The sequence below is a fragment of the Vigna umbellata genome, chromosome 5 (assembly GCF_029865625.1).
Source record: "Vigna umbellata cultivar VRB3 chromosome 5, Vumbellata_1.0, whole genome shotgun sequence".
Lineage (NCBI taxonomy): Eukaryota > Viridiplantae > Streptophyta > Magnoliopsida > Fabales > Fabaceae > Vigna > Vigna umbellata.
This window is the reverse complement of record NC_142169.1, coordinates 32,512,015-32,579,331: the sequence shown is the minus strand read 5'-3', so window position 1 is coordinate 32,579,331 and position 67,317 is coordinate 32,512,015. Positions and strand designations below refer to the sequence as shown.

At 29.3% G+C, this 67,317-nt stretch overlaps 8 protein-coding genes across 8 annotated transcripts; 3 read left to right on the top strand and 5 right to left on the bottom strand.

The window, feature by feature from the left end:
- Positions 1-6,832: 6,832 nt before the first annotated feature.
- Positions 6,833-9,041, top strand: LOC148198152 (WAT1-related protein At1g09380-like). The gene is made up of 5 exons (XM_088115720.1): positions 6,833-7,097; positions 8,085-8,147; positions 8,332-8,448; positions 8,532-8,781; positions 8,862-9,041. Exons 1-5 carry the CDS (start codon positions 6,922-6,924, stop codon positions 9,039-9,041), a joined length of 786 nt encoding a protein of 261 aa, XP_087971846.1. The 5' UTR covers positions 6,833-6,921.
- A 40-nt stretch (positions 9,042-9,081) lies between these two features.
- LOC148198151 (WAT1-related protein At1g09380-like) lies at positions 9,082-11,417 on the bottom strand. Its single transcript, XM_088115719.1, has 6 exons — positions 11,149-11,417; positions 10,099-10,161; positions 9,798-9,914; positions 9,466-9,715; positions 9,227-9,385; positions 9,082-9,129 (listed from the first exon to the last, which is right to left on the bottom strand). The coding sequence occupies exons 1-6, from the start codon at positions 11,322-11,324 to the stop codon at positions 9,082-9,084; spliced, it is 813 nt and encodes a 270-aa protein (XP_087971845.1). The 5' UTR covers positions 11,325-11,417.
- Positions 11,418-19,056: 7,639 nt separating this feature from the next.
- On the top strand, positions 19,057-23,433 carry LOC148198150 (GDSL esterase/lipase At1g09390-like). The gene is made up of 5 exons (XM_088115089.1): positions 19,057-19,372; positions 20,819-21,007; positions 21,475-21,635; positions 22,025-22,289; positions 22,964-23,433. Exons 1-5 carry the CDS (start codon positions 19,135-19,137, stop codon positions 23,191-23,193), a joined length of 1,083 nt encoding a protein of 360 aa, XP_087971215.1. The 5' UTR covers positions 19,057-19,134; the 3' UTR covers positions 23,194-23,433.
- Positions 23,434-29,241: 5,808 nt separating this feature from the next.
- On the bottom strand, positions 29,242-29,944 carry LOC148198149 (uncharacterized). The gene is made up of 2 exons (XM_088115718.1): positions 29,921-29,944; positions 29,242-29,827 (listed from the first exon to the last, which is right to left on the bottom strand). The coding sequence occupies exons 1-2, from the start codon at positions 29,942-29,944 to the stop codon at positions 29,432-29,434; spliced, it is 420 nt and encodes a 139-aa protein (XP_087971844.1). The 3' UTR covers positions 29,242-29,431.
- Positions 29,945-37,248: 7,304 nt separating this feature from the next.
- Positions 37,249-42,993, bottom strand: LOC124827405 (inactive glucose-6-phosphate 1-dehydrogenase 4, chloroplastic-like). The gene is made up of 12 exons (XM_088091580.1): positions 42,764-42,993; positions 42,437-42,683; positions 42,147-42,325; positions 41,637-41,731; positions 41,144-41,258; positions 40,809-41,014; positions 40,601-40,709; positions 40,442-40,479; positions 40,182-40,302; positions 38,522-38,724; positions 37,842-38,042; positions 37,249-37,739 (listed from the first exon to the last, which is right to left on the bottom strand). The coding sequence occupies exons 1-12, from the start codon at positions 42,854-42,856 to the stop codon at positions 37,502-37,504; spliced, it is 1,845 nt and encodes a 614-aa protein (XP_087947706.1). The 5' UTR covers positions 42,857-42,993; the 3' UTR covers positions 37,249-37,501.
- A 3,775-nt stretch (positions 42,994-46,768) lies between these two features.
- Positions 46,769-49,835, top strand: LOC124827407 (uncharacterized). The gene is made up of 5 exons (XM_047300456.2): positions 46,769-46,916; positions 47,497-47,831; positions 48,669-48,773; positions 48,877-48,924; positions 49,376-49,835. Exons 2-5 carry the CDS (start codon positions 47,559-47,561, stop codon positions 49,613-49,615), a joined length of 666 nt encoding a protein of 221 aa, XP_047156412.1. The 5' UTR covers positions 46,769-46,916; positions 47,497-47,558; the 3' UTR covers positions 49,616-49,835.
- Positions 49,836-56,187: 6,352 nt separating this feature from the next.
- Positions 56,188-58,158, bottom strand: LOC124827417 (mannan endo-1,4-beta-mannosidase 4-like). Its single transcript, XM_047300468.2, has 5 exons — positions 57,690-58,158; positions 57,391-57,585; positions 57,148-57,267; positions 56,723-56,922; positions 56,188-56,625 (listed from the first exon to the last, which is right to left on the bottom strand). The coding sequence occupies exons 1-5, from the start codon at positions 58,041-58,043 to the stop codon at positions 56,271-56,273; spliced, it is 1,224 nt and encodes a 407-aa protein (XP_047156424.2). The 5' UTR covers positions 58,044-58,158; the 3' UTR covers positions 56,188-56,270.
- Positions 58,159-62,190: 4,032 nt separating this feature from the next.
- LOC148198148 (mannan endo-1,4-beta-mannosidase 4-like) lies at positions 62,191-63,982 on the bottom strand. Its single transcript, XM_088091427.1, has 5 exons — positions 63,542-63,982; positions 63,243-63,437; positions 63,000-63,119; positions 62,718-62,923; positions 62,191-62,632 (listed from the first exon to the last, which is right to left on the bottom strand). The coding sequence occupies exons 1-5, from the start codon at positions 63,893-63,895 to the stop codon at positions 62,278-62,280; spliced, it is 1,230 nt and encodes a 409-aa protein (XP_087947553.1). The 5' UTR covers positions 63,896-63,982; the 3' UTR covers positions 62,191-62,277.
- Between the last annotated feature and the right edge of the window lie 3,335 nt (positions 63,983-67,317).

Below are 67,317 nucleotides of genomic sequence, written 5' to 3'. Positions count from 1 at the left end.
TCATTTTCAATTTTTTATTCATATTTATTTTATTTAAATTTAATTAATTATTTTTATAAAAATTAATTATACCACATAATTAATATCTTTTTTCATTACATAAAAAAAATCTTATTTTTATGCTATTTTCTTGAATCTAAACAATATTTTTTATCATCTTCTCTGTGTTCTTTTTCTATTCAATAACTCACAAAATTATAGAAAGTAAAACATAATATAATGAAAGTTTCTTCAAACTTTATAAATAAAGTGCAGTGTTTTTTCCAAAATACATCATTTTCTCTCATTTTCTTATTTTTCTTTTTTATATTATATTGAGTTTAATTTCTAACTTCTCCTATAGTTTTATGTTAATATCCGAAATTTTCGAAGAAAATTTTATTATATTTTGAAGGACTTGTGTAATACTGTAAATAAGTCTTTAAAAATAATAAATTTATGGTCGGAAATTAAGGTGATAGTTTCTATTTTTTTACATTAAAAATTATTTGACACCCTTAAATTTTTATATTCATTTTGTATAATTACTTACCTTTCATTCTCTTATTTCTTCAAATAATACAAAAATTTATCTTTTTATGATTATTTTGTGTCAAAAGAATGTACAAGTTTCTCATTTACTATTATTTTTTTTGGAAAATGTTTCTTTAACTCTTTTTTAACAACTTTTTGACAACGGGTAGCGGTTTATGATTGGTTGTTTTCAAATATTTTTTTAAAAACAAATTCAAACAAACCAAGCAATGTCACGTGTCCCATTGTAAAAAAGTTATTAAAATTTATTGTTAAAATATCATCATTCTTTTTTATTTTTATTATATTGTCAGCATCTTTACAACACTCCATCCTACAAAAGCTCTTTTCATTGCACAGTCCGTCCCATGAATGATAGTTACCAATATTCATCGGTGGAGGAAAGAGGACCGTCCTTGGGTTTTGTCCAGGATACTTACTAGGCTAGAGTGATTTAGATTTGCCATAGCTGAAAGGATGAGCAGAAAATAACTGAGATGAAGTTAAGGAAGAGGTCAAAGATTACAATGCTGAAGCAGAGCAACATGCTCTGATACTATCACACAAGATGCATGAATTTGAGGAAATGATCTTTGCTGACAATTTTGATTGGAATAGCATGCTTATACTTTATACAGAGGAGGATAAGCAAAACTGACTTGTAACAAAAATCTTCATAGAAGCTTTAAATAGTGACCAACCATAACTATTTTAGTAGTACATACAGATCACAATATGTCACTGACTATTTTATGTTAATCCTAATAGTAACAGGAAGCAAACTAATAAACAAGAAGAGAAATATTTTAATTGAATTAAATGTTACAGAAAATAGGAGAGGTATCTGTCCTCCAACGTTTCCCACCACAAAGGATTAGTCCTTTGAGAAAGACCAAACTCGACCCTCAAATCATAAAAGATGAATGTCTTGTCCCATACCTATACATCCTCCTCCTATTTATTTGTTTAGATTATGGAATGTTCCTTTGAGATTTATTGGTATGACAAGGTTATGAATCTTTTTCCACGGTTGACAGGTTCCGTGTAAGTCAAGGATGTATTAATGTTGTCGTATGTCCTAATCCTAGGATTGTGACAGTTTGTTTGGAAGGTCTTGAAAACATCTTGAAGGTAGGAGAAGCTGAGAACACCGTGAGCAATATATGCCCAAATGATGGATGATGCTGAAGGGTTTTAGAGGCATTTAAAGAGAGTCACAGTCAAAGATAAATTCCACGTTACATATTTAACATAAAATCGTAACTGCAGAAGAAAATTTTTTAAATTTTCAATAGTCAATAAACCAAACAAACTTAACAAGGAATCAATTTAAAAGTTTCGAGGGACTCAAAAAATTAAGCCTATTTTATTATGTAAGACTATAACGCATGGAAGTGATTATCTGTCCAATCGTTATGCATGCAATTACCACAAGATTCTCAGTTTATGCTTTAGTGTGATTATTCTCATTTTTTAAATAAAAGTTATCTTGTTTTTCACATTCTATCATAGTTCCTATGTAATTGACTTCTAGTTAATTATTGATTAATCATCTAAAATAGTCAACTACTTATAACCACAGATTTTCTTACAACATTTAATTTAATAATTTATTATTTAAGGCTAGAACACCCGAAAGTGATTATCTGTCCAATCATTTTGCACGCAGTGATTCCAAGGTTCGCAATGCATGTTTTAACGGTATATCTTAGCTCTTCTAATTAAAACTAAAATTAAAGAAACAAAATATTTTTTTTTATGTTACCAATGAGTTAATGGTTTATATGACTTGAAATCGAGAGTAATATATTTTTTATGAGCAAAAAATTAAGCAGTAAAAAGGATTAAATTTATTTTTATAATTTGATTCAATAAAATCAAGGTTTGTGATTTTTAAAACGAAATTCATTAACATATAAAGAATGTGTGTAGTAAAAGTTGTGAGGAAAAGAAAAATATTAAATAAATGTAAGTGGACTTTGTTAATAAACATGTGAAAAAGTTGCGTACGACAATGAAAGACTATATAGTAAAAAAATAAAGAAATAAAGATTTCTGAAATGAAAACGAGACTAAGAAGAAAAATGCTACTAAAGATAAATATTTTAGTTTACTCAATGTTTTAGTAATTTAAATCGAAAATAAATACAAAAACATGGACATGTTTGAGAAGATAAATATATTTATATTTATGATCGTTTTCGTAAGTAATTTAAAAAAACAAGTATTATCGATATCTATATTTATATCACCCTAATATAAATTTTTCTATTAAATAAAGATGACTTTAAACAGACAAAAATTTATTTTTCATCCCATTGAAGATTTGATTGATTAAAAGTCTAGTTTATAATTTTAGAAGAAAAAGAAAATATTATAGAAAAATGTGTTATTTTTATAACAATGCATCCTAATTAAATTTATAGGTGAGAGGATGAGTTAGATATATTCCGTGGGATTATTGTGAATTTTTCATAAAAGAATTGTGTAAAAATCTTATAATTTTTCATCAATTACATAATTTAATTTACACGTTCCGTGAAACATAAAAATTTATAATAATAAGTTAAAAAAACAAGATAAATAAAATTTAGGAAAATAAAACGCATAAAAGTGGACGATGATTGAAGTTAAGTGCAAGGGTGAACTATTATCCATTTCCGTTTTCCATTTTAAATTTTCTATGAGGCGCGTATATTTTTTCATACTTTTTTAGTATAAAAATGATATTTTTAACGAAAAAACCAAACGCACAACACGTTATAATTCCCATACTCGTCACCCTACGTAAGCACGTCACTGTCCTCGTTGATGACAAGCTTTCCAATCTTATAAATGTCATCTTATTATCATCATTATTATTATTTTCACATTAACGGAAATAGATATTTTGTTTGAACATTTTCGTATGACGTAAAAACATACTCACGAAAACTAAATTCCAAATTTGTCAAGGTACGTACAAAATCTTCATTTCTATTTATTTTCACGAATTTAGTCCCATGAACAAAAAAATCACGTAAGAGGATTGTGTTTCCCAATTCAATGGACTCATATCTATAGGTTACTTTCAAATAAAAATAAGTAAATTTTTATTAAAAATAATAATATGTAATGTTAAGAAAATAAATAATATAATTGAAGTATAATCCAATCTTCATCTAAAACAAACACGATATCTTTCAGTAGGGTTGAAGCAATGATAGGAAGAAGGATAAAAAAGAATATGCATGCAAGTTTAAATATAGAGGTTTAGTTGAACAAGGTATGAATTTTGGAAGAGTTAAATTAATTTTTGATGTATCGTGAGACTTCACAAATCCAACTTATTTTAGAAACATATGATTGGAATATTATTATTGTTATAATTTTGTTTTTACAATTGCATGATACTCAATGTATCCTATCACTAGATTGATCCAAGTAGGTTTCTATAGTTTTCCTTGTTTTCTATGTTATTACGCTTTTGATCACAAATCAAATATGAACATATTATTAGAAACGTTTATTTTATATGACAAGTATATCATTTTGGTCTTATTTATTATTCCTCTTGGGCCTCATATTAAGGTATCGGTTATAAATCAAATATCAGTATATTATTAGAAACATTTATTTGAAATTAAAATTATATCATCTTGATGTTATTCATTATTCTTTGTAGTCTTTTTTTTATAAGGTCAAGTGATTAATCGAAACTAAAAATTGTTTTAGTAGATAATGATCGTGAATACTCATTAAAATCACATATATAACAGTAATGAATTGTACAATAGGTCTAACTCGGCTGATGGCACTGCTATATATTAATTTATACGCATAAAAAAATCATTTAAAAACATTCATGGATGTTCTTGTAATTGTTCCCAAACACAATCTCTCAATACATATCACAGGTTTAATTAACTAATATTTTTGCAAAAAAAAAAAAAAACTCAATATAGAAAGAATAATTTAGATGGATTCTTACAGAAAGAACCAAACATCATATTTAATTTGGGACTGAAAAACTGAAACGATAATGTGTGTGTGTGTGTGTATATATATATATGAAAATTACAAACTTTTATGCTACAAAACTTAAATTTATTCCAAATATTAACTATATATTTATATTTTATTTTTTATTTTAATCTACTTTGACTTCTATCTTTATGCAACAAAAGAGAATCAAAGCTATTTACATTTTCTAATTAAATTTAAAAAATAATGTAATACATGTTATTGCAATTGCTACTGGTTAAGGTTTAGTTTGGATAACTTTTACATATATAAACACATAAAAAAGGAAAATAGGAAGATAAAATGTTTCTTTATTTTCTTTTAAAAATATTCACTATTCAAGTTCGGCAAATAGTCGAATCAGTATAACAAACATATTTCATTACGAGTATGATAAGAAAAAAATTCCCATCTTATTATAATAAATTTAGTTGTGTTAATTTTATTTTAACTTTGTGGAAGGCTAATAAGATTTAACATCTATCCAATTTTTGGTATAATTGTCACGTGTGCTGTGTTTGTAAAATGAAAATTAAGATTAATATTGAGTTAACATTGAATGAACCACTAAAAATTTTAAATTAAAAACTAAAAAGAAAAGAGCTAAGACTCCCTTAAGCTTTAAAACTTATTTAATTAACATTAATTTTATTTTTAATAAATACATATAACATTAATGCTGTTTAAATAAAAGCAGTGAAATAAAAAAATTTAGATTAAAATTATAATTTTGTTCTTATTGTATTAAAAACAAATTATGTGAATAACTATTGTAGTGAATAAAATATTTACCCATATATTCAAGTATATGCTACAAGTATTGTTGAAGGTTTAATTTGTGGAGGAGTTAATTATTAATTGTTATTGCTTTTTCTATAAGTATAATGATCTAAATGTAATATAATATTTAACTATTATTAGTTTAATGAAGTTTTGAGTAGTTTAGACAAAAATTATTGTCTTCGTTTGAAATAAAACATAATTTAGTATTGATTAAGACGAAACAAAAATTACTATTATAAATAAAAAAGATATTATAAATAAAAAAAAACTAGCTGTAATTTTAAAAGAGATTCACGTGCGCACACAAAAGAACTCATATCGGTAACACTTAACTTTTTATTATTTCTTGTACTCTACTTATATGTGTTAATTTTGTTTCTCACTAATAATATTCTTTAGCTTTGGCTGCAATACTTTTCCTGAAAGAAAGTCCGACACTTGTTTGAGTTTTAAGCTGAAATACTTACGTGTGATTTAAGACCCGGATTAATGCCGTAATAAATGAATATATGCCACATATTTGTTATGATTACATAAGCAACATTAAACTAAGTGTTAAACTTAACACATTTATTAAATGCTTTTACTTATAAATTAGTAATCATTAAATACATTTCGTGGCTTTAAATTGATAGGAGTAAATATTTTCCGTCAGAAAACTTTCCACCCTTTTCTTAATCAGCCTTCCAACCAGGCAACTTAATTAACATTCTCTTTGATAACAATCTTTTCGCCACGTATTGGAGGCGACGACAAAATGTATATGATGACTGAACCATATATATAGAAGAGTTTGACATATGGATGATTAAAGCAATGTCTATATACATTTGTATTAAGATAGCTTTATCAGAAACGTTTATTCAAAATTAGAAAGAAACTTCTCGTGAGGGTAAGTGAAGGAGAAGATAATGATGATTTAGGGGTGGAGTAAAATCTAGGAAAACCTTACATTTTGAAAAATTTCCTAGTTCAACTTTAAAGCCATCCCTGCATTTGGCTACATGAATAAAAGAGACTCGCACAGTCTTAACTGTAAGCAGCAGAAATTTACTCCACTTACATTTCCCAAGGCAATGAGATAGTAAATGTGATAATAAATTGTAACTAATTAGGCCTTGAAAATGGTGCCTGAAAGTGAAACTTCCCCCTCTCTCTCTCTCTCTCTCTATTTTATGCATATTTTGAAACGCTGCTTAATTCAAGGAAGAGAGAAGCACGAAGGTAGTGCATGCAATCTGTTGCCAACGTGGAAAAAGGCTGGCATAGTGTGATGGGTCCCTTTTATTTATTGTTTTTGTTGACATGCCAAAATGTGGAGCCAACGAGTTATTGAAAGTTACTTCACCAATCTGAATGCATTGAAAGCTACCAAACCCCGCGAAAAAGCCCAAACTGCTGCAAGAAATATCAATGAAACCGTTCTTTTATGCAAAAAAAGGTAATTAGTCCTGGCAGAGTGTCACCGTTTCTTTGACTCTTACTTCACGCAACTTGCCCGAGTCTATTCTATTATATATACACGTAACACCTCTCATGCATTTCATTCACAAACAAACACATTACTCTTTCATGTAAAACTCTCTCTTCAAACTTCACAGGCAGAGAGTGAAAGAGAGAAACATGGCTAGCGGTCTCGTTCCCCTCATCTTAATGATTGTTGTGCAGCTAGTCTATGCCGGGATGAATATCACTTCGAAGCTCGCAATACAATCTGGCATGAGCCCTCTAGTCCTTGTTGCGTATCGACAACTCTTTGCCACCGTTTCCATTGCTCCCTTTGCATATTGGCTCGAATGGTACCTTATTAAATATACATATACCCTTAAGTCTCTGGTTTTTGTTTCATTTCATATCCACTATATGCATGCATGAAAGGGTTTGATGTGCTAACTTTTCTGGCAGAGTGTCACCGTCGATCCCTGATGTTTTGGTTGATTGTGCTGTTTATATATCTATTCATGTGTCTGTGTGCATGTTGTTTATTAATGGAGTCGAGGGTACTGTGAAATGAAAGGTGCTAGTTGTTCTTATTAATTAAGTAACGCCTTTTCCATTTATTACACAAATAATAATCAACAAACAGTTTTCTTAATAAAATTGATGTTCTTCCTGATTATCTGATGAACTCAATCAATCTCAAACGTTTTCAAACGGTTAATGAAACTGGAAAATAAACAAAAATTCATGAATGATGCTTCTTGGCTTTCTGGGAAACTTAAAGCGGAGAACATGCATGAAGTGGGGGAAGGTATAAGAAAAATGTTATCACCAACACAACGTATAGTCACTCAGTTAATGGGGAAACTCCAAGCTTGATTCAAGAACTGCTTTACTGTGTCTTCTCCACATTTTTGCAGAGTACTGTGGATACCAAAAAACGAAGATGCTAAATGGCATGCATGTAAGACGCGTTTTGAGTCTCTCTGCATGTTACGTGCCAGCAACTTGAAAGAAGTATTGCTACACGTTTCACGTAGTTTCTAAAAGGAAAATGTTGCCGTAGAGTTGCAGCAGTATAACCCGTGACTTAAATATGGCATTCACTTAAGTTTTTGTTTTTATTTTTTTGGGGAATACTAAAGAGATTCATTTATGTTTGTCTCGTACTTCTACGAGAAATCTTGATCGGTGGAAATTGTCAGGTCCTTCTTGCTGTCGTTAACCTTATTTACTATTCCAATTTGGCCCCATCAGTAAAGGCATCTTGCATGCATAAATTTGCGTTCCTTTATTAAGTTTTAATAAATGTTAACTTCAGTTTTCTCCATCTCTTCTTTTTTCAGGAAGACACTTCCCAGGTTGAATAAGCAGCTTATGTTTCGGATATTACTATCGTCCTTGACAGGGTAATGTATTTTATCTACCGTGTTAAATTTTTTTTCCAAACATAACATTAACAGAGGTGAACCAAGATGAAAAGTGGAGACACTAGTTATGCATACTTTTTTATTTAGAAAACCAGAGTTTTTGAATTAAAAGAAAATAAAATAGATAACAAGATGATCTTAATCACACTGAGTTTGATTGCAGAGTTACAGGAAATCAGATTCTATACTTTGTGGGGCTAAAATTTTCAACCGCTACAATTGCATGTGCACTGTCGAATTTGCTCCCAGCTTTCACTTTTATCCTGGCAGTTATCTTCAGGTTGGTACCAAATACCTTTTATTCCCACAATAGTAATACGGCCACCATGTTTTAATTTTTGTTTTGTTTTGTTGTATGGATAGACAAGAGAATCTAGGAATCAAGCAGAGGTCTGGCCTAGCAAAGGTATTCGGGACAGTATTGTGTGTGAGTGGAGCGTTGCTTTTGTCATTCTACCATGGAAAAACCATCGGTCTAGGGCAATCTAGTATTCACTGGAGATATGCAGAGAAAATGGAAGGAACTACCGCTTCTGGCTCAGGAAACATGTTTGTAGGCCCTTTACTCTTAATTGCTAGCACTCTTGTTTGGGCGCTGTGGTTCGTAATTCAAGTAAGCATATCCTAACTTAGTACAACTTACATAACTGGCCACTGTTTTATATCTTATTCTTATTCATTTTCGTGTTTCAGACAGACATAAGCAAGAGGTTCCCGGCTCCTTACACAAGCACAGGCTTAATGTGTTTCTTGGCAAGCTTTCAATGCATCATCATTGCATTATGTTTCGACCACAGTGTCTCAGCTTGGTCACTCCGCGATGCCATGAGACTTTCCGCCGCTCTTTATGCGGTACAGCACATACATATATAATGCAACCTTAAAAAATAATTCATATACACTATGCTTTGTTTCATAGAAAGTAACTATATGTTAACGTTGGTTGCANCGCCATTACTCCCTGCAACCAACGTTAACATATAGTTACTTTCTATGAAACAAAGCATAGTGTATATGAATTATTTTTTAAGGTTGCATTATATATGTATGTGCTGTACCGCATAAAGAGCGGCGGAAAGTCTCATGGCATCGCGGAGTGACCAAGCTGAGACACTGTGGTCGAAACATAATGCAATGATGATGCATTGAAAGCTTGCCAAGAAACACATTAAGCCTGTGCTTGTGTAAGGAGCCGGGAACCTCTTGCTTATGTCTGTCTGAAACACGAAAATGAATAAGAATAAGATATAAAACAGTGGCCAGTTATGTAAGTTGTACTAAGTTAGGATATGCTTACTTGAATTACGAACCACAGCGCCCAAACAAGAGTGCTAGCAATTAAGAGTAAAGGGCCTACAAACATGTTTCCTGAGCCAGAAGCGGTAGTTCCTTCCATTTTCTCTGCATATCTCCAGTGAATACTAGATTGCCCTAGACCGATGGTTTTTCCATGGTAGAATGACAAAAGCAACGCTCCACTCACACACAATACTGTCCCGAATACCTTTGCTAGGCCAGACCTCTGCTTGATTCCTAGATTCTCTTGTCTATCCATACAACAAAACAAAACAAAAATTAAACATGGTGGCCGTATTACTATTGTGGGAATAAAAGGTATTTGGTACCAACCTGAAGATAACTGCCAGGATAAAAGTGAAAGCTGGGAGCAAATTCGACAGTGCACATGCAATTGTAGCGGTTGAAAATTTTAGCCCCACAAAGTATAGAATCTGATTTCCTGTAACTCTGCAATCAAACTCAGTGTGATTAAGATCATCTTGTTATCTATTTTATTTTCTTTTAATTCAAAAACTCTGGTTTTCTAAATAAAAAAGTATGCATAACTAGTGTCTCCACTTTTCATCTTGGTTCACCTCTGTTAATGTTATGTTTGGAAAAAAAATTTAACACGGTAGATAAAATACATTACCCTGTCAAGGACGATAGTAATATCCGAAACATAAGCTGCTTATTCAACCTGGGAAGTGTCTTCCTGAAAAAAGAAGAGATGGAGAAAACTGAAGTTAACATTTATTAAAACTTAATAAAGGAACGCAAATTTATGCATGCAAGATGCCTTTACTGATGGGGCCAAATTGGAATAGTAAATAAGGTTAACGACAGCAAGAAGGACCTGACAATTTCCACCGATCAAGATTTCTCGTAGAAGTACGAGACAAACATAAATGAATCTCTTTAGTATTCCCCAAAAAAATAAAAACAAAAACTTAAGTGAATGCCATATTTAAGTCACGGGTTATACTGCTGCAACTCTACGGCAACATTTTCCTTTTAGAAACTACGTGAAACGTGTAGCAATACTTCTTTCAAGTTGCTGGCACGTAACATGCAGAGAGACTCAAAACGCGTCTTACATGCATGCCATTTAGCATCTTCGTTTTTTGGTATCCACAGTACTCTGCAAAAATGTGGAGAAGACACAGTAAAGCAGTTCTTGAATCAAGCTTGGAGTTTCCCCATTAACTGAGTGACTATACGTTGTGTTGGTGATAACATTTTTCTTATACCTTCCCCCACTTCATGCATGTTCTCCGCTTTAAGTTTCCCAGAAAGCCAAGAAGCATCATTCATGAATTTTTGTTTATTTTCCAGTTTCATTAACCGTTTGAAAACGTTTGAGATTGATTGAGTTCATCAGATAATCAGGAAGAACATCAATTTTATTAAGAAAACTGTTTGTTGATTATTATTTGTGTAATAAATGGAAAAGGCGTTACTTAATTAATAAGAACAACTAGCACCTTTCATTTCACAGTACCCTCGACTCCATTAATAAACAACATGCACACAGACACATGAATAGATATATAAACAGCACAATCAACCAAAACATCAGGGATCGACGGTGACACTCTGCCAGAAAAGTTAGCACATCAAACCCTTTCATGCATGCATATAGTGGATATGAAATGAAACAAAAACCAGAGACTTAAGGGTATATGTATATTTAATAAGGTACCATTCGAGCCAATATGCAAAGGGAGCAATGGAAACGGTGGCAAAGAGTTGTCGATACGCAACAAGGACTAGAGGGCTCATGCCAGATTGTATTGCGAGCTTCGAAGTGATATTCATCCCGGCATAGACTAGCTGCACAACAATCATTAAGATGAGGGGAACGAGACCGCTAGCCATGTTTCTCTCTTTCACTCTCTGCCTGTGAAGTTTGAAGAGAGAGTTTTACATGAAAGAGTAATGTGTTTGTTTGTGAATGAAATGCATGAGAGGTGTTACGTGTATATATAATAGAATAGACTCGGGCAAGTTGCGTGAAGTAAGAGTCAAAGAAACGGTGACACTCTGCCAGGACTAATTACCTTTTTTTGCATAAAAGAACGGTTTCATTGATATTTCTTGCAGCAGTTTGGGCTTTTTCGCGGGGTTTGGTAGCTTTCAATGCATTCAGATTGGTGAAGTAACTTTCAATAACTCGTTGGCTCCACATTTTGGCATGTCAACAAAAACAATAAATAAAAGGGACCCATCACACTATGCCAGCCTTTTTCCACGTTGGCAACAGATTGCATGCACTACCTTCGTGCTTCTCTCTTCCTTGAATTAAGCAGCGTTTCAAAATATGCATAAAATAGAGAGAGAGAGAGAGAGGGGGAAGTTTCACTTTCAGGCACCATTTTCAAGGCCTAATTAGTTACAATTTATTATCACATTTACTATCTCATTGCCTTGGGAAATGTAAGTGGAGTAAATTTCTGCTGCTTACAGTTAAGACTGTGCGAGTCTCTTTTATTCATGTAGCCAAATGCAGGGATGGCTTTAAAGTTGAACTAGGAAATTTTTCAAAATGTAAGGTTTTCCTAGATTTTACTCCACCCCTAAATCATCATTATCTTCTCCTTCACTTACCCTCACGAGAAGTTTCTTTCTAATTTTGAATAAACGTTTCTGATAAAGCTATCTTAATACAAATGTATATAGACATTGCTTTAATCATCCATATGTCAAACTCTTCTATATATATGGTTCAGTCATCATATACATTTTGTCGTCGCCTCCAATACGTGGCGAAAAGATTGTTATCAAAGAGAATGTTAATTAAGTTGCCTGGTTGGAAGGCTGATTAAGAAAAGGGTGGAAAGTTTTCTGACGGAAAATATTTACTCCTATCAATTTAAAGCCACGAAATGTATTTAATGATTACTAATTTATAAGTAAAAGCATTTAATAAATGTGTTAAGTTTAACACTTAGTTTAATGTTGCTTATGTAATCATAACAAATATGTGGCATATATTCATTTATTACGGCATTAATCCGGGTCTTAAATCACACGTAAGTATTTCAGCTTAAAACTCAAACAAGTGTCGGACTTTCTTTCAGGAAAAGTATTGCAGCCAAAGCTAAAGAATATTATTAGTGAGAAACAAAATTAACACATATAAGTAGAGTACAAGAAATAATAAAAAGTTAAGTGTTACCGATATGAGTTCTTTTGTGTGCGCACGTGAATCTCTTTTAAAATTACAGCTAATATCTTTTTTATTTATAATAGTAATTTTTGTTTCGTCTTAATCAATACTAAATTATGTTTTATTTCAAACGAAGACAATAATTTTTGTCTAAACTACTCAAAACTTCATTAAACTAATAATAGTTAAATATTATATTACATTTAGATCATTATACTTATAGAAAAAGCAATAACAATTAATAATTAACTCCTCCACAAATTAAACCTTCAACAATACTTGTAGCATATACTTGAATATATGGGTAAATATTTTATTCACTACAATAGTTATTCACATAATTTGTTTTTAATACAATAAGAACAAAATTATAATTTTAATCTAAATTTTTTTATTTCACTGCTTTTATTTAAACAGCATTAATGTTATATGTATTTATTAAAAATAAAATTAATGTTAATTAAATAAGTTTTAAAGCTTAAGGGAGTCTTAGCTCTTTTCTTTTTAGTTTTTAATTTAAAATTTTTAGTGGTTCATTCAATGTTAACTCAATATTAATCTTAATTTTCATTTTACAAACACAGCACACGTGACAATTATACCAAAAATTGGATAGATGTTAAATCTTATTAGCCTTCCACAAAGTTAAAATAAAATTAACACAACTAAATTTATTATAATAAGATGGGAATTTTTTTCTTATCATACTCGTAATGAAATATGTTTGTTATACTGATTCGACTATTTGCCGAACTTGAATAGTGAATATTTTTAAAAGAAAATAAAGAAACATTTTATCTTCCTATTTTCCTTTTTTATGTGTTTATATATGTAAAAGTTATCCAAACTAAACCTTAACCAGTAGCAATTGCAATAACATGTATTACATTATTTTTTAAATTTAATTAGAAAATGTAAATAGCTTTGATTCTCTTTTGTTGCATAAAGATAGAAGTCAAAGTAGATTAAAATAAAAAAATAAAATATAAATATATAGTTAATATTTGGAATAAATTTAAGTTTTGTAGCATAAAAGTTTGTAATTTTCATATATATATATACACACACACACACACATTATCGTTTCAGTTTTTCAGTCCCAAATTAAATATGATGTTTGGTTCTTTCTGTAAGAATCCATCTAAATTATTCTTTCTATATTGAGTTTTTTTTTTTTTTTGCAAAAATATTAGTTAATTAAACCTGTGATATGTATTGAGAGATTGTGTTTGGGAACAATTACAAGAACATCCATGAATGTTTTTAAATGATTTTTTTATGCGTATAAATTAATATATAGCAGTGCCATCAGCCGAGTTAGACCTATTGTACAATTCATTACTGTTATATATGTGATTTTAATGAGTATTCACGATCATTATCTACTAAAACAATTTTTAGTTTCGATTAATCACTTGACCTTATAAAAAAAAGACTACAAAGAATAATGAATAACATCAAGATGATATAATTTTAATTTCAAATAAATGTTTCTAATAATATACTGATATTTGATTTATAACCGATACCTTAATATGAGGCCCAAGAGGAATAATAAATAAGACCAAAATGATATACTTGTCATATAAAATAAACGTTTCTAATAATATGTTCATATTTGATTTGTGATCAAAAGCGTAATAACATAGAAAACAAGGAAAACTATAGAAACCTACTTGGATCAATCTAGTGATAGGATACATTGAGTATCATGCAATTGTAAAAACAAAATTATAACAATAATAATATTCCAATCATATGTTTCTAAAATAAGTTGGATTTGTGAAGTCTCACGATACATCAAAAATTAATTTAACTCTTCCAAAATTCATACCTTGTTCAACTAAACCTCTATATTTAAACTTGCATGCATATTCTTTTTTATCCTTCTTCCTATCATTGCTTCAACCCTACTGAAAGATATCGTGTTTGTTTTAGATGAAGATTGGATTATACTTCAATTATATTATTTATTTTCTTAACATTACATATTATTATTTTTAATAAAAATTTACTTATTTTTATTTGAAAGTAACCTATAGATATGAGTCCATTGAATTGGGAAACACAATCCTCTTACGTGATTTTTTTGTTCATGGGACTAAATTCGTGAAAATAAATAGAAATGAAGATTTTGTACGTACCTTGACAAATTTGGAATTTAGTTTTCGTGAGTATGTTTTTACGTCATACGAAAATGTTCAAACAAAATATCTATTTCCGTTAATGTGAAAATAATAATAATGATGATAATAAGATGACATTTATAAGATTGGAAAGCTTGTCATCAACGAGGACAGTGACGTGCTTACGTAGGGTGACGAGTATGGGAATTATAACGTGTTGTGCGTTTGGTTTTTTCGTTAAAAATATCATTTTTATACTAAAAAAGTATGAAAAAATATACGCGCCTCATAGAAAATTTAAAATGGAAAACGGAAATGGATAATAGTTCACCCTTGCACTTAACTTCAATCATCGTCCACTTTTATGCGTTTTATTTTCCTAAATTTTATTTATCTTGTTTTTTTAACTTATTATTATAAATTTTTATGTTTCACGGAACGTGTAAATTAAATTATGTAATTGATGAAAAATTATAAGATTTTTACACAATTCTTTTATGAAAAATTCACAATAATCCCACGGAATATATCTAACTCATCCTCTCACCTATAAATTTAATTAGGATGCATTGTTATAAAAATAACACATTTTTCTATAATATTTTTTTTTCTTCTAAAATTATAAACTAGACTTTTAATCAATCAAATCTTCAATGGGATGAAAAATAAATTTTTGTCTGTTTAAAGTCATCTTTATTTAATAGAAAAATTTATATTAGGGTGATATAAATATAGATATCGATAATACTTGTTTTTTTAAATTACTTACGAAAACGATCATAAATATAAATATATTTATCTTCTCAAACATGTCCATGTTTTTGTATTTATTTTCGATTTAAATTACTAAAACATTGAGTAAACTAAAATATTTATCTTTAGTAGCATTTTTCTTCTTAGTCTCGTTTTCATTTCAGAAATCTTTATTTCTTTTTTTTTTACTATATAGTCTTTCATTGTCGTACGCAACTTTTTCACATGTTTATTAACAAAGTCCACTTACATTTATTTAATATTTTTCTTTTCCTCACAACTTTTACTACACACATTCTTTATATGTTAATGAATTTCGTTTTAAAAATCACAAACCTTGATTTTATTGAATCAAATTATAAAAATAAATTTAATCCTTTTTACTGCTTAATTTTTTGCTCATAAAAAATATATTACTCTCGATTTCAAGTCATATAAACCATTAACTCATTGGTAACATAAAAAAAAATATTTTGTTTCTTTAATTTTAGTTTTAATTAGAAGAGCTAAGATATACCGTTAAAACATGCATTGCGAACCTTGGAATCACTGCGTGCAAAATGATTGGACAGATAATCACTTTCGGGTGTTCTAGCCTTAAATAATAAATTATTAAATTAAATGTTGTAAGAAAATCTGTGGTTATAAGTAGTTGACTATTTTAGATGATTAATCAATAATTAACTAGAAGTCAATTACATAGGAACTATGATAGAATGTGAAAAACAAGATAACTTTTATTTAAAAAATGAGAATAATCACACTAAAGCATAAACTGAGAATCTTGTGGTAATTGCATGCATAACGATTGGACAGATAATCACTTCCATGCGTTATAGTCTTACATAATAAAATAGGCTTAATTTTTTGAGTCCCTCGAAACTTTTAAATTGATTCCTTGTTAAGTTTGTTTGGTTTATTGACTATTGAAAATTTAAAAAATTTTCTTCTGCAGTTACGATTTTATGTTAAATATGTAACGTGGAATTTATCTTTGACTGTGACTCTCTTTAAATGCCTCTAAAACCCTTCAGCATCATCCATCATTTGGGCATATATTGCTCACGGTGTTCTCAGCTTCTCCTACCTTCAAGATGTTTTCAAGACCTTCCAAACAAACTGTCACAATCCTAGGATTAGGACATACGACAACATTAATACATCCTTGACTTACACGGAACCTGTCAACCGTGGAAAAAGATTCATAACCTTGTCATACCAATAAATCTCAAAGGAACATTCCATAATCTAAACAAATAAATAGGAGGAGGATGTATAGGTATGGGACAAGACATTCATCTTTTATGATTTGAGGGTCGAGTTTGGTCTTTCTCAAAGGACTAATCCTTTGTGGTGGGAAACGTTGGAGGACAGATACCTCTCCTATTTTCTGTAACATTTAATTCAATTAAAATATTTCTCTTCTTGTTTATTAGTTTGCTTCCTGTTACTATTAGGATTAACATAAAATAGTCAGTGACATATTGTGATCTGTATGTACTACTAAAATAGTTATGGTTGGTCACTATTTAAAGCTTCTATGAAGATTTTTGTTACAAGTCAGTTTTGCTTATCCTCCTCTGTATAAAGTATAAGCATGCTATTCCAATCAAAATTGTCAGCAAAGATCATTTCCTCAAATTCATGCATCTTGTGTGATAGTATCAGAGCATGTTGCTCTGCTTCAGCATTGTAATCTTTGACCTCTTCCTTAACTTCATCTCAGTTATTTTCTGCTCATCCTTTCAGCTATGGCAAATCTAAATCACTCTAGCCTAGTAAGTATCCTGGACAAAACCCAAGGACGGTCCTCTTTCCTCCACCGATGAATATTGGTAACTATCATTCATGGGACGGACTGTGCAATGAAAAGAGCTTTTGTAGGATGGAGTGTTGTAAAGATGCTGACAATATAATAAAAATAAAAAAGAATGATGATATTTTAACAATAAATTTTAATAACTTTTTTACAATGGGACACGTGACATTGCTTGGTTTGTTTGAATTTGTTTTTAAAAAAATATTTGAAAACAACCAATCATAAACCGCTACCCGTTGTCAAAAAGTTGTTAAAAAAGAGTTAAAGAAACATTTTCCAAAAAAAATAATAGTAAATGAGAAACTTGTACATTCTTTTGACACAAAATAATCATAAAAAGATAAATTTTTGTATTATTTGAAGAAATAAGAGAATGAAAGGTAAGTAATTATACAAAATGAATATAAAAATTTAAGGGTGTCAAATAATTTTTAATGTAAAAAAATAGAAACTATCACCTTAATTTCCGACCATAAATTTATTATTTTTAAAGACTTATTTACAGTATTACACAAGTCCTTCAAAATATAATAAAATTTTCTTCGAAAATTTCGGATATTAACATAAAACTATAGGAGAAGTTAGAAATTAAACTCAATATAATATAAAAAAGAAAAATAAGAAAATGAGAGAAAATGATGTATTTTGGAAAAAACACTGCACTTTATTTATAAAGTTTGAAGAAACTTTCATTATATTATGTTTTACTTTCTATAATTTTGTGAGTTATTGAATAGAAAAAGAACACAGAGAAGATGATAAAAAATATTGTTTAGATTCAAGAAAATAGCATAAAAATAAGATTTTTTTTATGTAATGAAAAAAGATATTAATTATGTGGTATAATTAATTTTTATAAAAATAATTAATTAAATTTAAATAAAATAAATATGAATAAAAAATTGAAAATGATTGGTAGTGAAATAAAAATAATATTACAAATTTGTTTAATTTTTTAAATTGAGTATATATATATAAGCAGTTTCAATTTTTTCTCTTATACGAATTTAAGAATGTATAAGTGTAATAAAAAAATCACAATTAAAATAGATATTTACATATTAAATTCAAACATATAAAATAAAATAAAATGTACCAACGAAATTACTACTTCACAACACAGTGAAATAAATTACAGGCATACTAAATATTTCCCGTTAATAAGTTTGTGAGATTATTTTTGTTAAAAATATAATTTTAAGAATGAACTTGACAATAAATTATAAATTATTTTGTTATGAAGGTACTAAATATGAATGTACGCAAAACTTCAAATAGGTGATGAAAAAATAATTTGCTAATAAGAATTAGGTTGATTGAGTTGAAATTAGAAATAAATGACAAGAAAACCCATGTACCTTACAGGACTGATTTAATAGAAGAGATAAACAAAATAGATTAAATTGAAAAATACAAAGAATAAATATGTGTAAACAGTTTACTGTATTATCCCGTCATGATGTGATTCATGGCCATGGTAGAACAAACTACGGATAATAACATGAAGAGCACCCTCTCATAAATCATTATATAGTCCTCTTTTTATTTAATTATAATTTATAAATTAATCATAAAATGTTAAATATATCTTAAAATCATCTTATCCGTCTATTTTTTTTCTTCTGTTGATGTGTTTTTTTTTCCCTCGCATAAAGTGAATAGTGTATCTTAATTTTGGCTCTCCTTTTAACCGTACACAGTAAATTAGTGTCATCATAGAAGCAAGAAGCAAGTAGTGTTAGTATAATAATACAAGAGTAGAAGTAGAACTGTAGAAGAAGTGGTCACCGACACCACACAACACAGCTCAGTGACAGTAGCATGGGTTGTGGCGGTGCATTCTCGCATCTCATTCTCACTGCAATCGCACTAGCAATAGCGATTCCATTGGCTGCCTGCGATACGCCTCCTGTGGTGTTTGTCTTCGGCGATTCCAACTCAGACACGGGTGGACTCGCTTCCGGACTCGGTTTCATTATCAATCTTCCCAATGGCCGCACTTTCTTCCGAAGATCCACAGGTCGCTTGTCTGATGGACGCCTGGTCATCGACCTTCTCTGTCAGTCAACTTTCCCCTTTCCTTCTTCGCATTTTAATTTTCATTTTCTTTACCAACTTCCATGGTTAAAGATATTATTCATATTTCAATCACCAAATGTCTCAGATTCAATGATTAATAATCCCAATTACTGGTGTATTATACTCCAAAAGAGGTGTAGATCGCAATGAACAATCATAAAACCATCCTCCTTCTGTTCATTGTTCAGTGTAATTAATGTAAGGATAGTGGAAATGGAGCCGTATCCAGCCAGCTAAGGGGTTTGCTGAATGTGATGTCAATACGGCGTCGTTTATTTGACAGTCTGTATGTTTTTTTATAATTGGGCCTGGATTTTGGATTCCAGCAGTCCAATACGCACCATAAAGGGCCCAACTGTCTGCACACTTTAAATTTCTTGAATCATCCTTCTCCATTCTCAAATAGGTATTCATTCGTTACATTCCCTAATGAAGGAGATCTTAGGAGATAGAAGATCGTTAAAGAGATTTAAAGGGTGTGAGAAGAAATATTCTTCTATCACCCTGGATTCATTTTAATCTGAAACTGATAATGTAAAACCCATGTGTACCTTCACCATGAGAAGATCCCCAGTCCCTACTTTCTTTCTTATGCCATTTCTTTTTTCAATTTCGAAATGTTACTTTTACCTGATTCGTCTTTTTAATACTGATAAACAGGCTCGGTATTTGGATTTTTTTTACTTAAATTTCAAATATCAAAGTGTGGCATTTCACTGAATAAATTAGAGATAACAGTCGTTATACTAATTTCAAAGGTACGGGTCGTTATATTATACATTCTCTAATTTGCATTCTCACTCTTTAAAATCTTTGCATCGAACAAAATGAGAAAGGGAAATAAAGAAAGAAGAAGAATGACTACAATTTAGTGATGGTTCTCGTTGATGACCATCGAAGTAAGGCATTTTCAAATCTACAACCTTGATCTTTGGTGATTCATAGAATTTTTTTTATCGATATTACAAGTACTTTAATGTATTTTTGAATAATTATATTTAATTTTCAACACTTTTTGTCGTTTTGTTTTAATCAATATAGTAAGATAAACTGAAAGGATAGGGAAGATACATATTTTGTCCACAATTTGTACGAAAGAAGTATTTTTAACGAGTAATAAGAATGCATATTCAGCTAAAAAAAATTATACTATTTAGCAACAAAAAATATCTTTCTATATTTTAAAAATAGTTATTATAAAATTTTATAAATTTCACTTTGCAATTTTAAACATTAGTGCAAAATCTATTTATTCTACTAGAACACGTGTTATGTATTCTTTTGACAAATTATGTAATTTTTACTGCCAGTGGCAATTGAAAAATGGTCCTGACAAATGAAAGCTGAGGGTTTAGGAATTAGGATGCTAGTTTCATGTATCGAAATATTCTTCAGTCTGAAAATACATTCCTTCCAACATTTGCAGGCCAAAGTTTGAATGCAAGTTTGTTGGTACCATACTTGGACGCCTTGTCCGGAACCTCATTCACAAATGGAGCAAACTTTGCTGTGGTGGGGTCCTCTACTCTCCCTAAGTATGTTCCTTTCTCCTTAAATATACAGCTCATGCAATTCCGGCGTTTCAAAGCTCGTTCTCTTGAACTTGTTACGGCAGGTAGATTTCCTTTGCGCTATCTTATATCTCCTTGACTTAAAAAATTGAAAATTAAATTTTCTGAACTGTCTTTTGTGGCCTTTGTTTTAAGTATTTGACTGCTATATTTGTTTTCCTCTGAATATCATGCATGCTAAACAGTCAACGCTAGTGAAGCTTTAAGCTGTCATTTTTCTCAGTACTCTGATTCTTTTCTGAGTTCTAACCCCTATTAATGTACCAAAATTAGTCTTGTTCAAAGAATGGAGTCTGATTCAATGGAGTTCAGATTTTTCCTGTGCTATGATGCTTTCGCTGTTCAGATTTTAACACTACTTTTGTTAGGCTGCCTGCATATTTTTTAAATGAATTGGCTTTCGCTCTTAAAAAGAAGTAGTACTCAATTATTGGGGCAAAATATATTCAATATACATTTGAGTTTGAGTTTGTATTTAAGAATGAACTGATTGGACTGCAAACTTACACAGGTGCAAGAAATTTCATCAGTGACGAAGGCTTCCGCAATGCACTCTACTTGATTGATATTGGGCAAAACGACCTTGCTGATTCATTTGCCAAAAATCTGTCATACGCACAAGTGATTAAGAAGATCCCATCATTTATAACTGAGATCGAGAATGCTGTTAAGGTAGTTCAATGTTCTTCATAATTGTTTAGTAAACTTATTATCTATGCAGCTGACTAATTTTCCTTGTTCAGTACTGGTGATTTAGGTTGGTAGAAGGGGATGAGTGTAATCACAAAATTAATACTAATGTTCTAGCCTATCCTTTACGACTAGATAATATATCCCTTTCCTTCTATTTCTTTTCCTTTTTATTGAGTGCTTTCTCTGTTTCTCAGTAGGTTATAGGTAAGAGGGCAAAGAATTTTGTTCGTAACTGCTAAATTTCCTTTTATTGAAATAAGCTGCAGCAATGATCTTGGCTGGGAGGTGTACGTTAATTTTATTACTATTTCTTCGTTGATTTTTTATATCTCCTTCTAAGAATGTGATGTTTTCCTATCTGTATCCAGAATTTACATAACGAAGGGGCCAGGAAGTTTTGGGTTCACAATACTGGGCCATTGGGCTGTCTTCCTAAAATACTTGCACTGGCTCAGAAGAAGGATCTAGATTCATTGGGATGTCTTTCTAGTTATAACTCGGCAGCACGATTGTTTAATGAAGCGCTGCTTCATTTGAGTCAGAAACTAAGATCTGAACTGAAGGATTCTACTTTAGTCTATGTTGATATTTATGGCATTAAGCATGACCTCATTACAAATGCCGCAAAATATGGTAATCCAAGCAAGCACTTTCTTCTCGTTTAAGTATCGATAATTATTTGACTATCTATTTTGTTACTAATCTGAATCAAGTTTTCCTTCGTTTCACTCCATTCACTCTTTTGTTACTAAACCGAATCAAGTTTTCCAGGATTTCGCTCCATATGTTATGATGACATATAAATGGCACAAATAACTACATATATTTGGATAGAGGAACACCAACAACATATTATTTTACGAGTCCATGTTCTTTCCTGTATTTTGTTTTGTTTTTTTTTTTTTGCTCTCCTTTGCTGAACCTTCCAAATACATTGATGTATAGTGATTTTAATGTTTTAAAAAATTTTTTTTTTTTAATATACCAACATCAATGCTTTTTGAAGACTCAACAAAGAGAAAATAGAGAATTCAAATTCTTATTTTACACACTCCTTTGAAGACACTCTTTCCCATTTGATGAAACTTTGTTTAATGCCACGAATTTTTGTTGGTTACATTTTTTTATTTTGCAAATTTCACTAATAATTTTGTAATTTCTAATAAATTTTAATAAATACTATAGAATATGTTTAAAAGATGCACTGCTAGCACTCCTTAGTTGGCTTAACATGGTAGTGGTTCAAATATTGCATTAATTATTATCATAATCAATTTGATGGTGTTTGTAAATGCCTAATTGGTTAGGTTTCTCAAATCCGTTGATGGTATGTTGCGGCTTTGGAGGGCCTCCTTACAACTTTGACGTAAGGGTAACATGTGGTCAACCTGGTTATCAGGTTTGTGACGAAGGGGCTCGATATGTAAGCTGGGATGGAATTCATCATACTGAAGCTGCAAACACGTGGATAGCTTCTAAGATACTTTCCATGGCTTATTCCACACCACGAACACCTTTTGATTTCTTTCGCCACTGATTATGCACTGAGTGTGCAAAGCAATCAATAAAAGGTTAGTTCATTGGTTGTTGGTTTACCAAATCTATGTAGTTTCCAAGAACAGAGTCTGTCATGAAGCAATGCACGTTCTGAAGCTCTATGAAGTTGGAGTAACCAGACTATGATATCATAATTTGGTTTTTATTTGACAATATGGATGTATGTTTACTATGTAAACAATTGATGACTCACATGAATGCATTTTTGGCCTGTATTAGAGATGGGACATGTAATTGAATCAGTGAAGACTACCAGCCTAAAAAATCGTTGTCAAAATAACTAAATTTATATTCCTAACGTTATACTATTTTAAACTGTTATGAAAACGGATACTGTAGAAGTTTTCTGATAAAGGAACTCAAAATAGAATGAAAAAAGAAGTAGAGAGAAAGAGTTTTCTGAAAATAAGATCTTTCTGATATGGTATCTGAAACCATTTACAAGTCTCGTACTGAATAGTTACCACTCAGAGTTAAATAGCATAGAATTAATTTCCAAGAATCATAAAGTTTCAAGCTCCAAATAACACAATTAATACAATGATGCAAAATTAAGGCATATAATAATTTTACTTACTGTAGCCCATTAAATAAAATGTTTTCTTTGATCAAATTAATGATAAGTGATAAAATAATGTGTACTTGCAAGTCTTAAATGAGTTTTATTCATTTTAAACGTATTTCAGATTAAATCAAAAATAGAACGTAGAACATTTTTAAAAATACTCGAACAAATTAATTTTCCTCATCAATGTTCTACTGTCTTTTAATGGTTTTTTATAACCAAATTGATTGGGTTTTTTAACTCAGAATTGAGTGGGTTTCGGAGACCATAGATTGGTTGGACTTTCTGGGTTTTACAACGATGTTTTTGGGAGTGTTTCATCTTACACCTCCAAGATCTATTTTGCATCTCTATAAATTTCACTTTTAACTTTCTGACATCTCATCATTATTTCACACCTTTAACTTTATAAATTTTTTTTTTAATTTTAATAAATATATTTTTATTTTATTTTCTTTTTCTTGTTAAAAAACTCTACACCACCTTAATAATAATTAAATTTAAAATTCTAATATTATTTAATATAATTTTATATTTTAATAATTATTAAAATATAATTTATATTATAATAATAGTTATATTAAAAATATAAAAATAAAATAATTAAAATAAAAATAATAACAAAAAAATAGAATTATATTAAATAAAATATTTCATATATTCAAATATATTAAATTATATTAAAATATTAAATTAAATTAAATAATTATTAAAATTTAAATAATAAATAAAATTTTAAAACAATTATTTATCAAATAACAAATAAAATTATATTAAATAAAATATTTAAATATATTAAATTATATTAAAATATTAAATTAAATTAAATAATTATTAAACTTTATATATAAAATAAAATTTTAAAAACCATCGGATATGATATCCGACTAAAAAAATTTTCAAAATTTTGTTTTTTTTAAATTTTAATAATTATTAAATTTAATTTAATATTTTAATATAATTTAATATATTTAAATATATTAAATATAATTTTAAGTATTATTTTTATTTTCATTTTTATTCTTTTCAATTTTCTTAATAAAACTATTTTAAAAATATAAATTATATTTTATTAATATTAAAATATAAAAATATAATAAGTGATATTATAATTTTTATTTAAGTTTAATATTTATTAAATTTTAAATAAAAAACAAAAGTATTAACATATTTTATAGATTTTAATATATAAATAAGTTTTTTAAAATTTTCATTTTTATTTAAAATTTAATAATTATTTAATTTATTTTAATATTTTATTATAATTTAATATATTTGAATATATTAAATCAAATTTATTATTATTATTATTATTATTATTTTATTTTTATGTTTTTAATATAACTATTATTATAATATAAATTATATTTTAATAATTATTAAAATATAAAATTATTTTAAATAATATTTAAATTTTAAATTAAATTAAATTAAAGTTAAAAATATTTATTAAAGTTAAAAATAAAATTTTGAAAAAGTTGGAGATGCAGAATGAGATGTCAGAAGATTAAAAATAAAATTTTTAAAAATACAGGTTAAGATCTTGAAGGTGTAAGACAAAACACTCTTTTTTGTTGTGGAATATTGTTGTATCACGAACTATGCAAATAATTGATAACACAAATTATTGTACTTTTTGCTATGACACGATTATGAATAATAAATTAGTGCCACATACTTCAAAATATGTATATATAAATAATATATATTATGGAACATCTTGTTTGAAAAGATAAATTTCACTTCGATAAAGAACCTCTTGCGTTCAAAAGATATTTTTCTGGAATCTCAATTGAAACATTATAATAATAATAATAATAATAATAATAATAATAATAATAATAATAATAATAATAATAATAATAATAATAATAATAATAGTAATAATAATAAGTGATTATAATAATTTATGGATAATAAAATGAAAAACGGATTTCAACAATTAAAAAGATTTTGGTGAGTTTTTAACTTTTAACGTTGTCTATAAATTCTTTAAAGACATTTGTAACATACATTAGAATAATTGCATTAAGTGAAACTTGAAATTCCTAAATAGTCATCATTCTTATTATATCTTGTTCCAAATTATTCTTTTGTTTGATAGTAAAAAGCATACCGCAACTGACCACATAAAAAGTTGATTTGGCAAAATATTTTATTTTTCTTTTAAGCTTTCTTTTAGTACATACATATGCTTCTTTTTCCCTGAAAATAACATCATAAGGCTATTAAAAAAAGAGAAGAATGAGAATAAGCCCTTAGGATCTGTTTAGTTTGAACAAATTGACAGTAAAAAGGAAAAGCATAAAGATCAACTTGCTTTTGAAGTAAGTTTTTTTACATTTTTCACATTTATTCTCCTCCATAACTTTTTATAAAGCACACATTTTGTACCGTTAAATCATATAATATACTGTCTACCATCCATGTCAAATTTTATATAAATAAAATATAAAATATCTATGTATGTATAATTTTATAATCAACAATTTCTTATATTATATATAAAAACCATATCATACGTCAAAATAAAGCTGATTGATAAAATATCAATTTAAATTGTAAAATGTGTATATTTGATTTATTTCTCATGAATTCTTAGTACAATTATTGGACTGATGAAATTTAATGTCTGTAAAATATTATCAGGGGGAGTAAGTAGAGCATACCTCTCCATTCAAAAAATAAAACAAAACTTACACTGAAGTAAGTTTAACAGAATTTAAAATTAAACAATACAATTATGAAACTACTTGAAACTAAATATACCATACTTTAGAGGTTTTCCCTCCCTTCCCAATAAGAAATAATCTATAAAATATAATAAGTATTCTAAAAAGTAATTTCCAAACTATTTGGGATGATAAAAAATAATTAATCACTTTAAACTAATTGTAATTAATTACCTATTTGAAAGCACCACTAGTTTGACACCTAAAACAAATTACTCAGTGAAAAGAATAAATATCTTGAAAACAATATTAGATGCCCTGATTTTTATTTTTTTAATTTGTGGAAACAGTAAAGTCACTTGCAAATTTTTTTTCTGATTATATAGATTTTTATGTTCGGTCAAACGATAATTATGACAATTTATAAATAGTGATAAAAGAGGATAATAAGGACCACATATATTTGAGTGCATGAGTTGGATTATTAGTGATGGAATCTCTTAGCAGCCATGGCAGGCACCTGTTAGTGGGGACATAGTTCGGAAGCCTTCGAAATACTTAGGTCACATTGTAAGCATTACTTTCCATTCTTAATGACTTTTTTTTTTCTGTAATTAATTTTTCATACTCACTTTCCTATTATCATTGTGTTTATGTATGTTTGCTTAGGTCTTGTCATGTGTGAAGATTATTCTAAGTAAATAGTATTATTATAAAAGTTAGCAAATTATTTTAAATTGAAAAAATAAAACTAAAATCTTTATTCTATTAGTAACCACTGTTTTTCTCAAAAACAATTAATTCAACTATTAGTTTTAAACCAATTAATCATGTCATGCAAGATGTACCTTATTCATGAAATAAAAAAAAGGAAACAAAAACAAGACATATTGTTGTGTTTTGATTTAAATATATTTGTAATCTTCTTAAAATTAGAATGTATTTGTTTTGATAGTTGGATATTTCATAATGACTAGATGAATATTTCAGAGTGACTAGAAATAAAGTTAAATTAAACAATTTTTATTTTATAAGTTAATTTTGTTAAATAATTTAATCTAAACTTAGTTTCTAATATGATATTGAAACTTATCCTAACAATATTAGTTGAATTTAGTGTGTAATTATTCCTGACAATATTAATTGGATTTAGTGTGTAATTTTTTTCTCATATGTTAAATCACTCACAAATATCTAACTTTTAATACAATATATATCTTGACTTTATAGTCAGAGATCTTATTTTATAAGGGATCATGATATTTTAACAACTTTTTTTAACAATTTTTTATAACAAACTATGTGTCACTATTTTATTGGTCCGTATATTTAAAATGGACGAATCACATGTAGGGTTATTGTAAAAAAATTATCAAAAAAAATTGTTAAAAAGACATTTTCTTTTTATAAGTTAGTTTTACAAGGATGAATTATTTTTAAACTTACTTTTTAATTTTAATACATGTAAAAAATAATTTTTATTTTCACTAACTCTAAAATAAATAAAAAATTATTATTATTTGTTTAATATTATATGAAACACATAAACTATTTATGTATGGAAAAAATTTTAAATGATTATTTATGTTTAAAAAGTAAAATTATTTTTTCTAATAACAAACTGAAAAACGGTATGAGCTTAAACAAATTTAATCTCTTCACAAATAAGTTTAATTTCATAATTTTAATCGAAAAATATGAATTGATAAAATCAAATTGTAAATATTTTTTAATCATTAAATTTTATCTTATTAATAATTTTATTTTAATTAAATAATTTAAAAAATATTAAATCAAAATTATTAATAATAAGTAGTGGGTATCTACAAATACAATACCATAATATTTATATCGTCCCTCTATCAAATATCAAAAAGTAATTAAAATGTTTGGGCTTATCATTAGCATATATCTATTAAAAAAAATTAAACTCAATATACTTATAAATTTTATTCACGAATACAGTCATTGTGGAGTTTTTTTTTTGTTTTTTTTGTCAGTAGTAACTATTTTAGAGTTCAATAAATATTGAATTGGATGATGGTTATTTTAAAAAACAAAATCTCTAGGATGAAATTTGATTCGACCTATGCAGTATAATAAGACGTGAATTAACACATTTAGTGATTCAACAAGTTTATCAAGATTTGTGTACAATGAATCTAATTCTAAGGCATAACGGAAAGTAATATTAATTACATCTCTATTTAACTAAACTATCCAACTTTACCCTTTAAAATGTCCACACACACGACTAGAGTTTTCCTAATTATTTTACAGAATGATTTTTAAAAAATATAAAATTCAAAACAATATCAAATAGACATAGTTATTTATTTTGCTGATAAAAAGAAGGACACAGTTACTTATCTAAGTAGTATGAAATATCATTTCTCTCTTTTCTCGAGTTAACGTTAATCTTCATTATTATTATTTTGACAATTAGCATAAAGTTAGTTATTTCTTATTTATGAAAATACAAATATTTAAGAATCGAACAAAAAAAAAAATAACAATTAATGTGCAGTCAACTTTTGAAAAAGATAAATGAGTACAACAAAACTTTGGCTGATTAGACAGATGAAGAAATTGAATTCATGGTTCCAAACGATGGCAAAGATATATTAACACTGATATTTTTATATAATATTTTCATAATATATATATTATTTTTGTTCTCCGAATTAATTATACGCAGTTCAGTCCGCACAAGAGATACGACGAAAATCTGTGTTCGCATAATTTACCAAGCACGATAACTTTAGATGTTCAACTCTTGTGAAAAAAGATATTAATAAAGATGGTAGCTTCTTCCTTCTTTTCAATTCAATTCAATGCATAACAAGTACAGGGTCAAAATCATCATCATGTAGCCACCAAAAACTGGGTTAAATACAGTGTTTAAGGTTGTCAGAATATCATAGTCATTGGATCATACTCCATAACCAGTTCATCAGATATATATGCATATAATTATAATTTTATAACGAAAGATTTAAGTCTAAATGCTCACTTCTTTTGTCTTTCTCTTCACCATTATCTTCCTCAGCCTGAACCAATCGTGTTGCATCTTGCAAATCTTCTTTCTTTTCGAGTACGAGCTCTTTGTGTGAAGGACCTGCAAGATCATGATGATGAGAACCTGAAACTTTACCAGTCTCCGGCATTTTTTCTCCAGAATCAATGAAGTCTTCAACTTCAAACTTTGGGTTCCAGATACTCCTTTCCCTTTCTCCATCCATTTGCTTAGTCTCCTTGTACAATCGATCCCGAACATCTTTTGTCCTCTTTATCAAGGCAAAGAACCTTTCGATCTTCTGCTCCTCGTTTTCTTCTTCATTTTCTATTTTTCTCTCCTTCTTTCTCCCTCCATGCTCCTTAAATCAACGTATAACAAATTGACGCAAAAGCTGTTTTAGATGTTAAAGGGGAAATTAAAAAACAAGAGCAACTGGTACGGAGAAAACTACGGTGCTTGTTCCCTGTACAGACATGCATTAACAGAAAAAGAAACACGAGAGAAACGGAAAAAGAAGTTTGAGAACGTCATGTCATATATTGGAAGGTGATGATGATGATGAACAATAGCAGAAGAAAGAGCCAAAGTGAAGAAGAGCTTGAATAAGAATTGGACCCAAAATAATTATAATATGCCTCACTGTAAGCTGAGATCTGACAAGAACTTGCTATAGTCAACAAGAACCATGGAAATTGCTCAATGAATTCAATGAACTCAAACCGTGTTAATTGACTCACAAGAGAGGTCAATACTAGCGTGTTATTTTATTTACTACCCACATTATTGGATTGACACTAATGCCCTCCGATATCTATTTTCATTCGTCTAATATATCTATCTATTTTCTTTATCATTACTGTTTGTCAGAAAATTGACTGACCAACCTCCAAAGATCTTAAGCTTCAAGTTAGCTAATTAAATTGGTTTAAAATTCTCCATCGTGTACTTTAGGAACAAGACCAACAACGCTCTTAAGATTAGTTTAATGATAAAGTTAAAAGAAAAAAGTAAAAAAGATTGTTAATTCAATTTTTTCATTGACGGTCAAAAGTTATAAAATTGCATTGATGAATTTAAAAGAAAAGATACAAAAATAAAATTGAAAGTTTTTCTCTGACTAAAACAACGTAAAAGAGTATTCTTGGTTTAATCTTACCAATCTTGTGAAAATATTCAGTGTTACTGTCTCCTCAACATGCCTAGAACGCAGGTTTTCTCCTTCCAAAACTCATTTAATAAAGCCAACTCTATGTTTTTCAAGGCTTGTTGTTCCCGATTGACATGATAATTTACCATAATCGATGGAAGACTGAATCTCCTTCGCATCAAAGAATTAACTCAATCTTCAACCTTCCCAAAAATCTCGCAATTCAAAATTGTGAATTTCTTCTTAATCTCCGTTAATGTTCAGGATAAGATCAATATACACAAGACAATTGGTATCCTGAATTACAAAATTTACAAATTTACAATCTAGACACTTAAATGTGAAAATTGATTTAGTAAAAATCTTTCATCAATTCAGGATTAAATATATTTTTGATCTTTTATTTTTTTTAGTGAAAATTAAAGTTAGTTTATATTTTAAAATTTTGATTCAATTTAGTTTCTTAAGTTAAGTAGTGTTTTTAGTTTAGTTCTTTAATTAAATTTTACTAGGTTTATTTGATGTTTCAAACATGTTTTTCAGCTAATATCAAGATAAAAATAGGTCAAATGATAAAAACGACTCAAATATTATTATAAAATACATTAGAAACGTTAAATAATTTTAACAAAATTTAGTTAAAAGAACTAAATTCATACATTTTTAAAGTTGTAGAATTAAATTGTATCAAAATTTTGAACAATGACTAATTTCAATTTTGATTAAAAGTTAAACATCAAAAACACATTTAACTCATTTTTATAATTAGTCTAAATTATTTGATGGTTTGAGACCATGTTGATAAGGTTGATTCGGTGAGTCTAGATTATTTGCTAGTATAAACCAAAACTCAGATAAAATATTTAAATAATAAAAATGATAGTTTTGAAATTTGTTCAATTTTATGGCTTTGGGTATGAAAAAACTAAAACCATAAAATATGTGACCTTTGTTCTCTAATAATCGATGTTACATCTCCTTTCTCATATAAATTATTATTCTCTCATATAAATTATTTAAATAATGAGAGTGACAATTTTAAAAAATTGTTTAGTTTTATAACAATATTGAGTCTGGAAAACTGAAGTTATAGGAGTATATAAGTATATTATGTCGGTTCTCTAACAATTGAAACCATATATGCTTCCTCAGATAAATTATTTAAATAAATAGATTTTTTTTTTATGATTTTGACATACATTTTAACTTTAGTTTTGATATAACTAAAATCATATATAGATATGGTCTTAATTATTCTAAAACTGAGATTGAATCTCTTATTTCAAATAAAATAATTAAAAGCAATTATAATTTTAAAAAATTTGAAATTTTTACACATATTTTTAATCTCGATTTTTAATAATTGGAGCCAAAAAAATATATGATTTCAATTTCACTACAATCAGAATTTATAAATTTGTCAAATTTTTAAAATTGTCATTTTGTTTTAAAGTTTTTCAAAATTGAAATATATTGGACGAATTAAAAATACAAATATGCATGGATACAGAAACCAAGGTCCAGGATTGTACGAGACCAAGACATATATAACACATTGTATATTGACCGAGTTTATGAGAAAGAATTGAGGTTAACTTTTGTACGCCCAGTCTGGAATTTTTTTGTTAGCTATTCCCCAGACATTCCGATATGTTGTTTCATTTAAAATATTATCGTATTTAACTCAATCAAATCAATTTATTAAGGTACAATACGAATATTGGTATTATGTATATATTTATTTAAAATAATAAAAGAATTATAAAATTTAAATTGAAATATATATATATATATATATGTTCATTATATATCTTAAAATAAATAATATCATACTAAAAGATAATCATTGAAAATATATTTATAAAATATGTAACATCTTCAAGTTGTCGTGATAATAAAATATTCTGAAAATATATCAAATTATTATTTTTTAAAGATGAATGTATGAAAAGGGTAGAATAAATGGAGTTGAAGAAGAAGTCATAAAAGGGAGGGCAGGATGGTAAGTATGTGTGGAAAAGAGACTTTGATAGAAAGAATAAGCATGTAGATGCATCTCTCTCTACGTCATCCCATGATGTAATATTTCCACATTTCCACCTCGATAATACTGTTTTTCTCGTGGCTTCTTTTAAAAAATACGTCTGCTTTTAAGATAATAATAATCAATTTAATTATATATGTCAATATATATTAATTTATAAAGGAAAATTCACAATTTATAGTATAAAAAGTATTAAATAGTTATATATGTTATGAAATTTATTTATGTGGTACAAAAAATGTGTTTATTTTTTTATGCACATGAATTTGTTGGATTAGTGAGAAATCACGTATTAAATCAATAATCTAAATTGAAAAAAGAAATGTGATAAAAAAAAGTTAATAATTTTGTTTTATTAGAGAGAGAAATATTCCCTGAAGAATACTTTAGGTTGGTGAACATATGAAAATGGATATGGACCCCATAAAAAACATATCATATGGAAAACTTATTTGAATTAATGATGCGTGTCTGGACCCAACGATGTATTATTGTTTATAATGAGGTTTGAAATCAGGTTCTTAATAGAGTAAGTCCAACTACTTAATCTTTGTAATCATGTTTAATAAAAAACAATTACATGAAAAGATATGTTAAGAAACATAAACAGTGTTACAGCATGTAATGTTTCTTTATTTAACTTTATGAGTATCTTCTTACAACAAGATTTGAAATTATTTTTCATAATTTAACATTTCATGCGCACGTTAAAAATGACATTTATTTGAACAATTTTAGATGTAATGTCTTGAGTATTTTTGGTATTATTTCTAACGAAACAAAAGTTTGACCATAAAAAACTATAATTTGATATTTTTATAATATAAAGGACAAGTAAAGATTGAAGTTTTATTACGTAGTGCTTTTTTTTTTAAATGTTTACCTTTTGTCCTGTTTATTTAAGGAAAATGTTAGCAGTTAATTGAGGGCACTAAGTAAAAAAAGTTGTTTATTAAGGAAAATTACTTTTTAACAAAATAAAATAACAGTTTCGAGGATAAAAACATTTTAATTATAAATTTTTTAATGAACGGCCTTACTACACTAGTTCCTATCAGATGCTTTATTTAGTCATGTTTGCAACTTGGATTTTATTAATTTGTGAATTCTATATGGGGAAAAGCAAAGAACAAATCTTCCTTATTGTTTTCTTTTTTTGTTGAGTGGACCAATTTCAATTCTGCGTGGGAGCAAATTGAACTTATTGCCCATACATTTTTTTTAAGGAAACAAATCACAACTATATACGATAGGCTTATTCTAAGACGACTTGACTCAATAGTTTAAGACTTGTGTCAGTAATTAATTTTTAATATATTTTACTATTGTTTTATTGAAAACTTAAAAAAAAAAAGTGAAACGAAATTTATAACTTTGAATAAACTTCAGTCGATAAAAAAAATGTTAAAAATATATTATATACTATATAATATATTCATCATTAAGACGAAGACGAAACATGTAAGCATGGTGGATGCATGCAGCCCATACTCATTATGGTTCCATGGAATGGAAGCAAGAATCATCCATGTGCTGTCCTCTGCCATTTTGAGATGAAACTCTCTTAATGTTTAAATTCTATATTTATATTTTTTTCTAGAGTTAGCTCCCTCCACCACCATCAATAGCTCCCTCCATTATCTCATACCTAATTTGTCTTTCTATAAACGCATCCATTTCACCTTACGGATATTGACATCCGTTTACATATTTTATATTTTAGTTTATGACTTTTATTTAAAAAAAAATTCAACGGACGAGGCCACATCCGTTTAATAGATTTTTAAAAGTATTTTATTTATTATTTAAATAATAATATATAAATTAAATTAATAATAATTATTTTATTAAATAAAATAAAATTAATTTATAAATAACTAAGTAATAATTTTTAAAAAAATTAAATAATATTTATATATTAATTTAAAATATAAAAAATTAAAATACTAAAAACTAAACAAAAACCTAATTCAGAGCGGATGTTGCACATCCGTTATCCGTTTAATAGATTTATAACAAAATTTTTAATTATTATTTAATAAAATAAAATTAATTTATAGATAATTAAGTAATAATTTTAAAATAATTAAATAATATTTATATATTAATTTAAAATAAAAAAAAAAAAAACTAAAAACTAAAAAGAACAAAAAAATTCAACGGATATCGCCACATCCGGATGTGGCACATCCGTTTTAATATATTTATAAAAAATATTTTAATTATTATTTAAATATTAATACATAAATTAAATTAATAATATTATTTTATTACATAAAATAAAATTAATTTATAAATAATTAAGTAATAATTTTAAAATAGTTAAATAATATTTATATATTAATTTAAAATAAAAAAAACTAAAAAACTAAAAACAAAAAAAAAAAAAAGAAAACAAAAAAATTCAATAGATGTCGACATCGATGTGGCACATCCGTTTTAATATATCTATAAAAAATATTTTAATTATTATTTAAATAATAACACATAAATTAAATTAATAATAATTATTTTATTAAATAAAATAAAATTTATCTATAAATAATTAAGTAATAATTTTAAAATAATTAAATAATATTTATATATTAATTTAAAATAAAAAAAAAAAAACTAAAAACTAAAAAAACAAAAAAAATTCAACGGATCGGATGTGGCATCCGTTTTAATATATTTATAAAAAATATTTTAATTATTATTTAAATAATAATACATAAATTAAATTAATAATAATTATTTTATTAAATAAAATAAAAATAATTAAATAATGATTTTAAAAAAATTAAATAATATTTATATATTAATTTAAAATACAATAAATTAAAAAACTAAATTAAAAAAAAAAAAACTCAACGAATGTGGGACATCCGTTGAAGAATTTTTTCTTCAACGAATGTTGACATTCATTGAGGAAAAGGGGTAGGGTGTAGGATATTTTAAAATATAAAGGATAGTTTTGGAATTTAAAAAAAATGTGGTGGTGCAGGGAGCAAAGTGGGATGGTGTAGGGAGTAACCTTCTTCTTTCTAGCCACGTTCCTAAATGACCCAATGAGATAACAATGATCAATATGTATAAGGAAAAGGGTGTTGCTCCCTCCACCACCACACCTTTCTCCCTCCACCTCCCATTTACTATTTTGCCCCTAAGTAAAATTTTTTTTAGGGTTATTTTTTAATTTTACCCATTCACAACCTATTCCACTAATAACTTATTCCAGTCCTTCGTATATGAGTAAAATATTTTTCTTTTATTTTAACATTATATTTCTTCCTCTCTTTCTTTTGTCGGTGTGAGATACTACAAGTTGTAAAGGTTGATGGTGGTGGAAAGAATTATCAAGCAGTCTCCCTCTCGTGGTGCAGTGTCGCTCTCGTGGTGCAATGTGTGGAGTGGTGCAGTGCGTGTGTTACTTCCTCAAGGTGCGTATTCGAATAAACCTTCAAATAAAACCCTAAAATAAAAAACGTAACCTTTAAACAGAGGTGACATCCTTCAACGGATGTCAAAATCCTTCAACGGATGTCAACATCCTTCAACGGATGTCAACATCCTTCAACGGATGTCAACATCCTTCAACGGATGTCAACAATCTTCAACGGATGTCAACATCCGTTGAAGGATGTCACCTACGTTTTTAATTTTAGGGTTTGTTTTATTAGTTTATTCTTTATTTTAGAAATATTTTAATAATTTAATTTAAATGTTTTGATTTATTATTTTTGAATATATTTTTAATGTATTTTAATAATGTAAGGAAAATGAAGAAGAAAGAAACAGATGAGGAGAAGTGAAACGAAGAAGACAAATGGAGTTGTAGAGTAAAACTGAAGACAAATTGTTAAACGGAATTGAGAGATGGAAAGATTGAGTGCAGGGAATAAAGTAGGAGAACTAGGTTTGAAATAAATTAAAATAGTATAAGTAAAAAATTTTAATTTGAGGATATAATTGGAATTAAAAAAAATTGGGGAGGTGGAGGGAGAAAGGTGTGGTGGTGGAGGGAGCAACACCCTAAGGAAAAACATAAACACAATTTTCATTATATTAAAATCTTTTGCCGTGATTGAAGGCTAATATAATATGGTTGATTTCGACGGAATTATTAACAAAATTAACTATATTGTTATAAAAGTAAAATCAAGATTTGATTTATGCATGACCATTTAGGGCTTTAGAATGAATAACCATCCAACCAAGTTGTTAAGAATTCTCATTACCCCATTACTTTTCTAATAAAACCAGAAAATCTTGACAGAAAAGAAAGTGCTTTAATGGTTAGAAAAAACAATAATTCAAACAAAGATCATAAATATAGTGGATAATCAACTTTGAACTTCACCAAAAGATGAAATATTTTGTTTTACTTCAAAAATTAATCAGTAAAAGCGGTTCAATGCTGAATATATATAAACATATATGTTTGTTGCTCACTTGTTCTCCTTGCTTTGCTTTCCATCTCATTGTTTTTCTTGGACTCATTTAATTTTTCTCTTTCAAGAACATGTGGAATTGTCAACAAGAAAATGTTCAACAGTTGAAGTTTATTTCAAAATCCTTAACACGGTCTAGATCGTCCTTGTGGGGTAGGTAACAAAATACAAGTACCTGTTATAAGACTAAAAAATATTAACAAACATTTTGGTCCATATAAAAAATTTCGACTCAGTCCCAAGTCTTGTGTTTTCGTCTATCATGTTTTCATTTTGCGACAGTTTTACACTGTCAAAAAGCCAACATAAGTGACTAAAACATTAAAATTTTGTGTGTAGAGAGACATAAAACAGAGTTTTTAAGTATGAAAAAGATTAATTAAATCTAAACAAAAAGGAGGGAAGTTGTTATTAATCCTCTACCCAACGGACCCCATGTTTTGCCCAAAGGTAGTATGCCCCAACAGGACCTCGACCCCCCATCTCATAAAGCTCCACCGATATGTTTTCTTTGTCTATCTCATTCAGAATTGGAGTTAGAATGTTCCATGCTGCTTCCAGTTCATCACTTCTCATGAACAAATGGTTGTCCCCATCAATGACATCAAGAAGAAGTTGCTCATACGAATCTGGAACCTCCATGTTGTACCTTTAACATTAATAATCAATGTAACATGAAGGAAAGGTTAGCAACTCGCATCACTTTGTCGAAGTTTGACGCACACAAATAGTCCAACATTTAAGTGCTTACTTGTCCTTGTAAAGCAAATTTAGTTCTGAAGAGTCCAGTTGCAAGCCTAGTCCTGGAACCTTGTTGTTAACTCTCACCAAAATAGCTTCATCAGGAACATCACGGAGAATGAGCTCATTCACAGCACGGTCCATGTTATGCCCCATGCACTCACGGTACACATTACCTGGAACATTTCGAAATTGTATCCGTATCTCCATTCTGCATTAGCATATTTTCTAACATGGGTCACAAAGTAATACGTTTCGGGAAATAATTTTCAGACCTATTCTACATAAGCTTATAAATTATACATTTAAAGGATTGGTTAACTTCAAACATAATCATAAGCAACTCTTAGATCTTCAATATTTCCTTTGAGTACAAGTTTAAGACATGGGCCTGGGGAAGAAGTGATCATGTACTATCCATCAGTCTTTCTCAGACTGATCTTGAACTTCCCTTTTTCACTTTATTATTCCTTTTCAGAATTGGAAATTTCATAGTTGTTGCAAGATCAATATTCTCTAACAAGCTAAAATCCAAACTCGGGAATAAGGAGATTTTTTTTTCTTTTTATAAATTGGAATGACGAGAAATGACTGGAAGAAGGATATTCATGTCAAGGAACTAAATATGTAATTTTCGTGCATAAAAAGTATATATCTAAAGAAAATTGACGCAGAAGATGATGATTTTACTGGTGTTTGATGAGTCCCAAGCCTGTTTTAATAAAAAATGGCACACCATCCCATCGTGCATTGTCAATGTATAGTGCAGCAGCAAAATAAGTAGGTGTCAGACCATTTAAGCATGTATCAACTTTGGCTCCACCACTTGCTCTATATTGCCCAAGAATGACATCCTTAGGCTCCAATTTTCGAATTGACCTCAAAACCTTAACCTGAAAAAGAAGGTTGTTACCAAAACACCTAAGCGATAATGAGGAAATAATGCATCTTTCAAGTTGTCATTTGTAACAAACAACAATAATAGCTAGACAAAAAGTTGTCCTTACTCCTTAACAAATATTAATAAAGTATTCGTACATTTTTGTTAGAATATTGTTTTAGACTCACTACTTTGCCCGTGCACAGTGGGAAAATACCCAGTACTCACAGAATACTTGATAGTCAGACGTGTCTTGCACCTGAGTGCTGGTGCACACCTGAGAAAAATGGTCATCTTAGGTGCCTGCATGTTTCAAATTTCTAATCTTCAATTTACAACTAATACAAGATAGAATGAATCCTTTGTCCTCACATCCTGATATTTATTTAACTCATTAACACCCTAACTCACTAATTACTGTCCTAACTGTCTTAACAAACTCCCATTTCCCATAGTTCCCACAAAAGTTCTTACTATTAGAAGAAAGACAGGCCTTCAATTTTAGCAAATGGACTTCACTTAGTTTCCTTCAGTTTTTCTTTCATCATGTTTAGTTGAATTTCTCAACCTAGGATCAAAATGGATCTTAGTTATGAATTAGATGTAATTTAGGTTTGGATTGAATTCAAGCTTCTTCTCTTATTGAATGATCAGTTCTATTTTTAATGCTTTTTTGAACATGCCCTATATGAAGTAATTGGATGATCACCCTTACAATTGGAAATTGTATGACAATGCATCAATCATCATGTCTACCAGAAGCTGTAATCATTTTCGAATCATATCTTACCTATTCTAGCCTTCTTAAATTATGACCAATCTAAGGAAATCAACAATCAAAATTGACAGAAAGATTGGGTAGTAACTTACAACTTGTAGTTCAACCATCCTTTAAATTGAGTTTGAAAGAAATCTAACTACAGTTTATCCAAGCATGAAAACATTGAAATCAAATTCCTTCTCATTTCATTTAGAATTTCATACATATGCTCTGTCAGTGTAAATATGTTTAATGTAAAGTATCAGCTAATTAAAAAAATCGTCTATATGATTGTTAAGGTAGTTATTATAAAAGTCAAGAAAATATATTTTCTAATTTACTTAATTAAACAAACAAGAGAAGTATGTTAACATACCTCTTAATGCAACCTAAATTATTGATTGATTTTAACCGCAAATCGTATGAACCTCATACCCTATTTTTATGAGCCTCACACAATAGTTTGAGTCGCAATAAAATTCAACTTATAATAAGAATCCAAGTTTGAGTGAATATTTTGAGAGTGAATTGTTCATACTCTTTTTAAAATAAGAATTGCAATCAAATTTTCGTATTGATGCCAATAGATGATGACATTAATCTTCTTAACACGATATTTTGGGTACTATTTATTTCTTAATTGACTTGGCCTTGCAGAACGTAAACATAAGGTGTGTTATGGAGCTTATAATCCGTAATCTGTGGAATACCTTTTCATTTCGAATATCTTCTCCATCAAGGCTTACTGGTGGTTCCATTGCAAGCAATGCAATTGTCTGGAGAATGTGACTATGAACAATATCACGGATAATCCCATAGCCACTGAAATATCTGCATAGGTAATAGAGGACCAAGTAGAATTATATAATAAACATCTACTGGTGGAGGAAAAAGTTGTTCATGCATATTCAATAAAGAATGATGCATCGCATTATATTCACCCAAATGACACCATGGTCACTAAGATCACCTTCCTAGATGCTTGGTCAGGTCCTCTGATAAAATGACCTACAGTGATTTAAAAAACCAATTTGATTACAACCATTAAATTAAATAAAAGGCATTTTAATTTACACAGAAAATGCAGAAATCAAGGCATGCTAAATCAGATTAAATGAGGGACACTGACCTGTACATTGTCTATGTAAGTACGACTCCAAAGTGGCTCAAAAACTAGATTTGAAAACCTTAAAACTGTGAGATTTTCAATGAGATTCCTTCCTAGAAGATGATCAATCCTAGAAACAGAGTAACATGAATCATTAATTTATGTAACAGTACTTTAGTCTGTTGCGTGCATGAGCTGATAGGTGAGGAGAGAGGGAAACAACAAATACCTATATATTTGCTTTTCCTCAAAGTTTGAAAGAAGATATTGTGTCATCCTATAGGAAGAAAGTGCATCAAAGCCAAATGGCTTCTCAAATATTATGCGATTCCATCCCTTTTGAGTCTGAGCACTGCTAGAAAGACAAGCCGTAACATCTAAAACTGCTTCTTGTGGCACAGAAAGGTAGAATATCCTGTTGGTTTTGGATCCTCCCTGAGGTAGACAATAAGCTGTAACACAATCAGATACCAAAGGATATACAATTTGTGAAAGAGTTTACAGGAACTCATTTCAGACAAAAAAGAACTCTCTTATATCCCGGTGAAATTTATCCAAAGTTACCTCAATTTGCTCCATTCGGGCATTCAGCATGGACATCCCATATTTATTGTCACAGCCTCCATTAATATGATATGTTCTACGAAGGAAAGCATCTAATTTGTCCGCACAATTCTCTCTGAGTTTTTGCATTTCACATTAGTCAACAAGCTAGAATACCATAGAATAATAGGACAATGGGAAATAAATGCAACTAGACACTATTCTTTTATTCTCAACTCTCAAGCGAGAAAGACGTATAACTTTTAAGGTTCAAGGGAAATTAACCAATGTAATTACATATATGGAATTAGACAACTAGACACAAAATGTTTACGTGAAAAGTAAACTTCCAGGAGATTTTTCTGCTATATAAGTTGGGATTAAGTTTTCGTAAATCATGACTCGGCAAGCAGTTTCCCAAGTTGACGAGTGTAAAATTCAGTGCTAAAGATTTGTCCATGGACAGAAAACAAGACAGAAACTAATAATTTAGGAAGCAATAGGAAAATCATACTGATGATCAACTCGGCATGTTAATGTTGAAGCTATAATAGATCGCAGGTCTTCATCCGTTATATCCTTCCTCGAATACCCAAAAATGCCTACATTCTGCAGATATGGCAATTTGAATTTAATAGTTTTACAATTGGGAAAAAGGTAAGATTCACTAGAAATTAGTAGTTTTGATATGTTCCAATTTCTTCATTGTTGAAAAAAAAAGTGGAATAAAATTTCATACCAAAATCCAATATATAATGTTATTAACAATGGTATTCATTTTCAACAAAAAGGGATTCTGTCGTGGAAAGAAAAAAAAAATTCAAGTATCAGATTGAACGGAAATAATGTGAGATAAGCAAGAGTAAATAAAGTTTTATAAATGCAAGTTAGGCCTAGAATCTAAGACCGTGTTACAGTACTGGTGATTACAGTTTAGCCCACTCACTATCAGGTGCGTCATGGTTATGGACAGCTGAAACAACAATCTTAAAAATTACAAAGGAGGCAATAAAAGATGTTGTACCTCAGGAAGAAAGCCACTGTAGTAGAGGGCAAATAAAGCAGGGAAAATCTTACTCTTTGCCAGCTCACCGGTGGCTCCTATGACAGAAATGCAAAGTGAGGGTTTCCCGCTAACATCCATGGGAGTAGCAGACAAACCTGTCTGCAGCAAAGAAGGATACTCCATGGAAGTGACCATACCTGTGGGAACAAATATCATGAAAAAACATGTTGCAAATTTTAAGACAGTTAATCACACGGGCGCCAAAATAAGAAGAGAAGTGAATAATGGTAAATTAGAAGCCAACACACCATCAGGAGCATGGAGAATCGAGGATGAATCAGAAACTGGTCCCTTTTCATTTGATAAACCCGAATTTTCCAAATTATTTTCGATGCGAATTCTATTCTTAGGTTGCTTTGGTGACTGAAATTGAAAGTTGAGTCTCTCAAGTACCCACAGTTTGAAGCCACGAAATCTTCGACACAAGCTTGTGCCTCCAACATTCAGTGCAAGACGACCACCGGAAGTTACTGAGTGGAAGTTATTTGATGCAACCTGCAACAATATTTAATTTAACCACTCACAGGGCAATTGGAGCATCGAGTTTAGATTTCGAAAGAGAAAAAGAAACGTACTGTGAGTGGATTAGAGCAAAGACGTGGATGTCTTTGGAATGCGAATGAAGATTCGGAGAACGGAAGCGAAGTTGAAGAGAACGACACTGACATTGTTCGTGGGAGTATGTGTCTTCCTTCCTGGTTTTCCGACACACATCAACGTGTCCGAGGTAATGCTTAGTTAGAGAGTGATCAAAGAGAGAACGGAACGGGTGCAATCAGTGTTCGTAGTTTCGGATGCAGCGGAGTGGAGACACTCTGCTGAACAAATGTGACTTTTCGTATAGCATGTATTATTTAGATAGTAAATTACATAAATATATAAATTATATGATATTTTATGAATTTAATAAAAATAAATAAATTATAAATTCAATTCTTAAGAATCACGTATTATATTTACAACTTTTAAAATTTAAAATATTAAAAGTAATACTCAGTGACCGACTTTAAGAATGATAGATTAAGTACTAATATAGTTTAAGTTTAAATATAACGATATTGTTCAATGAGTATCTTGTTTTTTTAAAAAAAAATATATTTTAATATAGTAGTATAGAATTAGATGTTTCGATGGAAATTTGAGTAGAGATATCAATTTAGAGAAAAATGATCTTTCATTCATAGTGTTGTGAATACAGTTTACTTAATAAGTTTTCTTTTTATATGGTAAGAGAAAACTTATTTAAATATTTTAAATAAGTTTTCTTTCTGTTTATTTACGCGACCTAAGCAAGTGGTATCAATTCCAAATGGATAATATTTTAAATATCATGGTTGATTTTAATTATATTATCTTGAACTGATTAAAAGTCCGAATATTCATTCTGAAAACCAAAAAGAGGATTTTAATATTACTTAAAAATGAAATAAAAAGTAAATCATTCTTTCTTAACCCACCAAAACATTCTTAAAGATAAATTATAACACTTTAAACAATACATAAAATACGATGGGAAGATAGTAAATGTAGCAAAAACTTAATACAACCTATAGTGATAAGTCAAACCTAGAGTCTATACTTATTCACTTTTAAAATAGAAGAATAGAGAAAAACATTCTCAATAGGTAAGATCAAATTTGATTACGCCAAGTCACAAGTCTTAAAATTCGTCAAACTTCTGAGCTTACAGTGAATTTTAAGAGTACAGGGAGATTGTTTATGAATAAAAGTAATTGAACCTAATTTTATAGTTGGTCATTAAAGACAGAGTTTTCTCAACGATGGCGTAGGTAGAAGCCCCTTTCCTACTACAACACCATTGTCAATCTATTTTTTTTCAATAAAATTATATCTTTAGCCACCTACCAAACCTTAACGGCACAGCTAAGATTAAGATTAGGTGACTCTAATTTACCGTAAAATATTTTTAATCTCCGTCTAATAAGTTTCAAATGCTTATTTGAGTTTTAAATGCTTTTTTTTTTATTAACCACGTTATTTTAAGTAAGAAAACATGTGATTAACCAATTTGTTACGGTGTGCTAAATGATTAATTTTGGTGTGTGTGATTTGAATTATCAATAGTAAAACATAATTGAATTAAAGATATTGAAGAAAGAAATTTGATGGTGTTTTATTATGTATTATAATGTAATTTGTTACTGAATTTGTTGTGACGGTGGAGTAAAAGTTAATTATCTAGGTTTTATTATGTTGTTTGATTGTACATATAAAAAGTAATCAAAAGACAAAATCATTTTAACATTTGACAAATAGTAATCAATATAATAGTTAATGTATATAACTTGTCTTCTTACTTTAAACTTTTATTTATAAGTTTTATGATAGGTTTTTTTATTAAAGTTTGTCTAATTGCAGCTAAATTGTGAGTAATTATACTTTAATATTGAGTTGATCAATTTAAAGGTTAATCTACTCTACTAACGCTCTAAGGGTGGATGTTCTGTTTGGTGATCATTTAGGCTTGGTAGTTTGCTCTTTGAGTTGATACTTGGCTATCTAAGCTACTGCATGTCTTGTTGAGCTTCATGACTTGCTCTCCATGCTGGTGTATGGTTAGTTAGCCAATTTGGTGACTAGTCAGACTCGTTAGTTTGCTTTTTGAATCGGGGATTGACCATTCAAGCTGGTGCATGTTGATCACCTTGTTTGGTGGTTGGACGAACTCATTGCTTTGTTCTCTGACTAAGTTATGAAAAATCGTGCATGATAAAGTTGAAATGAGTATATTGTGTATATGTGGGACTTAAGATGAAAAGTATATGAAAGGTTTTTTTTTTTTAAATGTATGCTTAAATGGACGAGGATATTTAAATAATAAAAAGGTAAATAAAAATATGAATAATATCTTCAAATTTCTTCATTACGTAAATATAAATTTTATTTTCAAATATTTTATTTTGCTCTATGTTGTAAATATAAGAAGAGGAAATTAGTTATCTTAAGTAGGCACAACACAAGTGATTCCATCGTTATTAAAAATACCAAATCTTATAACCACAAAGCCATAGTGATTACATTGTAATAACATGCTATAGATAATATTTTTTTTGTTTACATTTAATTTTGGATTAAATATTTTTTTCCTTAAATTATTATAAAAGACTGTTTCATTTTTAAAGTAAATTGTAAAGTATTTCATCTTACACTTTATATATATTATTATTCATTTATATTAAATAAGTTTGAAATTATAGCTTAAAGCATTATTCGAAGTAATAAGTACCAAAATACAACATATTCGTAATTAAAAAAAATACTTTAAATATAAAATTCTTCCACAAGGATAATATCAGATGACACTTTTTTTTAATATTATTAATAATTTTTATTATTAGAAGCATTTACAAATGTGCATTTACTTGCATTTAGATGCCTTAAACAAAGTCTTAATTGTGAATCTTATAAGTAAAATCTTATATATACAAGTCTTATAAATAAAGATAATAATTAAAAAGCTCTAAAATTTTCTTACTATCGTCTTCCACACTGCTTCCCACTGTTCACCTTACTGTTTAACTTTTAAACAGAGTTAACTTTTTGTCACCTTTGAAATCAAATAAACATCATGTTATCCATCATGCTAACAACAATATTCCCACAGCTACTTCTTTCTCACAAGTATAAATTCTTGCAGGAATTTTAATTTTAACTTTAATGTTGGTTTGTGGGGCTGATGCCCAGGAAAAAAAGTATCAAATTAATGCATATAAATAAATAATAGGGCAAGCAATGCATTTATTTTGTATAAAACTTCACTGTACAAATAAATCCTCAGTAAAACTTTAGTCAAATCATATTTAATTTTAACATTTTTAAGTCTTCAGGAATTTAGTACAGAAATTATGAAAACACATGTTGGAGACTTGGTTTCCTTTCTTTTTTAAATCTGTTGGTGTTACTAACTTACAATTGAAGGAAACCTGAATAACTAAGGTATGTTATTCTTATTCCCATTCTTGTCCCCAAAAATATTGTTAAAACGATGATTCCAATTTTTTTTTCGGCATCCAAAAGAAACTGCTAAAACTCCGCAAATGACGAAATTGTGATGAAAACTGATATATATATATATATATATATATATATATATATATATATATATATATATATATATATATATATATATATATATATATATATATATATATATATATATATATATATATATATATATATATATATATATATATATATAAATTCTGTATTTGCCACAGCTAGGTTTGTTGTTTGAAGCTGACAGTGAGACACGTACCCACCTGTAGTTGTATTGTTTTGGTATACGTGTGCGTCTCTGTATACTCATTTTATAACTAATTTTGAAAAATATGATGTTATTATTATTATTATTTATATTATTAATAATTATTATTATATATTTAAGATAAATATTATTTCAATAAAAATACAAATTTATAATTCCATAAATATAACTAATATTTCTTAAAAAATAACTACTTTGTAATAATTTATATTTACAAAAATTCTAAACTTTCTTGGCATGAAAAAACATAAGAGGTGCATTTATCTTCTGATTGGTATAAGGAATTGCATTTCAACCAATAAACACTCTCAAAATCACCATTAAGATTTTATCACCTATTTATAAATTCACACTGAACATTCAGAAAAAATCACTTTCCCAGTTAAAAAACTGAGTACATAAAGACTGGTGGATGTGTCGTCTCTTGAATTGAAGATTATATTGTAAGACCCTCTCTCTCAATCAAAGTTCCGTTGCGTTTTCTCCTTCAATTTTGTTTTTGTTTTGTAATTCATGGCTCTTTGATCATTTGGGTGCTGATAATAATCTTGTTCTTTATTTTGTTTTCTTTGGGTCTTGTGTTTATGGTTCTTTTTCGAGTTCTGCTACAATTCAGCGATGAACAAAGTGTTTTTCTTTCTTCCGAGACTGATATTTATCTGGAAAGCGAAAAACTTTGGTTCCTCATGCGATCACCCTTCTTTGTACACTCTTGAAACTGATTTTTGTGTTGTTGTTGGTTACTGATATCTTAGATTAGTGAATTATGAGATTATATGTTTAGACCCATTTCTTCAAAGTAGACTTCTTTTCTGGTAGTTTATGCAATCCATCAACATTAATATTAGTATCTGAACACGTTGAATCAAAGTTTGGTTGGTGTTTTCTTAAAAGCTTGGGAGGGTTTTAATATTTTCAGAAGATGGAGATTAAGAACTGTGATATATTTCGTTGGCTATGATCCACCATGTAGAAAATATTTCAGTTTTTCTGTCTCATAAAAGTTCAAATTTATTGATGCAGGTATTTGGAAAGTAGTTTTGATTTGAGGCTCTAGTCATTACCAGCTTTACTGTATTTGGCAAATGGGTTCTGAAGGTCCAACAACACCCATAACAACAATTCATGTGACAGGATTTAAGAAATTCCATGGAGTTGCTGAGAATCCGACCGAAACAATTGCCAATAATTTGGCAGAGTACATGAATAAGAAGGGTTTGCCAAAGGGTTTAGTTATTGGGAGCTGCAGCATTCTTGAAACTGCTGGTCAAGGAGCACTTGTTTCACTGTACCAGAGATTGCAATCCGCTGTTATTTCCAAGGACTCTGAATCTTCAAATTCCAATAGAACTATTTGGGTGAGTGCCCCTGTACTTGACATATAGCTTCACTGTTTGTTCTCGTAGCTTATTCATTCATTCTTCAATGTTGTTCATTTATGTAACCAAATCCTAATTTGTACGTCTCAACATATGTACCCGCTGAACCTGGACAAAATAACGTTATTCTAGCTGAATTATATCTCAAAAAAGAAATAAACTTATCATAAGAAATTAAATATGACCAAAATGGAGACTATCATTATTATCGGAGACTATCATTATTATCCCACATCGTATATAGCTCAATCGATGAATATTCAGCGACATTCCTTGTGAATATCATTATGCAGCAATGAAAGTCTGCAGTAACTGCAGAGCAAAAAAGTAAGACTGCTCTAATAATTTAAAATAAGCAACATTGGCAGAGGGTAACGTGGACAGGTTCTTCGTCACTACTATAGTACTCTCAGAAAAATTTGCTTATTATATACTTTAGTATGCGGAGTAGCAATTCCTAGAGTATGATATATTAACTGATTGACACAAATATTAGTGTCTTAAGTTGACTCAGACCATGTTCAGATGTATTGTTAACGACATTTTGTGATTAAATCTCAAGGGAATTTGAACTTGTCTTCATAAACTTTAGCACAAAGCTATAATGAAACTTGTGATGGACTTTCATTTTGAGTACTTCTACATATTGATTCAAAAGCTGAACTATAAAGATCATGAATAAAGGTTGAGCATCTGAATAAATTGTTGGCTAGGTTTTTGTTGCTTAGACTAGGATACATCATATGATCAATTTGAGTATATTTTCATTTCTCCGTCCCTGCAAATTCTGGCTGTTTCTGAGTTTTGTTTATTCAGCTGCATTTTGGGGTTAACAGTGGTGCAACACGGTTTGCTATAGAGAACCAGGCAGTCAATGAGGCTAATTTTCGATGTCCGGATGAAATGGGTTGGAAGCCCCAGGTGAGATTGGATTAGTGGATTCATTCCAAATTTTCTTTCATCAACAAACCTTTAGAAGTGCAAAGAGCATCCTCACTGAAATTTGCATAATTTTGTATTGCAGAAAGTCCCCATTGTTCCTTCGGATGGTGGAATTTCACGAACAAGGGAGGTAAAATGGATCCCTTATGTTGCACGTACTCTTGATTCCTAAACTAGTTACACTCTTGGGCTTGGTGTTTAGTGCTAACATTGTAAAGTATTGATTACTACTAACATAGAAGAGCATTTTTTGGGGTACCATTTGTAGTACATTAAGGTGCTATAAGTTTTGATGGAACAGAAGCAGCTGCTTACTCCTTAACGGTAGCCAATTTTCTTATGCTGTTCTGAAAATCGTCAGCAAATTCATTTTTAAACTCCTCATTTTGTCAAAAATAAAAAGTAATGAGGTATAGAGGAATTTAGTTTTGTGGGGTTTTGTGCCATTTCCTTGATGGGGAGCCATAATTAAATGTTATTAATAATCCCATAATTAGTATACATGGACAACATAAAGAAACCAATTCAGAAAACATATTTGTTTCTGCTTACTAATGAGAATTCTACCTAACTCTGTGCAGACTTCACTCCCTGTAGAGGAGATCACCAAAGCCTTGGCAGAAAAGGGATACGAAGTTATGGTATCAGATGATGCAGGCAGGTTCGTGTGCAATTACGTTTACTATCACTCCCTTCGCTTTGCCGAGCAGAATGGAATCAAATCCCTTTTCGTGCACGTGCCACTCTTCTTCACAATAAATGAAGAGACTCAAATGAAATTCGCTGCTTCCTTGTTAGAAGTTCTTGCCTCTAAATCTTAGAAGGATCATTACATTTGGACCCTCAAAAATGGGTGCTCCTATATTCGTTCTGGTGTGAAAGTGGATGAATGTGTATCTTGAATGAGATATTTATAATAAAAATATTGTATTTAAATGGAACCACATATGTTTCTGAATTAAGGTTCCCCTGTACTTTGTGAAGACAATTTGATTGATACATCTTCAATGTTTACCTTGTGAATAAATGTTCATTTTCTTACTTCTCCCCTCAGTAAACCAGAAAGTATAACGTACCCTTTTACTCATATGCTCAATTGCTCTAGATATCGCTGAAGGCTGAACCTTTTCATATGTTGACGATTTGGACACGATGTCATCAACAATGTGCTGAACTTCTGCAAATTATACAACATGGTCAACGACAACCTTTAATATGTGATTAGAAGAGTTTTGCTGTACTTGAATACTTTTTTTCATATTAAATTTGACCTATTCAAACATAGGTTTGAGATTTAATTTTTTATATTAAATCTATAAAGTTTTGTATAAGTCAAATCAGTCACTAATTTACCATAATGTGGAATATAATATAACGTATTGACTTGTAATAATTTTACTTAAATTTTAGTACGTGTAATCATTAAAAGTATCACATTCTTCAAAGTTTAAATTTGTATTTCACAGAAAAAAATTCTGTAGTAGAAAAATTATCATATTAAACTGATGCTCTCATTAAAATACGAAATACAAATTTTAACATATCTATAAAAGTAAGTTTATACTAAAGGTAGCTGGTTTTACCATTTTTATAATAATAGAATGATTACAAGCATTTGATGGCAATGAATGATAACATTTCATTTGCAATGTTTATTTACTATTTTTTATTCTTTTCAGTTGTTAATTATTTTATCCCGTTTTGTTTAATTTCTTGATTATCTCATTTGAACTAATTCGATTTCTCACTACAATAAAACCAAATTATTATGTAATTAGAAATATTTTAAATAATATATTTTTTTATTCTTTTTTCAGTGTATGCTCTCTAAACTTTATATTCACTCTTCTTTATTGTCCTTTCACAAACTTTTACGGCAAGATTTTGTTCTCACCGTCTTTAGCTTCACTTTTGCTCGTAATAGGTAAACAAGTGTAAGAACTAAGAATAACGATGTTGGGTAAATGACTATTTTCGATTTTGACTAATATTATATTACAAATTATAGTGCTCGAAATTGTTCATATAATTTTTCTATGATTTATATATAAATAAATAAAAGTATATTATCTTGTACAAAATTATTGAAATCATTGCTAAACTAGAAGAAGATCGTAGTCGAGCCAATACAGAACATTATTAGATAAACACGTAAAATTTACAGACAGGCAGAATCATGCCATGTGTCTCGACATTTCCATTATAATATGAGAAAAAGAACCTTCAGCATTAATTTAGCTTCAAAATCAAGCTATGTTGCTATATTAGTCCAAAATGGTAGGAAGTGGTCAATTGAAGAATTATAAAATGCTTTTATGGAGTTGGACAAACTTTTCTGTTGTGGTACAAGAATTCCGACTAATTCAAAAGTTTGTTCATAGAGCCACAAATGTTTATATAAAATAGATTAAATATATTTTTTCTGTCAAACTATTTATTAAAATTATATTTTATTTTATTTTATTTAAATTATATATGAATTTCGTCCATGAACATAAACTTTATAATGAACTTTATAAAAGAATGTAAAATGAGCTTTAACAACTAACTAAGAGTGTTAGGGTCTTCTGTAATTGTTCCCAACGTCTTAAACAACACTATCGAACCAAGCGTTGGGGTTGCATATCTTTGCAGCAAACTTCTCTCCCATGATCTCTGCAAACTCCTCTATAGTGTTTGAGGGTGATAATATGGGGTTTGATTGTGATAACCAATCTCCCATGTCATCTTCTTATAACATCCTCTACATTCATTTATAAGGTTTAAAAGATAAAATTATGCATACTTTCTAGCGAATGAAATATAATTTTAATAAATAATTTAAGGACGGAAAACTTATTTTATGATCCAGTGATGCTTCCAAATATTGGTTTTTCCTTTCCAAATAAAAAACAATATACAATACTATATATATATATATATATTAAAATTTTGTTTACTTCAAATGAGAAATTAGTGTGTATTTTATTTTATAGTTTTTTACCATGATAAATGATTATATATCTTCTTTTTATTATCATTTTATTTATGTAAAATATCTTTTGAATTATGAATAATTAATTTATGTTTCATATAGGATCAGGATCAATAATTTTAACTAATTAAACTGTTTAACATTTCGACCAAACTTATTGGTTTACGACTTAGGCAATACACAGTTAGTTAGAAAGTTGGTTAACTATCTAAATTATAGTTGACCATACAGTTAACCATCCTAATTACGATTGATCATAAAGTCATATGATACCTTTTCTAATTCCTTTTATTACTTAACCATACTGAAATATCTTTGTATTGTTTTATATGCAAATATTAAATCCAAAATCTAATTTTGAGTTTTGTTTTACTCATATCAACCGATGGATAAATGTTTAAGTTCTCAACTTTCAAAACTCCTTGTTATTACTCAAGAGAGCAATATGTTGATAACAATTTTTTTTACATTCTCTATATTATTAATTAAAAAATTTATGTATTTTTTTTTTATTTAACGGTCATTAGTATTGCATAATTTTTAATATATTTGAACTTATAAAAGAAAAAGAAATTATGTACACGTGATAGTTCATCCATCACTTACCTTACGATAAAATTTATTATTAAGAAATAAAAATAAAAATATTAAAGGGAACATCGAAGTGAAGTCACGTAAATTAAAAAAAAAAATAACTAAGCCAATATTAGGCATTACATCAAACCAATAAAAATGTTGTTTATTAGTTAAAAGGTTAACCAATATTTGATTTTGGGCTATTACTAGAAGTTGGCCTGATTTTGGGCTATTGGATGTTAGGCTAAAGTGTTTTTTATTACTTAAAAGCCTTTTCTTTCCTTACATACAAAAAATAGATAACAATTTTGATTAATCCGTCAGACAACTCCATTTTTATTTTTATTTTTAAATTAAAAATTAAAATAATTAAAAATATTAATTTTTTATATTATATTTTGTAGAAAATAAATATAGAATAATATTAAAATTTAAATTATTAATTATAAGTTGTAATTATTATAGTAATTATTATAATTTATCTTATTGAAAACATTAATTAATTAATTAAAAGTTTAAAAATTATTTATATAAGTAAATACATTTTAATATTTATTTATACGTATTTATAAAAGTAAATTTAAAAATTTCAAATTAAAAAAATTAATAAAAAATTGACAGAACAGCATTCCGCCGTATGATGGGATAAATTACAATTCTAAACTGATTTTTTAGTAGCTTGCGAATCTGACCTGAACCATTTTGGGCAGGTCAAAAACAGATTAGATTAAAACAGATCAGATTAATCTATTTTACCACCCACCAATAACACAACATAGTTAGATATAATAAATATTTTTTTAATTTGTTATTAAGTTTATTTTAACTTTATAGAACCTATTTTGTTTTGATCTATTAAAATAGAATACGTGTTAACTATGTTAAGAATACGTGAAATTATTAACTATTGATTCATTTATATTTAAATTATTTGTTTTCGTTGGCTCAATGATTTATACGTTTGAAATAATTGTATGATAGGGTTCATTTTATTAAAAAAATATGGACAATTTAAATACAGTTCCATGATAAAAATAATAAAATGTTATTTATTACAACTAATATATAATGATTTTATCAAAATAACTTATTTATTCAGAATGTTTAAAAATTAACATTTTATATATCAAATCATTCAAAGAATATTCAATAATAATTCACATTATAATATATGTATTTTTTATCCTAATTATTTTTATTAATATTGTTATTGTTATTGTTATAATTTAAATATAATTAATAAAAAATTTATGTACTTTAAAATTTATTATTATAATTAAATATTAAATAGTGATATAATAAATTCACGGCTACAAATTATAGCACAAAAATATGCAGTGAATTTGAAATAGCAACATTCTGAGCGTCATGGTATTCAAATTTCAAAGATTACTACAATAGAATCGACGGAAGAGGAACTGAAATTACTACTGTATCCTTATTTGATGTGATACCTTTATCCATTTAAATTTCTTTCATAGCCATCACCACTAAATGCTCTGGAACTTGCCTCCATTAAATTGTGCTCCCAAATCTGATGCTTCCCAGCCATGGCCATATATATATATTTTCTTTTTCAAATTGATGAAAGCAGACATCCCAAGGGGAATTCAGAAGCTGAAAAAGAGGAAAATGGAGAAGTCTAAATTAAATCATTTTTTATTTTACAATAAAAAGAGGACAAATAAAACGCAAAACATAATTGACAGAATACAGTAGCGACCAATATGTACTACGTGTAACAAATGCAACAATAAAAAGAAAAACAAAACCCACTTCATAAAATCACAAACTTTATTTAGGGTATATTTATTTGAAGTGAAAAAAAAAATAAAAATATTCAATCAGTAATTAAAAATATTAAAAAAATAGATATGTGCACCAGTTAACTCACCAAAGAAAAACAAAAAAACAAAAAAGTTAATACTTATACCTCTCGAATATTCTCTCATCGTCTTCAAGAATTTTGGTGTTCAATTTTTAAAGTTAAACTCAACTTGTTAAGCATCTATCTTTTTCCACCACGAAAAATACGTTCTTTTACGACAAAAAATACTTAATAAATGTAAATAAGTTATGTTGCTTAATTTTGAATTTTTTTCATTAAAATATTCAAAATATTCTATTTTGTAAAATTAAGAAAGAAAAATTAGATTTGCTAATGTGTTTGTGTTTTGTAGTTTTATGAATTTTGGAGACTCGCCCTATTTAGAGGATCAAAACTAAAAGAAAAAGATATTCTCTTTTACATCCTATCTTTACCTTCCGAAACCTACAAGCGAATGGCATAAGTGGAATTTGCCAATAACATTCAATATACCAGATATACAATAATTAGCATACACCATCTGTGCTGCTAGGCATCGCAATAGCAAAGATACAAATTTAGCATAATTCAACTCTTTTCATAATTACTTCCGCGTATATTATTAAGAGTGGATGTATTTAAATTCTAACATACACGATTATACCAATTCTGCAAGTTTTATATTCTTATAAAGACTTCTGAGATTGAAATTTTGAAAGTGAAATCACTGTAGATTCGAAAGAGATAACTAATCTAAGCAATTAAATATATAAATAAAAATAATAGTTGGTAGGTTGAGAACTATATCTTCATATTTTAAATCATATCTCTCTTCACCAAAGATCTTATGAAGTCTTTTTTTTGTAAAGTCTGAATCTGAGTGAGTACTTTCACGCTCAAGTCAGTTTCCAGTTATATCGATCGGTTATCACAATTAAGTTTTAAATGTCCAAGAAATGTAATCACTTACCTATCACAGTCTGTATTTATAGGTTCTTAAATGAGCTTTTGTTTAAGACTGACCAATTATGACCCAATGTCTTTTATAAGCATGTTTTACCATACTAATTATCTTGATGTATTCTTAAAAAATCAAGATACCGATCGGTTTCTAATGTTGCTAGTGACCGATCGATCTACGTTATTCTGAAAGTTTTAGGAGGGTTGACTGATCGCTCGCTTTGGATTGCATTGACTGATCAGTGCATACGGTACAAGTCTTAAAGCGCAAAAGGTTCTTAATTGCAAGCTTGAGAATGGTGAACGTGACACAAGATTACTACACAAGTAAAATAAAAGTAAATAACTGAAACTTCTGAGTCTTACCCAGTGCCATCTTTCTTAGTCTGCCTCATCACTCTTTTCTATCTTCAAGTACTGACAGATTACCATTGGATGACACATAGTATTCCATTTTCATGTCATTCGTCCCGATCCGAATCGGCTCAACATTTAGTCTGAGCTGAATCAGTTCAATCTTTGGATTAGGTTAAATCGACTTGATTTTTGTCTCAGACCGATCTATCTTGTCCTTTGATTTAGGCCGAAATCGTTTTATCCTTCAACTCGAGTCAACTCATATTTACTTTCAGATGAACCAACTTGTCTCAAACATAAGATCCAGCTGACCCAACAAGACTTGTGACTTAAGCTAACCTGACATTACCTGTCTGACTCATCTTTAAGTTCATGCTTATCTAATTCATCCTTTAGTCAAAATCGAGTCGACTCAACCAAATCTTTTATTCAAGTCAATTCAACTAAACATTCAATTTGAATCAATTCGGCTTGACTTTCGTAAGTGTAACGAGGAAAATAAAAATTAATTAGTGAAATTTCAAATTTTTTATATATTATTTTTAGGTATTTGAAATTCTTCTATTTTATTAATTTGAAATACCTTCCAAATTTCTTAAATTTTAATTTCTTTCAAATTATTTTTAAAATTATTTTAGTGTAAAAAATTTAAAATTTTTCAAATAAATGAATTATTTTTCTAAATTAATCCATCTAAATACAATAAGAGAGTGCGCACGTAGATCAAACATGTCATATTTTTATTATTGGTAGACGATAGACAGTATCATTTTAATGGGTTATTTGGTTGTATGGCTTATGACTATCGAATTTTTGACATTCTTAAAGATTGTTGGGAGATGATATTGGTAGTGGAAGGATTGTGTTGAAAGACGATTTCATAACCATCAGCCATGTTATCCATTCCTTCAACAAATAGTTGCCAAAAAACTGCACCAGCACATGGTCCCTTGCGGCTAGCGCTGAAATATGTCCAATTGTATAGTTTTGCATACAATCGGTCCCTTTGGGCAACGCTGTATCCTCGAATTCTTGAATTTAACCCAAACTCCGTAAGAAGAATGGGCTTTCGTAGAACATTTTGTGCATCTTGAATATGCATGCTAACCCATCTTTCTATGAAGACATCTTGACGTGATTGGTTAAACCTCGACATCCTGCAGAAATAAACCAACCATCAGTTCACACATATATTATAAAGTTTGGATACTTATTATGCAGTAAAAAATGAAAATATTTGAAATGGAATATTACCATTGAGGGTAGAGATGAATGGTGGCATAATCGATTTCAGGAACTAGGTTGTTAGAAATGAAATCACTTCCTCCTTCGTATCCAGGATTGAACTGTTTTCTTTGTGGTATTGAATTACCATAAAACCCTTCAAGCCCTACTTGCAGTAAGTGATTGTTGTCAATGGACTTCACATAAGCAGCCATCTCCTTCACCCAATCCTGGAAGTTAATAAATATTTTTGTTCTGAGGTGTTATATAATAAATTATAGATCTCTTCTTAAAGAATATAAAATCAAACAAATAACAAATTTTATATAATAGACTTTAATTTATAACTTTACTATACATTAAATGATATATTTTAAACCCAACTCAATTTTACAAAATGAAGTAAAATATGTAATCTCTTATATATTAGGATTTCAACCAGCAAAATAAATTACCTGAACTTGTTTTCCCGATAAGTCTAAGGAACGAGGTTCATTCATGAGCTCCCAAGAAAAAATGGTGGGGTCATCCTTGTATAATAATCCAGTCACTGTGTTTTTTCTTGTCAGCACTGTCTGCATTAGATACAGTAATTAATTAGAATATTTTTATAGTGCAGAGGTATTTTATTTTACATTATCGTTTAATGAAAAATGATAATAGTTGAGAATGCATGTGCATATTTATCGTTGTCATACCTTGACATGATTTTTGTAGAATTGCTTAGTGAGGGGATTAGAGAAGAAGTCATCCTCGGTTCTAACGCTCTGACCACGTTGTTTTGCCCATTGAACATACTGATTCTTTCCACCACCAGCTTTCCAATTATCTACCAGGCTTAGAATCAATCGTATGCCATACTTTCCTGCTTCTGATATCACAGCATCCAATGCCTGCAAACCATGCAAGGTGACATCTTTAAAAATAAAAAAACTGCAAAGTATGTGTGAATGAAGAGCTCAAAGATATATAGTTAAGGGGAGTAACGATACAGTACCCTGAAAACATTGTCGTCGTAAATACCAGGTGAAGTTTGAAGGGCTTTGTAACCTCCATCATTGAATGCCCATGTTCTTGCTAAGTTTAAACCATGTTTGGAAGCTTCTTGAAAAACTGTAGTGACCTTAGAACTTGTAGATGGGTCGGCTGCAAAAATCATTAGCCAATATGCATTGAATCCGTTGAAGTAGTGTGGCTTCCCATTTAGGAAAAAACGGGTGCCATTTCGTTTGATGAAATCGTTAGGTCTTTGGACAACTATTCTTTCTTCAGCAATATCAATGCAATTCACGTATAGACTGATGCACAAGATCATCATAAAACTCATCAAGACCAAGTTTTGAAACCCCATGATTTCTTCCCAAACCCCAGAACCCAAAAGCTAAACTTGCACAACCAAATCAAAATTAAAGATAGAGAAATGAAGCATTGGTTTTAGAAGATAATGGATTTTGATAAAACTAGAACATTAGGATGGAATTTAAATAGATGTGGAAACCTATATAGGACAAAAGTTACTTATATCATTTCTGTGCTCCTTACATTATTTCTGTGGCCCTTGCATCATATTACTTTTAATAAACACGTACAAATAGTCACAAAATTCAAAGGAAGCTATACTTTTATAACTTTTATTCTTACTTATTTTAAGTTTGAAATAATTTTACTTTAAGACATTTTAATAAAAACTGTTTATAGTACTTTTTTAACAATTTTGTTTTGCGGTCCACACAATATTAAATCATTTTTAAGAAATACATACTCTATTTAGTCTCTCTCTCTCTCTCTCTCTCTCTCTATATATATATATATATATATATATATATATATATATATATAATAGAGGTGGCAAAAGAAGTGTAAAATGTGTTGGCCCATTGAAAATTTTAATTTATAAAAAGCAAGTCAATGGACTAACGGTATTAATTTTTTTGTCAACTTTTTTTATTAATTTTAGAGAAAAATAATAATGTTTATAGTGATTAATTTAAATATCAATTTATAAACTTAGAATTATTGATATTTATAATAGTTTCTATTATAAATAAAAAGTATAATTGATTTGCGAGCTAGATTCTAAATTAATCTCTAACAGAATTTGGCTACTAACAATTAATATATAAAATAAATTGTAAAAGTAAATTATCTCTAAGTGAGTTAAATTACTTACCCACCAATCTATGTTGGATCCAATTGGGTTATAAAATATGACTCACCAAAAATTGAGTTGGTTGACCTAATATTTTTTTGGCTCAACCTATAGTGAACTAACTGGTATAAACTGGGTTGGTTTATTGTTTCATATTATACAGGGTGTTATCGGATTATTCATCAATGTTTGGTTTCATGCATGATATATACATACCTTAGTGTGGAACACACAAAATATATATACATTGGTGTTAGAGGATGTAACACTTTGTAAGATTAAGTTAGATTTAAAGTCTATTTTTTAACACTACTAAAAATAATTAAATTAACAAATATTTGACCATATATAATTTATTAAGTTTAATACATAATTTGATCCCTACTTTTAGGGGTTTGGTTCAAAGTAATCCTACTTTTTAAAAAAGTTCAGTAAGACCCCATATTTCTTTCAAAGATGTTCAATCTGGTCATTTCCGCTCACGCCATTAAAAACATAACGGTGCAAATGCCAGCGTGACATCTCATAAGCATGTGGCACACGTTAATAAGTGGATTTAAATGATTTTTTAATTTAAAAAAAAATCCCTGCCATGTCATCATCACCATCTTCAGACAAACTCTAATTTTTCTCCAAGAAACCTTAGCTGACGCACCATCTAGCACCGTCACCGCCATCCTCGTCGGCAGCCGTCATCTCTAATGCATCACACACCACCACTAAAGTTATGCGACGAGAACGCGAGAAACCTAGGTCTCCACGGTTTTCTTGCAGGTCTGATTCTGGTTGCAAGTGGAGGCAAGCAATAGCGCGATTAGTGGTGGAGAATATTGGCGATTCGCGATCTGCAGCAGCTGGCGATTTGGCTGGTGGTTAGTGGTGGAGATTGGACGGCAGTGCTGTTGGCGCGACGATGATTTGGATGGTGCGAGGGTGAAAATGATGAAGATTGGTGGGCGCGACATAGAAAGGGATCGTGGTGGGTGGTGGCGCGAGAACGAAGATGAGATGCGAAGGTGGTGGAGGTGCAACAGAAGGGAGAAGACGCCTTGGTAGTGGCGCGTGATGTGTTGGAGAGGACGGCTGCCGGCGAGGATGACGGTGACGACGCTGGATGGTTCGGCGGCTAGGGTTTCTTAGAGAGAAATTAGGGTTTGTCTGGTGATGGTGATGATGACGTGGCATTTGCACCGTTATGTTTTTAACGGCGTGAGCGGAAAGGACCAGATTGAACATTTTTTAACGAAATAGATCTTTTTTAAAAGGTAAAATTACTTTGAACCAAACCCCTAAAAGCAAGGACCATTTATTAATAAACATGCAACGTTAAGATATAAAAGTAAAGATAACTTAATTTTATGTTTGAATTTAGAATTATAAATAAGTATGTTCATTTATAACCTTTAATTATTTTTGTCTATTAGCAATAAAGAATCAATATAATTTAGCGTTTAATTATTAATTGTAAGTTATGAAATTAATGTAAAAATACAACAGAAATTAATTGTTAAACTGACATACAGTAATTTTAATTGTTAACCAAATTTAACGTCAAGAGTGCACATATTACCTATGTTTGGTCCACAACAAATATGTATTTCATTTTCTACATTGATTTATTATTGTAACTACTGAAATAGAGTTATAAAGTGAACCTTACCTAAAATGTTGGATTGTAATGACTAGGGTGCTAGAGGGTCTCACAAAAGTTGACTCATGGTGGATGTAGAATTTCTTAAGAAGCTCATGGTTTCATGGAAAGGAATGGTTAAAAACAAAAAAGTTTCTTATGAATATAATAATAATTGTGATATTCATATACCATATTCTAATTGAAATAGTGTTATAAGTGTCATACGTACTATATAAAATCGATATATAGTATGTAAATACTACACTGTATATACATAAATTTCAATAGGACTTAGTATGAATGCCACTTAATTTAAGAAAATGTTTCCTCACAACTTTTCACGAAGATTTTAATACAATTACTTTAATATGATAATGTTATTTCTTACTTTGATATTAGTGAAAATCTAGTTTATTAAAAATATGTGACAAAATCAAACCTCCAACTTGTTATATTATACTTTTATACATTATAAACACATAGTCAGATGGTAACACAATTCGAAGTATAATTTTATACTTTTTATTTTTACTTATTTTAAATTTTACTTAACGACATTTCTAATAAGAATTTTTTTTAACCACTTTTGTCCCACAATATTGAATTATTTTTTAGAAACACATTTTATTTATACATATTCAATAGGGTGACAAATAGATTATTATATTTTGTTTTTGATTTAGTTTGATTAGGTGAGATAGGTTAACCCGTTGTAAGAAAGCGAACTAAAATTTTTAACTTACTTCATCAAAAATATATCAGTGGGTTGAGATAGGTTGACCGATAATGTCAATTTTATTATTATTTGACCCACAATTTATTAACAAAATTAATTATTTTCTACCTTATAATTTGTTTAATCTTTATTTTTATCCTTCTTTTGTAAATATTTTTGTTTTGGATTATACTTATGAAATTATATCTTTGATCCTTTCTTTTTTATTTTATTTTGGGGTCAAGAAGATTCTCTACCAATTCGAAGAAGCTTGCAATCCTAAAGAAATAAGAAGAATTAAAAAAGAAGAGTCTTAGAAGACCAGGTGGCGCTAAGCACCACTTTTTCACATTTGTTGCCATCATATTACTTTTAATAAATATGGTCACAAAGGTCAAAGCAAATTATACTTTTATACCTTTTATTCTTACTTATTATTTACGAGAGAAATAAATTTTACTTAATACATTTTTAATATAAATTTTTTATAGAACTTTTTTAACCAATTTTTTTTAGTTTCCGTGATATTAAATCATTTTTAAGAAACTTTTTTAGTTTCATTTGTCCAATAAAATAGGGGTAGGATGATTGATCCTGTGTAAGAGAAAATTGAAAATATTAAAATAATGATAGAGTGTGACACTTTCCATTTATTTGATACATAATACAAAAGTAAAATAAAAAACAAAAAAAGAATAATATTTAATAAATAAAAAATTTACGTGTGAAAATATTATTTTTCAAAATCATAACCTATTTTGTCAAAGGACATGTCACGAGCACAACTTTTTTTTTTTACTCTAGAATTTTAATTTTTATGAGTTTATGTATATATTAAAAACACAGATAACTTTTGAAATTTTAATAGATTAATTAAAGTCTCTAATAAATAAAATAAAGATTTCCTCATATTTTTAACTTCTTACTTAAATTATAACATAAGTTTAAGAAACACTAGAGATTAATTTATGCCAACCAAAGAATATTACAAATTCTAAGAGTGCAAATCAAACATGTCATATTTTTATTATTGTTATAGTCTATACATGATAATCATTTATTTGATTTAAGGAACAACTTGTACATGATTATTGAATACGAGACATTCTTAGAGATTGTTGGACGATGATTTTGGTAGTAGAAGGATTTCGTTGAAAGATGATTACATAACCATCAGCCATGTTATCCATTCCTTCAATAAATAGTTGCCAAAAAGCTGCACCAGCACATGGTCCCCTCTGGCTAGCGCTGCCGTATACCCATTTGTAAAATTTTGCATACAATCGATCCCTTTTAGCATTGGTGAATCCTTGAAATGTTGCACTTAACCCAAATTCCGTAATAAGAATGGGCTTTCGTAGAACATTTTGTGCATCTTGAATATGCGTGCTAACCCATCTTTCAGTGAAGACATCTTGATGTGATTGGTTAAACCGCGCCATCCTGCAGCAGAAACCAACCATCAATTTACACATATAGTAAAGTTTGCATATTTATCACACAGTGAAAAAATGAAAATATTTATTACCATTGATCAGGGTAGGCATGAATGGAAGCATAATCGATTTCAGGAACTAGGTTGTTAGAAATGAAATCAGTTCCTGCATGGACTCCATCAGGATTGATCAGTCCTCTTTGTGGCATTGAATTACCATAAAACCCTTCAAGCCCTACTTGCAGTAAGTGATTGTTGTCAATGGACTTCACATAAGCAGCCATCTCACTCACCCAATCCTGTAAGTTAATAAACTTTCTTTTCATACATCATAATCACTTTTTTTCTTTTTACAATGACAACACATAAAATTACCTGAACTTGTTTCCCGGAAAAGTCTGAAGAACGAGGTTCATTCATGAGCTCCCACGAAAAAATGGTGGGGTCATCCTTGTATAATAATCCAGTCACTGTATTTTTTCTTGTCAACACTGTCTGCATTAGATACAGTCATTAATTAGAATATTTTTATAGTGCAGAGGTATTTTATTTTACATTATCGCTTAATGAAAAATGATAATAGTTGAGAATGCATGTGCATATTTATCGTTGTCATACCTTGACATGATTTTTGTAGAATTGCTTAGTGAGGGGATTAGAGAAGAAGTCATCCTCGGTTCTAACGCTCTGACCACGTTGTTTTGCCCATTGAACATACTGATTCTTTCCACCACCAGCTTTCCAATTATCTACCAGGCTTAGAATCAATCGTATGCCATACTTTCCTGCTTCTGATATCACAGCATCCAATGCCTGCAAACCATGCAAGGTGACATCTTTAAAAATAAAAAAACTGCAAAGTATGTGTGAATGAAGAGCTCAAAGATATATAGTTAAGGGGAGTAACGATACAGTACCCTGAAAACATTGTCGTCGTAAATACCAGGTGAAGTTTGAAGGGCTTTGTAACCTCCATCATTGAATGCCCATGTTCTTGCTAAGTTTAAACCATGTTTGGAAGCTTCTTGAAAAACTGTAGTGACCTTAGAACTTGTAGATGGGTCGGCTGCAAAAATCATTAGCCAATATGCATTGAATCCGTTGAAGTAGTGTGGCTTCCCGTTTAGGAAAAAACGGGTGCCATTTCGTTTGATGAAATCGTTAGGTTTTTGGGCAACTATTCTTTTTTCAGCAATATCAATGCAATTCACGTATAGACTGATGCACAAGATCATCATAAAACTCATCCAGACCAAGTTTTGAAACCCCATGACTTCTTCCCAAACCCCAAAACCCAAAAGCTAAATTTACACAACCAAACAAAAATTAAAGATAGAGAAAATGAAGGAATGGTATTAAAAGATAATGGATTTTGATAAAACAAGAACGTTAGGATGGAGTTTAAATAGATGTGGAAACCTATATAGGACAAAAGTTACTCATATCATTTCTGTGCTCCTTACATTATTTCTGTGGCCCTTGCATCATATTTCTTTTAATAAACACGTAAAAAATAGTCATATAATTCAAAGGAAGTTATTTAAAACCTTTTGTCTTTACTTATTTGTGTTTGAAATAAATTTTACTTTGACATTTTAATGAAAATTGTTTATAGAAATTTTTTAAGCATTTTTTTTCGATCCACACAATATTAAATCATTTTTAAGAAACACATAGTCTATTTAGGTCATATTCAACAGGAGTGTTCAAAGGAATGGTAAAATGGGTCAAATTGTCCCATTTTAGTTTGCCTTTCGTTGGCCCACAAAAAATGAGATGGGACGAAGTGGCTCGCGTAGAAGAATAAAATGGAAATTTTAATTTTTCTATCAAAGGACATGTTAGTGGGTTGCTCGTTAACTTTTTTATTAATTTTTAATTTTTTTAATTTTGTTATTTAAAAGTTAGATTTATATATATATATATATATATATATATATATATATTAAAAACATTTGGTAAGTATTATTAAGTTTTAATTATATTAAAGTATCTATTTTAAAAAATGTAATTTCGATGGGTCAAACCATGACAAAATGGTGGGTTAAAAATTTAAATAAAGAACAAAATAAATAACACGTCAACTGCCAATTTAAAAAATATATAATTTGATACAAACATTATGTTATAATTGGTTTTGTAAAGTTGAGTTAAACTTCAAATTCACCTCTTAACATGATATCAACGTTTTGAGTTAGAGTCTAATCCAATAAAATTTAATATTTGTTGAGTTTATTGTACCTATTATCGGATCATTCATTAGTCTCTAATTTTATACATAAGATCTATATACCTTAGTGTATGAATGTGTACTGAAATTACATAACGAAGATAAAACCAATTCATAATATATAAAGGAATATAAATATTTCATTATAAACCAATTGATTTTGTAAGTATAAACAGACTTAAAATTTATTTTTTAATATTTAAAGAAAAATTAACAAAGATGTTTGTCCTTATATATGTTATTAATTAATGATAAGATATAAAAGGTAACTGAATTTTATGTTTGGATTTAGACTTAAATAAGTATGTTCATTTATAACATTTAATTATTTAGAATTAAATGTTCATTTATAACATTTAAAGAATCAATGTAATATAACGTTTAATTATTAACGGTCAGTTATGAACTTAATTTTAACATACAACAGAAATAAAACGTTTAACTGACATACAGTATACAAATGGTATTTTTTTTTATTTGTTAACCAAAATTAACGTAAAGAGTGCACATAATATTAATTGTTTTTTATACTACTTTTTCTCTTTTATGATAATTCATTACTTAGTTACTTAATAAAATTAAATTTAAAAAATGTATTTTAATTTTATTTTATAAAATATTATTATTTAAAAATAATAATAATAATAATAGTAGTTATAAAAAAAGGAGTAAATAATTAAAATAAAAAACATGCATATACTAACATAAAAGGAATAATAAGATATAATTAAAAGATTTTCTTACTGAATATATATTATCCACTACCTCATTGTCTTAGTTTCACCGATTAGGTGTTCCAAGTAACTAAGAATTAGTGCATATATTGATAGCAAAGAGTTTTACATTGTCATAATTTTTAAATTTGTTCCACAAAATTAATTACAGAAAATTTTGAAATTATTTATGTAGCATGTAAATGAACTCTTCAGTTATATTTTTAGAAAAAAAAATTGAAAATTTCAATAAAAATTAATGGTTTTTGTGTTGATGTTAATTAATAAGTTTTAATTAGTGACTGAAACTTTTAAATAATTATTTTCAGTTATAACTTGTAAACAGTTAATTTTAATTAAACCTTCTAAGTTAAGTGAAAAGATATAACACTAGTGCAGAAACGGCTTTTCACGTCACCCAATAAACGTCCGTCCCACGAATCCCCAACGTATATATGTGACCGGTGGCATTATAGTAAATAAGTGGACCTCTAGACGTCCGTCCGTGGTCGAACCGGACGTTTATAACATTATAGACGTCCGTCACAAGCGGACGGACGTTTTAAAGGCTGCCTTGTCAATCCTTGAACGTCCGTCGTGGGTCGCGCTGGACGTTTATAGTATTATAGACGTCCGTCCCAGGGGCACGGACGTTTTATAGGCTAACGTTTTCAATCTCTGAACGTCCGTCCTGAGGTGAGCGGACGTCCGTCCTGACAGGGTCATCCTCTGAACGTCCGTCCTGGGTCGAGCTGGACGTTTATAATATTGGCTTCAGTCCTGGAACGTCCGTCCTGAGGTGAGCGGACGTCCGTGCGCGTGGTGAATACGTTCATTAACCTCGAACGTCCGTCCTGGGAGAGCCCGAACGTCCGTCCTCAGAACGGACGTTCAGAGGACTGACAGAGCTGCTGGGGTACTAATTGATTTAAGTGCACTGAACGTCCGTCCTGAGGGGCACGGACGTCTATAATATTATAGACGTCCGCGCCCCCTCAGGACGGACGTTCAGTGCACTGACGAGTGGGTGGGGTAATAATTACTTTATCTCCTCTGAACGTCCGTCCTCTGGGGCGCGGACGTCTATAATATTATAGACGTCCGCGCCCCTGATAACGGACGTTCAGTGCACTGACATGGGTAATTGAATCGTTTAGGTTTTCATCAGAATTTTAGACGTCCGTCTTGGGACGGACGTTGATAACATTATAGACGTCCGAGCCATGTTAACGGACGTTTAAAGCCCCGCGAAATTCAATTTTAAATTCATTACAACGTCCTATTAGTGGCGGGCCTGACGTCTATAATATTATAGACGTCCGTGCCCACGTGGCCCGGACGTCTATGTTCATTAAAATGGAAAGCGCGAACCGTGACCATTCACTGTTCGTCTTCTTCCCCGCGAACGCGAGCTGCTGCTGCTGCGCCGTTGACATTTCCAGGTTGGTTTTCTCACTTTTGGACCGTTTAAAATTACATTTAATCCGATTACATTGCTCTGTGATGACATGTCTTTGATTTGAACCGATTAAAAATGGTTTTGGGTCCGTTTTTTTGCAGACTCTTGCGTGTTCTTGGGCGGCTTCCTTGAGTCTTTTTGGACTGCGTGTTGGGCCGTATACTCCTCCACTTCCCTCCTTCTCATTTGGAATCTACTTTTCAGGTTAGCTTGTTGGTTGAAAATTTTGTGTATGCATGTATGTGGTATGGACGTTTTTGACTGTAAAATGTGTATTAGTTATGTTATTGT

What these genes read in the sequence shown, in the direction of transcription:
- LOC148198148 (XM_088091427.1), bottom strand. Translation starts at nt 63,895, where the DNA reads ATGGGGTTTCAAAACTTGGTCTGGATGAGTTTTATGATGATCTTGTGC. An exon ending in TCTACAAAAATCATGTCAAG is followed by an intron (nt 63,120 to 63,242) that starts GTATGACAACGA and finishes TATCTAATGCAG; the next exon opens with ACAGTGTTGACAAGAAAAAA. An exon ending in CATGCCTACCCTGATCAATG is followed by an intron (nt 62,633 to 62,717) that starts GTAATAAATATT and finishes TTTCTGCTGCAG; the next exon opens with GATGGCGCGGTTTAACCAAT.
- LOC148198152 (XM_088115720.1), top strand. Translation starts at nt 6,922, where the DNA reads ATGGCTAGCGGTCTCGTTCCCCTCATCTTAATGATTGTTGTGCAGCTA. An exon ending in TTTGCATATTGGCTCGAATG is followed by an intron (nt 7,098 to 8,084) that starts GTACCTTATTAA and finishes TTCTTTTTTCAG; the next exon opens with GAAGACACTTCCCAGGTTGA. An exon ending in ATCCTGGCAGTTATCTTCAG is followed by an intron (nt 8,449 to 8,531) that starts GTTGGTACCAAA and finishes TTGTATGGATAG; the next exon opens with ACAAGAGAATCTAGGAATCA.
- LOC124827417 (XM_047300468.2), bottom strand. Translation starts at nt 58,043, where the DNA reads ATGGGGTTTCAAAACTTGGTCTTGATGAGTTTTATGATGATCTTGTGC. An exon ending in TCTACAAAAATCATGTCAAG is followed by an intron (nt 57,268 to 57,390) that starts GTATGACAACGA and finishes TATCTAATGCAG; the next exon opens with ACAGTGCTGACAAGAAAAAA. An exon ending in TATCGGGAAAACAAGTTCAG is followed by an intron (nt 56,923 to 57,147) that starts GTAATTTATTTT and finishes ATTAACTTCCAG; the next exon opens with GATTGGGTGAAGGAGATGGC.
- LOC124827405 (XM_088091580.1), bottom strand. Translation starts at nt 42,856, where the DNA reads ATGTCAGTGTCGTTCTCTTCAACTTCGCTTCCGTTCTCCGAATCTTCA. An exon ending in ACAGTGGCTTTCTTCCTGAG is followed by an intron (nt 41,732 to 42,146) that starts GTACAACATCTT and finishes CCATATCTGCAG; the next exon opens with AATGTAGGCATTTTTGGGTA. An exon ending in AATTTGCTTTACAAGGACAA is followed by an intron (nt 37,740 to 37,841) that starts GTAAGCACTTAA and finishes TTAATGTTAAAG; the next exon opens with GTACAACATGGAGGTTCCAG.
- LOC148198149 (XM_088115718.1), bottom strand. Translation starts at nt 29,944, where the DNA reads ATGTCTGTACAGGGAACAAGCACC. An exon ending in CTGTACAGGGAACAAGCACC is followed by an intron (nt 29,828 to 29,920) that starts GTAGTTTTCTCC and finishes CGTTGATTTAAG; the next exon opens with GAGCATGGAGGGAGAAAGAA.
- LOC124827407 (XM_047300456.2), top strand. Translation starts at nt 47,559, where the DNA reads ATGGGTTCTGAAGGTCCAACAACACCCATAACAACAATTCATGTGACA. An exon ending in ATTCCAATAGAACTATTTGG is followed by an intron (nt 47,832 to 48,668) that starts GTGAGTGCCCCT and finishes TTGTTTATTCAG; the next exon opens with CTGCATTTTGGGGTTAACAG. An exon ending in GAATTTCACGAACAAGGGAG is followed by an intron (nt 48,925 to 49,375) that starts GTAAAATGGATC and finishes AACTCTGTGCAG; the next exon opens with ACTTCACTCCCTGTAGAGGA.
- LOC148198150 (XM_088115089.1), top strand. Translation starts at nt 19,135, where the DNA reads ATGGGTTGTGGCGGTGCATTCTCGCATCTCATTCTCACTGCAATCGCA. An exon ending in CCTGGTCATCGACCTTCTCT is followed by an intron (nt 19,373 to 20,818) that starts GTCAGTCAACTT and finishes CAACATTTGCAG; the next exon opens with GCCAAAGTTTGAATGCAAGT. An exon ending in TCTTGAACTTGTTACGGCAG is followed by an intron (nt 21,008 to 21,474) that starts GTAGATTTCCTT and finishes AAACTTACACAG; the next exon opens with GTGCAAGAAATTTCATCAGT.